Source organism: Natator depressus, chromosome 23, assembly GCF_965152275.1.
Source record: "Natator depressus isolate rNatDep1 chromosome 23, rNatDep2.hap1, whole genome shotgun sequence".
Classification (NCBI taxonomy): Eukaryota; Metazoa; Chordata; order Testudines; family Cheloniidae; genus Natator; species Natator depressus.
Window position 1 is genome coordinate 11,136,602 of NC_134256.1, and position 64,068 is coordinate 11,200,669.

The 64,068-nt window shown below is 44.3% G+C and overlaps 1 protein-coding gene across 1 annotated transcript; it reads left to right on the forward strand.

Annotated features, from left to right (window-relative positions):
• Window positions 1-12,413: 12,413 nt before the first annotated feature.
• Window positions 12,414-35,742, forward strand: LOC141976805 (butyrophilin subfamily 1 member A1-like). The gene is made up of 12 exons (XM_074937969.1): window positions 12,414-12,490; window positions 14,226-14,334; window positions 17,688-18,035; window positions 19,267-19,542; window positions 21,058-21,159; window positions 22,621-22,677; window positions 25,390-25,410; window positions 26,185-26,205; window positions 29,330-29,350; window positions 30,303-30,323; window positions 33,291-33,317; window positions 35,186-35,742. Exons 2-12 carry the CDS (start codon window positions 14,265-14,267, stop codon window positions 35,710-35,712), a joined length of 1,491 nt encoding a protein of 496 aa, XP_074794070.1. The 5' UTR covers window positions 12,414-12,490; window positions 14,226-14,264; the 3' UTR covers window positions 35,713-35,742.
• Window positions 35,743-64,068: the final 28,326 nt, after the last annotated feature.

The following is a 64,068-nucleotide window of genomic DNA, read 5'->3' on the forward strand; positions in this document are numbered from 1 at the left end:
AAAATTGCAGTGTAGACATTTGGGCTCGGGCTGGAGCCCGGGCTCTGAAACCCCAAGAGAGGGGAGGATCTCAGAGACCGGGCTCCATCACAAACCTGAACATTTACACTGCAGTTCAGTCCCACAGTCTAAACCCCACAACCCCAAGTCAATTGACCTGTCTGTGAGACACAATGATGTAGGTTTTTATTGCAATGTAGACCTACCCCGGTCACTTCTCAGGCTTCCTGCTTGGAGAGTTTCTTCCCTGCTCTGAGCTTCCTTTCCTGCTCTGGCTCCCCCTTGCTGCCTCAAAGCACTGCAGCAGCCTTTATGCTCTCTACAGTATCTACAGAGAACTGCTGTCTACCTTTATACAGGACTCACCCAATTCCTCTCGGGTGAGGCCCATCCTGTAATCAGAGCTGGCTTATCCCCAGGCTCCAACCAAGGGTCAAGTTAAAGCAAAGCAGAGTGAATAATTGATTGTTCAGTTCGGTGGCTGAACTAAAAAAAAAAAAAACCCAAAATATGCTTTGTTTCTAACCTAGACTGATTTTTTTTCTTGTTGAAAAGAACCCCTCCTCCCAATTTCATTTGGGTCAATTTGAGACAAAATGAAAAGTCAATAAAATGATCTTTTAAAACGAAATGCCAGTTCAGTTCTACTTTTTTTTAAAAAAAATGTTGATTTAAAATGAAATGTCAGAACAGATCATTTCAGCATTTTCTAAATGGACTGTTTTGACATTTCAGAAATTTTTGTTTTCAGTTTTTCTTTTGGCTGAAATATTCACTGAAACCTACCTGAGTTCGCCAATATTTTTTGTGCCCTGAAAAGTGCATTTTTCAGCAAATTATGATGATTTGTTGTCTTAAAATCAAGTTTAGATGTCAGTCAAAAATACACACTCTTGCTCATCCAGAAGATATTTGGCTTGGTAGAGAAATCAATTCATGAAATTCTCTGTCTTGTGTTATGCAGCTCAGACATTGCCTAAGTCACCTATGCACTTTTGAAAAGCTTACCCTTTGGGATTATTGTATAAAGCAGGTAAACATGAGCTGCCTGGTGAGCAAGAAGGGAGCAAAGTTCGAAGTGGAGGTAAGAAGCAAATTTTTAACAGTGAGGGTTTAACCATCCGGACTATTTACCAAGGGTTGCGGCAAATATTCCATTATTTGTCTTAAAATCAAGTTTAGACGCCTTTCTAAACAACACACTGGAGCTCACTTGGAAGCTATGGGCTTGATAAAGGAATTAGCAGGTGAAACTCTCTGTCCTGTGCTATGCAGGAAGTCAGACTAGATGATCATGGTGGCCCCTTTTAGCTTTCGAATCTAGAAATCTTGCAGTATAGTGTGTAGCAGCATTTATAGAATTGGAAACTTCATCCACCAACAGAACTGCAAATGCTACTCAAAAAGTAACAACATTTACTTCCCCCTCCCCTCCAGCAGCTTCCTTGGGCTGCACTGATCCATACAGCTGTGTTCCCGCCTTCTCCACAAAAGGAACAGACAATGGGTCATATAAAGGAAGGAAATGACTGTGCTTGATATCTCCCCTAGTCCCTTTAAAAAGCTCTGAAAGGTTTCAGCTATAGAGAATCTACTTTTAGGTTTATATATTCTTTAAAAAAGTATTGGTCTCACTCATAAAAAGTTAGGCCTAGAACTGCAAGTGCAACATATTAATAAACCTAATTTGTGTGCTCAGTCACCATGTTTACTCATGCAAATCTGGTAAGTGTAAACACAAATCAGCATTACTGCTCATTTGCTTGTCAAGGTGCCGTATTGCATGTAAACCTGTGGTAGCTGCATGCACAAACCAGGTATGCAGTGTTACTTTTATGTGTGGAAAAATACATGTATCCCTGATTTCTGAAAACTCTGGGCCTTTATGTGCATTTTTCACTGTTGAAGCATCTTTCATTCTGCTTCTGTTAAACATGGTATGTGAATTTCATTACAGGGAATGGAAGAGATTGACAACCTTGGAAAGTTAATGTACTGATGTATCCATAAAGCAAGGACATGCAAACATTCCCCATAGACTGCTGATTGACAGTTCAGCTGCCTCCTGCTCTGGAGAGACCAGCTCTAGGATTGAGGAGGGGATTTCTGCCTCCTTGGCCCATTCAGTCCTGGCCATTTCTGCTAGATGGCCCATAAGGAGGGTGGGGTGGGGCAATTGGTGCTGTTGTGATTTTAATGTAGCCTATCTGCTGAGTAGAAGCAGATTTCAGGTTTTTGCAGGTCAGTTGCCTGTTGAAGGAGAAATCAGTGACAGACTCTGGGTATTTTATTAGTGTAATTTGTTTATTTACACCATATACACCAGTCCTGGAACAGAGTTGGTCATAAACAGCATGCAGCTAAATGCTTTTTCTTCAGAAATCTCAGCCAAATTCACAGTTCTGCATCAAGATTTGACACTAGTTAGAGAGGTGAAGGCAGAGAATAAACTCTCTTCTTGTTACCAGCAGCTCATTCAAAGAAACTACATTGCAAAGGTAATAATAAAATATTTCTTCATAAACTATTCACTGCTCACATGCCAAGAAATGGGACTTGTGAGACTATGAATAAAAGAAAAAAAAAACCACTATCTGCTGACTTCCACCATAACAGCATTTTTGTGTCACTCTAGAACAGACCTATTATGCTTATTCTTAATGATGGACAAAGCCCTGCCTGGGACGATTTAGTTGGGGTTGGTCCTGTTTTGAGCAGGGGGTTGGACTAGATGACCTCCTGAGGTTTCTTCCAACCCTAATCTTCTATGATTCTATGGATCCAAATCTCAGTCAGCTTGACATTTACTCTTGTGTGAAAATGAGGAGACTCAGAAAGAGGCTAAGTGTTAGAGACAAGCTGATCTGACCAGGAAATTACATCACAGATGATTTAATTTGTATAGCAGAGAATCTTCTTCACTGTCCCTTGTGGCTCATTATGACAAATACTGTCCTTTCTCACAATGCTCTGAAATCAGGGCAGAACTGGGTCTGGTATTGCTAAAACCGGTGAAGAAGTTCCTGACGGCAGACACTGTGAGACAAGACAATGAAAGGCTGAACTCCAAAAAGGGCAGCAAAAGGGGAGATAATAATGTTTAATCTTTAATTCCTGGAGACTCCAGGCCAATCCTGGAGGCTTGGCAACCAAAGAGCTGGCCAGAGCCCCATGCCCTTCCTCCCACCTGGAGCTGGCCCAAGCTCCCCCCCAGTGCAGAGATGGCCCCCGCCACGCCCCTGAATGTTTCTTTGTGTCTCCCAGGGGGGCATGCCCCACAGTTTGGGGACCACTGCCGTAGGCTGTGGTAAGAGTCACCCAGGGAACCTGCATAGCTGTGGGGAGCCCCTGACCCTCCACCTGCCCTGGGTGGGAGTTCGGGAGGCCCAAGAGAAGCTCCTGGTGTATGTCCCTGCCGCCAGGGCGCACTTCTCAGAGCAGGTGGGGGGTCCAGGGCTCCTCACAGTGGCCCGGGCTCTCTGGGCAGCTCTTACCACAGCCCAGCTTCCTGCCAGGCCAGGTGGCAAGGCCTTGGGGGAAAAAGAAGGAGCAAGGGGTGGAGCCCCATGGCAGGGGAGGATGTGGGGGGCCCAAATGTTCTTTGTGCCCAGGGCCTCAAATATCTTCATCCACCTCTGTGCAGAGGTTATAGTCCATCTCTTCTGATGATTCATTTATTGACTTCAGGCAAGTCACATATTAACAGTTTCAGCCTTTATTGCCACCAGATGGAAAATAAGAATGATAAAATGTATCTACCATTTTAAAGTGCTTGAAATCTTCCGCTGGTTTGTGTTCTATTAAATCAAATCTTTGTTGTTTTTATTTAATTTATTTATTTTATTATTGTTATTATTATTATTACTAATTGCTGGTCTCTGTCTGATTGTCTCGAAAAGATTGTGTTGTAATAATATGTAGCGGTCCAATATTTAAAATAAAAAATCTTCCTAAATATTTCTGTGGATAAAAGCACTGTGCTCAGTTTGCTGTCACTCATGGGATTATGTTATTTGTTAGGACAGCGTCCAGATATTCCTGAGAGTGTTCACAGATTTCAAAGGTTATATTTTAGAACAAATCATTATTTAGCTGAAAAGTCATATCCAAAATTCACTATTTTCATCATCGTGAGAACATTGGAGCCCTCATCATATTATTTATTATTCTTCATAGAATATCAGGCTCGGAAGGGACCTCAGGAGGTCATCTAGTCCAACCCCCTGCTCAAAGCAGGACCAATCCCCAATTTTTGCTCCAGATCCCTAAATGGCCCCCTTAAGGATTGAACTCAAAACCCTGAGTTTAGCAGGCCAATGCTCAAACCACTGAGCTATCCCTCCAGCAGAAATTCTCCTGTTTAAAAACTTCCTATATCTGTAAAATCAGGATCAGTTCATTAATAATTGGTTGGGATTTTCAAAAACATCTATTTGAGCTGGGAGATCAAGTCCCATTAAATAATCAAGGAAACATGCTTCTAAGTCATTCAGATCATGTCTACACTAGGAAAAAGGTGTCTAACACATGTTAATTAACAAGCAGTAGAATCCTAAGCATAGACATGGCAGTTGTAGTATTAGCCAGTCAAGATAAACCCAACCGCCTTGTCTACTCTCGCGTTTTAAAATGTTAGTTAACTGCACTATAACATGCCTTTTCCCAAGTGAAGACAAGGCCGTAGACACATTAAAATCCCCCCTTCACCTTCCACCTCAAGTCTCAGAAGCATTGAAGCTTACACATCCTGTATAGTTTCATATTTTGTCATGTCATAATTATTAGCTGGGTAGCAGCTCCATACAGATCTTCATATAGATAGAGCTTATCCAACTACTTGGTGAAAATAATATTTATGAGGAACTTTGGATAAAATCACTGAAATGCTTTTGAAAATTTTACCCACAATCTCTTGACCAGCCAAAGACGAAAGAAGGCATTTCTGGTCACTGCTGTCACCTGGGAAACAAGGTATAGAGACTGGTTGTAATATGGACGCTGTGGGCCAAAATCTGCCTTCATTTAAAACTATCCAAACCCACTGACTTTGCTTAAGTTGAACAGTTGTAGCTAAAGGGGGAATATGGCCATGTACCTTTTACTGCTTCATGGCCTGATTCTAACTCTCATTTACCAGGAGAAACTCCATCACCAATGTTGTTAGGCTGGTGTAAAAACAGTGTGAGTGGAAAATGCTTTGCTTCTTAAAAATAACAGACCTTGAAATATTTTGGGAAAAATTAACATATAGGTTGGATGTTAACAAAACTAAATTTCAAAGGCACTCCAGAATAAACAACCGATACAGATAAACTCAGCAAATGTGCTATCTGCTCTTCCATACTAACTGTTTGAATTACAGAGAAGCGATGTCATGGTGTTATTCAGAAATGAGTGAGGCTAGACTTGGGGCTAAATTATGTTTGTTTGTTTTGTCTGCCTAAGAAAGAAACAGTGCATATTGTTATGGTGAAAGGTGCAAATGGCTAGTACTATACAGTCATTGATGGATGACTCCCAACACAGAATTCCCCTTAGAAGATATCACATAGTAACCTCCCCAGTGGGCTATTATGGTTCTGTGTGGTCAGAGCGCTCTTCTTTGGCTTGCACATATACAGACACTTAGGGAAACTATTCTGAATTAACTAACGGGGTGAAGGAAGGTAAAGTAGTTAAACTGTATTAAACTCAGATGTGGATGCTCTCATTCAGAATTAATGTGGCCTCAATTAAACCAAATTAAGGTCACATTAAAGCCATTCGAATTCTGAATAAGAGCATCTACATTGGGATTTAATGTGAGTTAACTATTCCACTTAAAAAATTCAGTCAGATTATTTTTCCCGAGTGTCTCTATGTAGACATGGCTTTGTGTCTCTGGCTTGGTCTACATTTAAAATTTAGGTTGATATGGCAACTGTGCTCAGGGATGTGAAAAATCCAGAGAGAGAAAGACAAGTTTTTCATCTTACCCAGAGGTATTCTTCAGGTCTAAGAAATTTACTCAGACTGTCACAGCTAAATCCACACCCCTAAGTGCCGTAGCTATGCCAACCTAACCCTCAGTCTATATGCAGCTAGGTCAATGGAAGAATGCTTCTGTTGACCTAGCTACCGTTGCTCAGAGAGGTGGTGCTCTGACAGCGACGGAAATACCCCTTCTGTCCCTGTAGGCTGCATCTCAGGGTTATGCTGACATAGCTACAGCGCCATAGCTGTATATCCCGATGAGTCGAAAGAATAGTAAATATGGCAGGCGACCAGCTTGGCTTAATGGTGAAATCCTAGCGGATCTTAAACATAAAAAAGAAGCTTACAAGAAGTGGAAGGTTGGACATATGACCAGGGAAGAGTATAAAAATATTGCTCGGGCATGTAGGAAAGATATCAGGAGGGCCAAATCGCACCTGGAGCTGCAGCTAGCAAGAGATGTCAAGAGTAACAAGAAGGGTTTCTTCAGGTATGTTGGCAAAAAGAAGAAAGCCAAGGAAAGTGTGAGCCCCTTACTGAATGAGGGAGGCAACCTAGTGACAGAGGATGTGGAAAAAGCTAATGTACTCAATGCTTTTTTTGCCTCTGTTTTCACTAACAAGGTCAGCTCCCAGACTGCTGCGCTGGGCATCACAGAATGGGGAAGAGATGGCCAGCCCTCTGTGGAGATAGAGGTGGTTAGGGACTATTTAGAAAAGCTGGACGTGCACAAGTCCATGGGGACGGACGAGTTGCATCCGAGAGTGCTGAAGGAATTGGCGGCTGTGATTGCAGAGCCCTTGGCCATTATCTTTGAAAACTCGTGGCGAACGGGGGAAGTCCCGGATGACTGGAAAAAGGCTAATGTAGTGCCAATCTTTAAAAAAGGGAAGAAGGAGGATCCTGGGAACTACAGGCCAGTCAGCCTCACCTCAGTCCCTGGAAAAATCATGGAGCAGGTCCTCAAAGAATCAATCCTGAAGCACTTACATGAGAGGAAAGTGATCAGGAACAGTCAGCATGTATTCACCAAGGGAAGGTCATGCCTGACTAATCTAATCGCCTTTTATGATGAGATTACTGGTTCTGTGGATGAAGGGAAAGCAGTGGATGTATTGTTTCTTGACTTTAGCAAAGCTTTTGACACGGTCTCCCACAGTATTCTTGTCAGCAAGTTAAGGAAGTATGGGCTGGATGAATGCACTATAAGGTGGGTAGAAAGCTGGCTAGATTGTCGGGCTCAACGGGTAGTGATCAATGGCTCCATGTCTAGTTGGCAGCCGGTGTCAAGTGGAGTGCCCCAGGGGTCGGTCCTGGGGCCGGTTTTGTTCAATATCTTCATAAATGATCTGGAGGATGGTGTGGATTGCACTCTCAGCAAATTTGCGGATGATACTAAACTGGGAGGAATGGTAGATACGCTGGAGGGGAGGGATAGGATACAGAAGGACCTAGACAAATTGGAGGATTGGGCCAAAAGAAATCTGATGAGGTTCAATAAGGATAAGTGCAGGGTCCTGCACTTAGGATGGAAGAATCCAATGCACCGCTACAGACTAGGGACCGAATGGCTAGGCAGCAGTTCTGCGGAAAAGGACCTAGGGGTGACAGTGGACGAGAAGCTGGATATGAGTCAGCAGTGTGCCCTTGTTGCCAAGAAGGCCAATGGCATTTTGGGATGTATAAGTAGGGGCATAGCGAGCAGATCGAGGGACGTGATCGTTCCCCTCTATTCGACACTGGTGAGGCCTCATCTGGAGTACTGTGTCCAGTTTTGGGCCCCACACTACAAGAAGGATGTGGATAAATTGGAGAGAGTCCAGCGAAGGGCAACAAAAATGATTAGGGGTCTAGAGCACATGACTTATGAGGAGAGGCTGAGGGAGCTGGGATTGTTTAGTCTGCAGAAGAGAAGAATGAGGGGGGATTTGATAGCTGCTTTCAACTACCTGAAAGGGGGTTCCAAAGAGGATGGCTCTAGACTGTTCTCAATGGTAGCAGATGACAGAACGAGGAGTAATGGTCTCAAGTTGCAATGGGGGAGGTTTAGATTGGATATTAGGAAAAACTTTTTCACTAAGAGGGTGGTGAAACACTGGAATGCGTTACCTAGGGAGGTGGTAGAATCTCCTTCCTTAGAGGTTTTTAAGGTCAGGCTTGACAAAGCCCTGGCTGGGATGATTTAACTGGGAATTGGTCCTGCTTCGAGCAGGGGGTTGGACTAGATGACCTTCTGGGGTCCCTTCCAACCCTGATATTCTATGATTCTATGATTCTATAGTCCCCGTAGAGTAGATATGGCCTCAGCATGGTAGCACAAAAGGAGGGTGGATGTTCAGGCTCATCCTGCCAGGTGAGCAGCCCTGGACTAGGTGTCAAGGCTGATTTCCCACTCTGGCACTTCGAGTGCAGAAGTGGGGCCTGCAAGGATTCTAAAAATTAATACTGGCCACTCCAGGCTTGTATTAAACTCCCAGGGTTACAGCTTTTCTCTGACCTTGGATTGATAGATGCTGCCACCATCCAAGTGCAGAACCCCTTTGAGAGCCCAGGAAGGTGCACTTGGGAATTCCTTCCTGTGGGGTACCCTCAAGCCCTTTCACCCCCACTCCGGGGAAGAGCTGAGAAAGGGGAAAAAAAGGAAATCAGCTGTTGCCACCAGCTAATTAAACAACATGTGCACAAACCTCTTAAGACACAAAAATCCAATTCTGTTCTTAAAAAAGGTAAATTTTATTAATACAAAAAAAGAAAGAAAATACATCTGGGAACTCAGACTATTGCTAGATTTTCAAAAGAGCAACTACAAGGATTAAGCACCAAGAATAGCTTTCTTGAGGTCCAGCTTAAAGGTTACAAGCAAAACAAAAGCACCTGGGTTAGCACAGAGGAATCCACAAGCCATAACAAAATAAAAGGGATAAACCTAATCGCATCTTCCTGGACGTTTCCTGATCTACTTACATGTCTGGGGTTTTAAATGAGTAGTTTCTAGGTATGATACTAATGATTTTTTCATACCTGGCCCAAACTTTTTACAGCATAGCTGCTGCCCTGTCCGCCTCTCCCTGGGAGAACAACAACAGACAGACAAAAGGGGAGTCTTTTTTTTCAATTTTAAAAAGTTCTAACCTTCCCATTGGCTCTTTTGACCAGGTGCCCACTCATTTCCTTTTACCTATGCATAGCAGTGAGACTTTTTAACCCTTTACAGGTAGCGCAATTAGAGAACATCTACTAAGAGGTATTTTATAGCTACTGGCTGGCTGGTTGTCCATAAAAGGGAGCTACCCGCACCCCACTTGATTTATCACACTATGGCTTTCTCACAGCAGAAAACTTGGGCTGGGGCAGAAAGAGGAGTCTATGAAGCAGTGTGGCTGGAGAGAGAGAAACAGAGGCCCAAGACAGCTGCCAGTCAATACAGGGCAGGAGTGCCTGGGCAGAGATTTCTGCAGAAGGGAGTGGTCTGTATATGTTTGTTACCACGTGGTTCAGAGGAACAGGACTCATGTACATTTAGTAAATAAACAGGTTTCAGAGTAGCAGCCATGTTAGTCTGTATTCGCAAAAAGAAAAGGAGTACTTGTGGCACCCTAGAGACTAACCAATTTATTTGAGCATAAGCTTTCGTGAGCTGTAACCCTTCTGCCCATCAGAGTTGGCAGCAACAAGGGCTGGGTTCAGTATCTAGGGGTTCCATTCCAATAACACAATGCAAAACCGGCTCGAGCCCCCACCCAGTGACCTGGGACAAATATATACCACCCCCGCTGGGCGCCTCCAAGAGGCAACACTTCCCCTCTCGCAAGCACAGAGTCTGAGTGTAGCAAAAAGCCTTTTAATAACAGAGAGAAACAATGTGGCATTTTGTTGGGGAAACACCACCAACAGGATTCATGACACAACCCATGAGCAAAAAAAAAACCCACCCCAAGTAAATTGGGGCATGTCCTTTGCCTTTGGTTCTTGAGTCCAGCAACCCAAAATCACCCCAAAGTCCCAGAAGTCCAACAACCCAAAAGTCTCTGTCCCTGGTCAGGGCAGCCCGCAGAGTTCGAAAGTTCATCTGCAGAGTTTTACCTCCCAACGTGGGTGGAGGTGGGGGGGAAGAGGTAAGGGGCACCTTACATGATCTGAAGCTGACTGCCCCACAGCTCCATAGGGCTTCACTCTGATCCGCTCCACGAGCCACTCCGCTCCTCTGCACCCGCCGCTCCACAAACTGCTCGGCTCCGCGCCGCTCAGCATCCCACAAGCAGCTCCCGCCGTCCCATGACCTGCTCCACCAGCCGGTCCACAAGCCGCTCCATCCGTCTCGCAAACTGCTCCACCATATATCTTCAGGCTCCCCCACTACTTAACACAACACTCAGTGATTTCAGCTCTTAGTCAGTTTAGCTCTTTTGTGATTTCAGCTTGTAGTAGGGGAGCCTCAGGGCTGGTGCACCATTAGCCCAAAGTGAATTCAGCTCAGCAGCCTGTAACTAGACTCCTAATGGAATAAAATTAGCTCTGATATTCCACAGTGGAGAGAGGAGGAAGTGCAATTAGCATGTAAAACCCTCACCGGGGGCCCATGCCACCAACTATTAATACCTGTCCCCAGCTGTAGCTCACGAAAGCTCATGCTCAAATAAATTGGTTAGTCTCTAAGGTGCCACAAGTACTCCTTTTCTTTTAGTAAATAAACAGTATCACTGATTTGTCCTGTAATTGGGGAACTGTCCTGCCAGGCCCTGAATTCTGCTACTGCTTTGTAAAGGGACAAGTTTTTGTTTTTTTGTTTTAAATTTAGCTTTAAATTAAAATAAGAACATAGGAACATAAGAATGGCCATACTGGGTCAGACCAAAGGTTCATCTAGCCCAGTATCCTGTCTTCCTGCCCATCCTGGCCAATAGCCATTAAGGGACCTATCCTTCATGAATTTATCTAGTTCTTTTTTAACCCTGTTATAGTCTTGGCCTTCACAACATCCTCTGGCAAAGAGTTCCACAGGTTGACTATGCGTTGTGTGAAGAAATACTTCCTTTTGCTTGTTTTAAACTTGCTGCCTATTAATTTCATTTGGTAACACCTAGTTCTTGTGTTATGAGAAGGAGTAAACAACACTTCCTTATCTACTTTCTCTACACCAGTCATGATTTTATAGATCTTTATCATATCCCCCCTTAGTCGTCTCTTTTCCAAGCTGAAAAGTTCCAGTCTTATTAATCTTTCCTCATATCAAAGCTGTTCCATGCCCCTAATAATTTTTGTTGCCCTTTTCCAATTCCAATAGATCATTTTTGAGGCGGGGCGACCACATCTGCACACAATAGTCAGGATCTGGGCGTACCATAGATTTATATAGAGGCAATATGATATTTTCTGTCTTATTATCTATCCCTTTTTTAATGATTCCCAACATTCTGTAGCTTTTTTGACTGCTGCTGTACATTGAGTGGATGTTTTCAGAGAACCATCCACAATGACTCCAAGATCTCTTTTTTGAGAGGTAACAGCTAATTTAGACCCCATCATTTTATATGTATAGTTGGGATTATGTTTTCCATGTTTTCCAATAAAATAAAATAAAATAAATATGTGCCTAGCCAAGGATATGAGAGCCAATGTGGGTGAAGAAACATCTTGTATTAGACCAACTTCTCTTGGTGAGAGATAAACACCTTCGAGCTTACACAGAGCTCTTCATCAGATCTGGAAAACGTAATGAATGGCACAAATTAACACAAAATGGAACAGACTGTTTAGCATAAGTAATTTCAAGGGACCAAAATAAAATAAAATAAAAATAAATAAAACTGGTGCCTATCCAAGGATCTTGGCATCCTGGCCATAAATTACAAAAAAAAAAAAAAAAATACAATTACACAGCCAGCAGAACATAAAGCTCCCATCTAAGAACTCTGATTCCCCTCAAAAGCCCCTCTCTGCAGCACATTGCAGTGAAATGGACTGAAAGCTTTCACATATTATTTCAAATGGAAACTGCTTCACTTGAAGAACTGTCAAGTTCACATCATATATACCAGGAGCCAGATAAAACATATATACCAGGAGCCAGATAAAAACATACATACTTTTTTTCTGGAAGGTTGCAGCATACATGACTTTATTGCTTAGAATTCCGAAGGGCAACACACAAGAACCAAAAACAGAGAGCGAGAAAGCTGGCTGCTCTCTTAAAAAACAGAGAGGCACAACTCACCCAACCTTAGCCGAGGCTGGCTGGTTGCACACTGACTCTGATCCCATGCTTCCATACAGAACCCGCTGCCTGCAAGCAGGACCAGGAAAACCCTGAGAATTCTTTTAGTACAGTTTTCAATGCATGATAAGAACCTCACTGTATTTTGCTTTCTGCCTTTCTCTCCTGACTAGGGTGATGGCGTGAAGAGCCATGTGCCTTTACAATGACTCCAATTCAGCAAACCATCATTTTTCAGAAAAGCACATGCTGAACTTAAAAAGGACTTCTGTGGGTACTTTGCTGAACTGGTGCCTATAACAGGTGCTCTCACATTTTCAGTATATCATTATGTTGACTCAGAAAAATAATTCTGTTTATGAGGAAGCGCTCTACCAGTACTCTCCCTAGCCAAGAGCTTCAAAATGGACTAGTCATGTTGGGTGCCCAATTTGAGAGACCTTGAAGGGCCTGAATTTCAGAAAGAGCTGAGGAGCCCCACTCTGAATATCAGGCCTTCTTAAGGTCTCTCAAGCTGGACACCCAAAATCAACACTCAGTTTAGAAACTCTTGGCCACTGAGTTCAATAGGACTGTTCACAGTGTAGGGTACCAACCCACATGAGTCAAGCCCACAGTGTCCATGGAAAAAGAAGGCTGAGCTCAGCAGTACGATCTTCCTCAGACAGCCACACACAGCCCCCACGTAGACAAGCCCTTTTGGGCTGATGGGTTATGTAGATTTTTTTTTTAGTGACTTGTGTCTTTAAGGGTATGTCTATATTACAATAAAAAACCTGCAGCATCATGTCTCAGAGCCTGGGTCAACTAACTTGGGATTGCTGGGCTCTGCCTGCGGGACTAAAAAATGCAGTGTGGACATTCAGGCTCAGGTTGGAGCCTGGGGGTCTGAAAACCACCCCCTTCGCGGGGTTTCAGAGCCTGGGCTCCAGCCTGATCCCAAACGTCTACACTGAAATCTATAGCCCCACAACCCAACCCCAGCCATCACCGTGCTGCAGGGCTTTTTATTGCAGTGTAGACATACCCTAAGGCACAGCCCATGGTAACAGAAATCCTGCAGACTCTGATGAGTGAAAAGGGGCAGGAAAACTGCTGGATATCCCTAGCTGAGAATTTCCTCTCTGTAGGGAAGTAAATCCTCTGGCTTAGAGCTTGTGTTGCTGGCCTGCATGCCACCCCAGCTCCTGCACTGTATGGCATAGGGGCATGAACTGCCATGTCTTGAGCATGACAGAACTCCGGTTAAACTGATCTGATGTAATGGCCCTTTGGGGCCATAGCTAGGAGCAGCCCCAGAGCTGGCATAGAACTGGTCCCAGAATTAGGGAGTTGCAACTGACCCCTTTGTTCTCCCAACTGCCACATCACCAGAGTACGTCCAGTCGGAACAGGGTGCAGCTAAGCGTATGGCTATGTGCAGTCACTGGCTGTGACTGCAGCTCGAGGGGACAGGCCTGAGCTAGCTTTAATCTCACTAGCACAGGCCCTGGAGCAGCGAAGCTACGGCAGCACCGGTTGGGAGTAATTATCCGGGGTTCTGGGCTCCTTGGTTTGTACAGCCTGGATTGAAGCTTGTGCTGCTGCAGCTTCACTGCTCGAGGACTCGAACTAGCGAGATTAAAGAGCTCACAGGCAATGCCTGCAGCCTAGACACGCCCTGCGTCTCTGGCCCATTGTGCCTCAGGGAGAGTCAGTGCCTCCAGCAGCCCTGGAGAGGGCAGGCGCTGTGCCACACTTGGACAGCAGTGGTGCTGGAATCACATGGCCTTGCCCTCCCGGAGCACTAGGACTATGACAGTGAGTGCCCCTTCCACCACAGCAAAGGTTCTCATGTGATCTACCCCCCCCCCCACTCACTCCCACACTGGCTGTACGTAGTGACACCCTCACATATTGTTCAGCTTTCCCTGCAACGTACCGTGACACAGGGGAAGGGAAGGAACAGCCTGGTGTATTTCAAGGGGGAATAACGAGAAATCAGGTGTCTTGTATTTCTGAGCATCTGTGTCTATTTTGATTGCTGCTCTCATTTCAGATCAGCTCCGTGACTCTTCCCGCATGAGCTACCAGAGGCATGGAGCTACGGGGACAGCTCTCCAGCTGCTTGTTCTGTGCCACACTCCTAGCAGCGATTCCCTTTTCAGGTAATAGCATCGTCGGTAAAACACTTCGCAGCACAAAATCCCTGGAGAGAGAGACCCTAAACCTGCACGAAACCCCTGCTGGTATCTGTGTTTCAGCAGAGAAAATGTTTCTGTTTGTGTTACTGAGACACAAACAGGCGATTCAGGAGGCATTTGGGGATCTGGTCCTGGAAGCATCTGGGTGCTCTCAGCTCCTACTGAGCTTGGCATCTCACAGCAGGTTCTCAGCACATTGCCAGTTTCAGACTCTTTGTTAGCCCCGGTGTCATAAATATAAAGGGAAGGATAAACACCTTTAAATCCCTCCTGGCCAGAGGAAAAACCCTCTCACCTGTAAAGGGTTAAGAAGCTAAGACAACCTCACTGGCACCTGACCAAAATGACCAATGAAGAGAAAAGATACTTTCAAAGCTGGAGCGGGGAGAAACAAAGGGTTCTCTCTGTCTGTGTGTTGTTTTTGCCAGGATCAGAACAGGAATGCAGGTCAGAACTCCTGTAAAGGGTTAATAAGCAATCTAGCTAGATATGTGTTAGATTCTGTTTTGTTTAAATGGCTGATAAAATAAGTTGTGCTGAATGGAATGTATATTCCCGTTTTTGTGTCTTTTTGTAATGTATGGTTTTGCCTAGAGGGATTCTCTATGTTTTGAATCCGATTACCCTGTAAGATATTTACCATCCTGACTTTACAGAGGTGATTCTTTTACTTTTTCTTCAATTAAAATTCTTCTTTTAAGAACCTGATTGCTTTTTCCTTGTTCTTAAGATCCAAGGGTTTGGGTCTGTGTTCACCTATGCAAATTGGTGAGGATTTTTATCAAGCCTTCCCCAGAAAAGGGGGTGTAGGGCTTGAGGGGATTTTGGGGGCAAAGATGTTTCCAAGTGGGCTCTTTCCCGGTTATATTTTGTTAGACGCTTGGTGGTGGCAGCAATAAAGTCCAGGGGCAAAAGGTAAAATAGTTTATACCTTGGGGAATTTTTAACCTAAGCTTGTATAAATAAGCTTAGGGTTTTTTTCATGCAGGTCCCCACATCTGTACCCTAGAGTTCAGAGTGGGGAAGGAACCTTGACACGTGGTTTCTCCAGCGAGATGCTCAGTTCATTATGGACCTGCAGTCAGTACAAGGTGGAGATGTATGATTGGTCTGCTCTGGGGATCTGCTCCAATTCTAGTCATCGGGGAAAGATGACCAGTGCAAAACCCTTGTATAGACAAAAACACCCCCACCCCCGCCACACACACACACACAATATGGCTTGGTTGAGCTTATCCCAGTTTTAAACTGGATACACAGCACTAATGGAAATGACATCATGCTCTGTCTATATTTAGACATTTGTGCTGGTGGCTGATGGCTGGAATAGGGCAAACACAGGGTTGAAATTTTGATTTGAAACTTTTGTTTCAATAGAAAAATGTCCTTTTCCAAAAATAAATTTACGTTTTTTCAACAGACCTCCTTCCCCATCAGATTATCAGTTTGGGATTTTTTTCCCCTCCTTTTTCTTTTCTTTTTTTTTTTTTTTTTTTTTGCCTTTCTTCATTCTCTCCCCTCTTTTCCAATTTTACCATTGAAAAAGGAGAAAAGTGAGAAAAAAGCAGACAGCACTCCTCCCCCCCCCGCACAAAAAAGAAAAGAAAATATATTTTATTAGACCATTGGGAAAAAATGGGGAAAAAAGCTCTCATAGAGCAGCCCTAAGATCTCCCAGGGAGGCTCTAATTCAGTGGTTCTTAACCTTTACTGCAGCCTGCACCCCTTTGGTTCTCAAAATATGTTCTCGCACCCCTTATCAAAAATTGTTGAAATAGGTCAGTTCTTTAAACCTGTTTGTATATTACTGTAATCGTGAAAAAATGTGTAATGTTAATAAATACATAGGATTGATGAAACAAAGTAGTTGTACTTACGTGCCTGTGCTTAATTTGTGTTTTCAATTATTTACCTTCTAAAAAAATCTGGCATGTCTCACACACCCAGAAAGGTCATCTCGCAACCCCAGGGGGCGTGTGCATCCCAGGTTAAGAACCACTGCTCTAATTATTTGGTATGTTTTATCTGTTATACAATGTCTTGTACACTGATGGTGCAATAACAAAATGTATCTTCATTCTTCTTCTTTGATTCCCATCTGTCAGCTCAGCAGCTGTGATTAGGGTTGGGTGATGTCTTTCCACCACTTTCTGTCTTGAACCAGCTTCATGGCTTCCTTTCTCTTTTTGTTCTATGTCATTGTATCTACCCAATGCATTCTCAGTCTTCCTCTATTTCTAGTTCCTTGCACTCTGGTATGTATTGACAATATGGTATCCTTTTTAGGTCCATTCCTGACACATGTCCAAACCATCGCAGTTATCCTTCTTCAATCTTCTGTAACAGGGTTGTTTCTTGTCCTAGACATTTTCTTCTCATTTCATTTTTTAAAATTTTCTGCAGTCTTGAAACTCTCAGTATACCCCTCAGCCAGTTCATTTCTGCAGGCAATGTCTTCTGTTTGTTAGCTTTCCTCATACTCCAGCGTTCCAATCTGCAGCACAGTATCGGCATGAGAGTTTCTTTGTTATTGAAATGTATTGAGGCTTCCAGATGTTGCAGTTTTCCAAATGCAGTAACAGCTAGTCCAATTTTTCTTTTTACGTCATCTTCACAATTCCCATGCTTTGATACTAGTCCTCATTTTTTCTCACTTGTTCTAGTTCTTTGTCTCCACCTTTGATCTTTATCTGTTCCTCTTGTCTTCCAATTGCCATATTTTTTTGTCTTCCCTGTGTTGATGTTCAGTCTGAATTTTCTCCTTTCCCAGTCTAGCTGGTCAGTAATTCTTTGTAATTCCTCCTTGGTCAATGCTATGAGTCAATATAACCTGCGAAACTCAGGTTCTTAACAATAAGAATGATCTTAGATCCTTAATAAACAATAACAAAAGCATTCAATTGCATATTTGCAGAGTATTTCCACTCTTAAATTTATGAAGATAGATTCTTGTCCTACTGCTTAGAATTCATGTCTATTACAGACACCCTCAGTTTTGTTCTAGACAAACCCTCAGGGTACGATTACACTGCAGTCGGAAGACTGATTAAGCTCAGGTAGGAAGCTTGAATCTAGCTAGCTTGGTTAAAAATACCATTGAAGACACAGCTGCATGAACCCCTGTGTGAGTTAGGAATGTGAATATGTACCCAGAGTTCAGGGTGGGTTTATACATCCAAATCCCATGCCACCATGTGTTCATTGCTCTTTTTACCCATGCTAACTCGATTCAAGCTAGCACTGGAATGCCAACTGAGCTGCAATCCCTCCTCCAGTTGCAGTGTGGACTCTCCCTCATTTAGGTTTGCTTCTTTCAGAGAGTTTTGAAGTCAGCTCATCCCCAACTGTCACTGGCATCGTCGGCCAGGATGTGGTCTTACCCTGCCAGATCTCCACTGGGACACAGCCAAACAATATGGAAGTGCAGTGGAAGAAAATCATCCAGGCACCTATAGAGACTGTCCATGAATACAGAGCCCAGCCAGGCCAGGATGTGCCAGGGCCGAACTACCAGGGCCGGACCATGCTGTTGAAGGATGGATTCACCTCTGGGACTGTGTCTTTAAAGCTGAAGAACGTCCGACCAGCCGATGGGGGAACTTACAGCTGCATTGTGAAGTCTAATGAGCGGAGCGCTGATGCTGCAACTGAGCTTAAAATTGCAGGTTGGTGATTTCATTGGGCAGGATCAGATTTTGCCTGTCCACGATGCAGATGTGCAGTGAGGAGAGGGCACAAGGAGCCTTGTCCCGCTCTGTGAAGTGTATAAAGGCCAGGCAGAACTCCAGTCCCTGTCCCTCCCAGTGCCCTGAGGGTGCTGAGCAGGAGGCAGACCGACCTCAGCCCCACATGAACCAGCCCGTGGAACTGCTCAGCTCTGCAAGGGGCTGCAAGCTGCATGTAGCAGGCTGTGTACACCTAGGAGCTCTGGGGTAGGACAACTCCCCACCCGCCCCTTACTCTAAACTGTGCCTGTATGGAGCAACTGAACCCCAAACACACGGAATATGAAACACTGGACCTGATTTTCAGTCACATCAAGGACTTCTTATGCTGCACTGTCAGTGTAAAGGGGTCTTAAAATGGGCAGAAATGGCCCCTTGAGAATAGGCCCTGGGCAGGTCTCTGGCTGGCTTAATGGCTTTGCACCCACTCAGCACCCAGCCTCCAACAGAAGGGCAGATTGGGATGTGTTAGGCACCTGGGCAGCGCACAATGCACCATGGATGTCCTCTGCTTACCAGGGCCCATGGGGACCAGTTGCTCTAACGTACACCAGGGGGCTGGGCAGGCCTTACCTGGCCCCAGAATACAGAGAGAGTGAAGGTGGCTTAAAGCCCTTTCTCTCTTCCATCCTTGCCCCAAGTGCAGGGACGAGGGAGCGGAGAAACAGGCCCAGCCCTCTGAGATCCCTGTCCAAGGGATTGTCTGTGCTTCAGTGTAGACTCACACTACAGCAACAGGAGGGGTTCTCCCATCACTATAGTGAATCCGTCTCCCCAAGAGGAGATAGCTAGGTTGACAGAAGAATTCTTGCATCAACCTAGTGCTGTCTATACTGGGGTTAAAGCAGCTTAACTGCACCACTCAAGGGTGTGGATTTTTCACCCCCCCAAGCAATGAAGCTGGGTCAACCTAACTTTTGAGGGTAGACCTGGCCTGAGAATTGGCATTAGCATGTGACATTTTGGAGGCCAGGCAGCCATACAACTTGCTATTTATTGTGGAGACTCGTCATGATCTGGAATTCCCAGGAGGAGCAGGTGAAGAATTTATTTGAACTCCAGTAACAAAAACACAGAAACTGGGACAGTGTCCTAAAATAAATCCATAACAAAGGGACAATGCTGTTTCCCTGAGGATAGTCCCTTCCTAATCTTTCTCATCTTGTTTTAGCTGTTGCTTCCGTGTCCATCGACGTGCTGGGTCCCCAGGACCAGGGGATTGAACTAGCCTGCAGGTCAACAGGGTGGTTCCCTAGCCCTGAACTCCACTGGGTTACAAAGAATGGGCAGGATCTGCAGCCTGTGACCAAAACAGAGCAGGATCATGAACTTCTGTTCAGTATTCTGAGTCACGTCACCGTCCTGGGAGAGGAAACTGGAGAAATCAGCTGTGTTATCCAGAACAGCCTACTGAAAACAGAACAGAAATCTGTCATTCTCCTCTCAGGTGAGCCCTGTGCATCACGCTTTAACCTTGGAGCTGCTTCTCTGCCCAGAGTCATGTCCCATCAGGCTCTAGTGTCTATATTATCGATATAAGAATGTGGCAGAACACAGCTTCTCACATAACTCAAAAGGATACTGCCCTAATACTGTTAGAAGGGCCCCATTGTGTTAGATGCTGTACAAATAACTAAACTAGACAGTCTCTGCCCCAGAGAGCTCACAGGGTAGGATTAGGACAGGAAGAAACATATAAAAGGGTAAACTGGGTGGAAAAGGCAACAGGAAAAGAGGTAGATTTTGGCTGCCGTGTGACTTTGTGGACAAAGCACTGGACTGGGACTCAGGAGAGGTGGGTTCTGTTCCCAGCTTCGCCACTGGCCTGCAGGGAGACCTTGGGCAAGTCCCTTCCCCTCCCTGTGCCTCAGTTTCCCCATTTGTAAAATGGGGATAATGATATTGCTCTCTTTTGAGATCCACTGATAAAATACACTATATAAGAGCTAGAGATGATTATTACTAATTATCAGTTGTCTCAACTCACCATCTGTCTCACTGTTCTGATGACTCATTAGAACTTGGATAAATTAATCAGTTGTTTAGCAGCAGTCAGAGACCAACTTCTAATTTTTATTCCCACAAGGCACCTCTCTCTAAATCTGATGCCCACTCATTTGTGTGCACTATACCAGCAATGGAGATTGGACAGCTTCAGACTCCAAACTGGTGTGAAATAACAGCCAGTCCAATATGTCAGAAATCACTACACTGAGGAACAATTCCCCCAGTGCAGAAGGCTGAAACAAGGTTTATGAACTACATTAGTCCTATGTAAGTCCAAGAGGTCTTGAACTGTCCACGTATCCTGGGATTAATGTTACCTCTGAAGAATGTGCCGGGATGTTCATTGATCATTCAGGGCAGTGTCTGAAAGTGATTTTCTTGATCTTGGCATGTAAAATCTAGAATCAGTGGGCCAAATCCTCTGATGGTGTAAATGGCAGTAGTTCTACTGCCTTCAGTAAAGCTCTGCTCATTACACTAGCTGAGGATCTGGCCCGTTGACTCCAATGGAGCGGGACCAATTTACATCAGCTGGAAATTTGGTCCAGTGTCTTTATCATTGCCCAAAATTGCTAAGGACCCAGGAACACATTATGGTGATCTCACTGACACTGAATAGCACATTGATCTGAAATTAGTCCCATTGGTTTGAAAGGGTAAGATACAGTTCACGGTGAGGAAGGTATGAGAAGATGGTCTACAGAAAACAAGCAGTATAAGAGCAGGAATGAATTTGGGATATTCAATCTGGCTCTTCCTTACTCAAGAGCTAGATTATCAGATGGTGTAAATCAATGACAATTTACACCAGTTGCAGATCTAGCTGATACTCTGTACTGCAAAACCAGTCAACTCCTGTACTTCACACCTCCATGGAGACTGACTCATTGTTCCTAAGTATGGGGAAGAGATGGCATGGTTCCAGGGTGACCTTTTTTATATATTGTTTTCAAAGGTGATATTTTCCCTCATGTTTCTCCATGGCTGGCTGCATTCTGGGTGTTATTTACTTTCAGTCTTCTTGCGATTGGTGCCTGTGCCTTTTTCGGATATAAAGGTAAGTGCATGTTTAAAGTCCATCCACAAAGGGGGAAATAATAATAATAAAATTATAATCAACTGAAACACAAACATCAAACTAAACTGAACTACAATGTTTATTGGTGCTCAAAAAGACTTCAGGGTTGGGTTGGCTTTTTTTATGTTTGTTCATCTCTGATTAACATCTAATTCCAGAAGAAGAATTTTTTTAAAATGCTCTGTTCTAGTATTTTGAATAGGAGTAGGAAGTTATTTTACCTATATTTTTGGAACTGGTGCGAGTGCTGCTGGAATCCTACACTGTGTTCAGTTCTGGTGCCCTCAGTTCAAGAAGGATGTTGGTAAACTGGAAACAATGTTGGAAGTGCCACAAGAATAATTAGAGGATTAGAAAATATTCTATAGATTGATAGACTCCAGGAGCTCAACCTGTTTAGTTTACCAAAGAGAAGGTGAAGCGGTGACGTGATCACACATTTTATAACTTACGTAGGGAACAAATATTTGATAACAGGCTCTTCAGTCTAGCAGATAAAGGCACAACAAAACTGAACAACTGGATGTTCAAGATACACAATTTCAGACTGGAAATACAGCATACATTTTTTAACAGCCAAGTCCATCCACTTTTTAACCTGAGCATAGTTTGGGGGGCAGGGGGCACTGTTGCCTCCCCAAACTGCAAGCCTTGAGCAGGCACGGGGCAGCGCAGACAAGGGCTGCACTTCACAGTCCCTGCCTGCAGTGCCAGGGTCTTCCCAGTGCCGGCCCCTCTCAGTGGCTACACCTCTGCTCCTCCTCTTCCCCCACCATGAGTCCCTGTCCCCTATCCAGGTCAGAAGCCAGAACCAGGCTGCTGCCCAGGGAGCCCAGGCTGCTGCCCAGGGAGCCCAGGCTGCTGTGGGGAGCCCCAGAAACCTCCATCTGCCCTAGGTGGTGCGCCCTGGTGGGTGCAGACACAGGCCAGGGGCTACTCTTGGGCCCCCCAGTTCCCCACCCAGGGGTAAGTGGAGGGTCCGGGGCTCTCCACAGTGGCCTGGGTTCCTTGCGCGGCTCTTACCATGGTCCAGCTCTGGCTCCAGCCTGGCCAGGGGTCAGGGCCTCAGGGGAAAGAGGAGGAAAGGAGGTGGGGCCACAGGGGTGGGGCCTCGTGCCCCCTCCCCCACTTCTATTTCTCACACTCCTGGTTCAATAAAATTAGAATATACATAAGTGATGCCTATTTCCACAAGTCTCAAATTGTTCATGAAGCATTTTATGTTTCTTGTTCCTTCCCTTCTCTTTAACCCTTCAGCTTCCTCTGTATTTAAGTGCTTCCTTCTGCCAACCATAAATAATATATCAAATGTGCACTGTACTAATCGTATTTTCTACTTGAATAACACAAGCACTTTGGTGAACATTTGTTTTATTGTATCTCTTTGGCACCACAACAATTTACTCAGCACACCAAAAACTTTGATTCTTAATCTTATAGTCAAGCAGAAGAGGTCTAAGAAAAAAACATCAAAAGAAGAGACTTTATTCCTAATGGGTAATGTATTTCTCTTTCTTAAGTTATCCTCGATGTGTTTATACTCAGTTTTGACGTCTCTGTTTTAACTGTAATGAATTTTTCTTGCATGATTTTTATACGTATGACACTTGATCTCCTATCATAATTTAAAACATTTAATAAAGTTATTAAACAAGATAATTTATTTTTAATATCTATTTCGCTCATCAGTGCAATCTAATGACTATTTCTTCTTGAGAAATCTGTCTCCGTTGGTGATTACATGTTATAGGGTAAGATCTGTACAGCTTGACAGCTTATCTTAAATGTCTTACGGCATCAAATAAATGTCACTAAGCCAGAAGACAGCGTATCAGTCATTGCACTGATCTCAAGGAGCATGTGTAAAATAAGCTCATCTCACACTCTTTAAATGGTATTTCCTCCTCTTTCCGTATCCCCACCTATTTTCACACCTTGCTTTGTTAAATCTATTTCAGGGGCCGATCCTGTAAAGCTTTATTTGCTGTAGTGCACCACCCCAAATATGAAATCAGAGAGGTGTGAGCATGCTCTGGGTCCTTGAGCAGTATCCCCAGAGGTACAAAGGGGCAGGATAATGAATCCCACCCCTGGGAAAGGGACATAGTTCAGTGGACATATATGGTGTAATCTTGGCCCCATTGAGTTTGGTGGTACTTTTGACACTGACCTCAATGAGCGAGAATGTCACCCACAGTCAGTACATAATAATCGCTGCTTCCCCTGAGGCAGTCTGGTGCAGTGTGGTGTAAGACATGAGCAACTGCAATTCTGTTCTTATCTGTGCCACTGGTTTAATGACTGACCTTGGGCACGTCACAGCGCTGCTCGGTGCCTCAGTTTCCCCAAGTGTAAAATCGGGACAATGACACTCCCCTCCCTTGTAAAGTGATTTGGGATCAAAAGATGAAACACACTAGATAAGAGCTAGGTATTATTATTATTACCCTTCAGGATCCAGCTGTGCTCCCTAGCCACAGGGTCAGGCTAGGCCACAGAGCTCAGCTTTTCCCACCATCGGCCCAGGGTTTAGCCCTAAATGTGGAACAAAGAGCCAAAATGAGGGGTATAGTTTGGAAGCAGGAAGCTTGAGATAGATTTAAATGGACTGAAAGAGACAAGGATGCCACAGTTACAGGGTAGCTGCTCCTCTGGTCCCTCTAGAACAGAGATGGGCAAACTAAGGCCCGCGGGCCACTTCCGGCCCATGGGACTGTCCTGCCCAGCCCCTGAACTCCTGGCCCAGGAGGCTAGCCCTCGGCACCTGCCCTGCTGTTCCCCCTCCCCCACAGCCTCAGCTCACAGTGCCACAGGCGCACTGCTCTGGGCAGCAGGGCTGCGAGGTCTTGCCTGACCCGGTGCTCTGTGCTGCGCGGTGGCGTGGCTGGCTCCAGCCGGGTGGCACGGCTGCCTGTCCTGGTGCGCTGGGCGGTGCGGCTATAGCGCCACCAGCCACCGGTGGTCCAGGCAGCGCGGTAAGGGGGCAGGGAGCAGGGGGGTTGGATAGAGTGCAGGGGAGTTTAGGGTGGTGGTCAGGGGGCGGGTGTATGGATAGGGGTTGGGGCGGTCAGAGCGTGGGGAACAGGGGGGTTGAATGAGGGCAGGGGTCCTGGGCAGTCAGGAAGGAGAGGGGGGGTTGAATGGGGCGGCGGGGGGCAGTCAGGGGACAGGGAGAAGGGGTGGTTGGATGGGGCAGGGGTCCCGGGGAGGCTGTTAAGGGACAGGGAACAGAGGAGGTTGGATGGGGCAGGAGTTCCAGGGGGACCATCAGGGGGTGAGAAGCGGAGGGGGGGGTTGGATAGGGGGCGGGGGCTGGGCCACACCTGGATGTTTCGGAAACCGAGTCCAGTGAGGAAGGATTTAGTTGAGTGAAGACTGATGTACACCCTTGCTATTGTTCCCACTCCCATTGCTTGGATATTTGGAGAGTGGGCCATTTCTGCTATCTCTCCCCCATATCCTTGACTGTCTCTGAGAGAGAAAGGGATCCTGACTGTCCATTTTAAACCTTAAACCATCCTTCCAGTACATTTTTCCAGTTATCTAGCTATCAGTTTCCTCCAGCTCTTTCTTAAATTACCACAGATAAGTTAGCAAATATGTAGACTGCGTAAACTGAACTTACCCTCTGCATCAGAGAGCTCTGGATGGGGAGTGCGGCAGGACAGAGCTGCTAGAGCTGGGCCTGAGCTGTAATAGCTGAGGCCATGACGACACCCCACACTATGCCTGAGGGACACTCTCACCCTCTGCAGAGCACCCAATGTTTCTCTCCGCCTATATGGAAGAAGGGTTCGGACAGGCATACAGCGCTGCAGTCCTTTACCTGGATCTCAAAGTCCCTTTAGCACCACACTTTTTCCAATTCCACATAAATATCCCTCAGTGAGGATTAATCATCCAAAACTTAAACTATCATTCCATTAAATGTTTCCAGCTATCTAGCTATCAGTTTTTTCTAGCTCTTTCTTAAGTTACCACAGATTTTGCACAATGTAATTCATTTACTGGGTAATGGTTGAACCATGGTAGCAAGGGAAAAACTGAACAAGAGTTTAAAAGGCTATACTAAATGATGGATTCTTTTTTTTTTCCAGCTCCAGTGGGGAAGGTATTAGGTGAGTGAAGACCCATGTTCAGCATTCAATTAGTAGCTAAATGGACATACACGGACCTGTTTTTCACTTCTCCCCATTTTTTCTTTTGCAGATGCACTCCAGGAGCAAATGGGTGAGTTTGACTAGTTTACTGAAGTGTTACAGTTCACACCCCGAATTTTGTGGCTCCTCTGAGGGTTCCACTAGCCCCAACTGCAGTCGAGATGCTCTCATTACATGGCCTCTGGGTCAGTGGAGAGAAACACTGGAAATCCTCACAATATTATTGGCTCATGTCTCATCTCCATAAGCAGGAAAAGGTTGGCTACGCAGTAGGCTAAAGTGCAGTGGCTGAAGATGAGAAGGAGTAGGAAGGTTATATTCACTCTTTATTATACACTGATGTGACCACTGCTGGAATACTGTGTCCAGTTCTGGTGTCCCCACTTGAACTAGGAAGTTGATAAATTGGAGTGTGTTCAGATGCAGATCCATTGCATCTCCCCACACTGCTGACACATACCAGATGGCATGGGAGATGGTGTCTGCTCTGTGCTGTCTGAATCTGTGGGGAGGGACAGATCCACTGACTCTTTGACAGCCACATGTGGGGCCCAAAAAACCTTGTTAACCACAGCTGGAGTGTCAAAGCCCCATTAGCACCACACTTTTTCCAATCCCACATAAATATCTGTTAGTGATGATTCCTCATCCAAACCTTAAGCCATCCTTCCAAAACATTTTTCCAGCTATCTATCAATTTCTCGAACTCTTTTTTGACTTAAGTCATCCCCGATTTTGCACTATGTAATTCATTTACTGGGTAATTATTGATCCATGGTATCAGGAAAAACACTGAAGAAGAGTTTAAAAGAGTAGTAATTGATGGATTCTTTTTCCTCCCCAGCTGCAATGAGGAATGAATTAGGTGAGTGAAGACCCATGTACACACTGGATGTTGTCCCCACTCCCATTGCTTGTATATCGGGGAATGGAGCCATTTCTCCTGTCTGTCTTCCCTTTCCCTGGCTGCCTCTGAGAGGGAAGGGCATCCTGACGGTCCACTCTCTTCCCCTCCCATAGCAGGGAATACAGCAGGTCCAGGCAGACCCATTGCATCTCCCCACACTGCTCACACATACCAGGCAGCACGGGAGCTGTGGCCTTTGCCCTGTTGTCTGTCTGAGCCTGAGGGGCGGGGAAGACCCACTGTCTCCCTTAGAGCCCCATGTGGGGCCCAAAACACCTAGGGTTATGCAATGTTCTCCAGGGGTCAAATATTGCCCGTTGTGTGGTGTCTCTGTCCTCAACAGTGAGCAGCAAATTCACTCTTTTCTCTGCCCAGGAGTGGGTCACATTACAGAAAGTTGTAGCATCTGCCATTCTGTGAAAGAGAGAACACAGATGGCCAGGAGCCTTTATCTGAAGCAGCAGTTGATGAAACAAGGCAGGAGTCCTGCATAGGCATCAGGACCCTCTAGTCTTTGCATCTAATTGCCCTCATCTGCCTTCCACCTCTGAAGTGATGGAGGACAGAACCTGGGGCTCTGATTCTCCTTTAAAAAGGGAAAGAGGTCATAGAATTTTTCAGGAATCACCTCTTTGAAATAGGAATGACAAGAAAGATTGGGGGAAAGGAGGGATTTGTCATCTTACTCCTCGGAGACAGCCTCGAGATGTCCACAAGAACATGCTACCCAGGGTAGTAGTGGGCAACCGGCCTACATCTGCCTGGTCCTGGGTGGGAGATTTCCAGTACCATTTGATTATATCTGGCATATGGCTGTCGAGTCTGATCCCTATGAACATAGTTGTGTTACTGCCGTTTCGAGTGCTTTCAAGCCCGCAGACCTCTGTAGCAGTTGCCAAAAAGACTTAATTTGTTTGTCCACACCAAGAAGGCGAATTGCTTATTGGTCTGCATTAATAGCCGCATTTTCAAGAGATGGAGGGAAGTGATTATTTCCCTCTATTCATCACTGGGGAGTTCACTGCTGGAGTATTGCATCCGGCTTTGGGGCCCCCACTACAGAAAGGATGTGAACAAATTGGAGAGAGTCCAGCGGAGGGCAACAAAAATGATCAGCGGGCTGGGGCACATGACTTACAAGAAGAGGCTGAGGGAACTGGGCGTGTGTAGTCTGCAGAAGAGAGAGTGAGGTGGGATTTGATAGCAGCCTTCAACTCCCTGAAGGGGGGTTCCAAAAAGGATGGAGCTTGGCTGCTCTGAGGGGTGGCAGATGACAGAACAAGGAGCAATGGTCTCAAGTTGCAGTGGGGGAGGTCTAGGTTGGATATTAGGAAACACTGTTTCACTAGGAGGGTGGTGAAGCACTGGAATGGGTTGCCTAGGGAGGTGGTGTAATCTCCATGTGTCAAGGTTCCTTCCCCACTCTGAACTCTAGGGTACAGATGTGGGGACCTGCATGAAAACCTCCTAAGCTTACTTTTACCAGCTTAGGTTAAAACTTCCCCAAGGTACAAATTAATTTTACCCTTTGCCCTTGGAATTTCCACTGCCACCACCAAACTTTAACTGGGTTTACTGGGAAACGTAGTTTGGACACATCTTTCCCCCCAAAATCCTCCCAACCCTTGCACCCCACTTCCTGGGGAAGGTTTGGTAAAAATCCTCACCAATTTGCATAGGTGACCACAGACCCAAACCCTTGGATCTGAGAACAATGAAAAAGCATTCAGTTTTCTTACAAGAAGACTTTTAATAGAAGTAAAGGAATCACCTCTGTAAAATCAGGATGGTAGATACCTTACAGGGTAATTAGATTCAAAACATAGAGAATCCCTCTAGGCAAAACCTTAAGTTACAAAAAAGACACACAGACAGGGATAGTCATTCTATTCAGCACAGTTCTTTTCTCAGCCATTTAAAGAAATCATAATCTAACACATACCTAGCTAGATTACTTACTAAAAGTTCTAAGACTCCATTCCTGTTCTGTCCCCGGCAAAAGCAGCATACAGACAGACAGACACAGACCCTTTGTTTTTTCTCCCTCCTCCCAGCTTTTGAAAGTATCTTGTCTCCTCATTGGTCATTTTGGTCAGGTGCCAGCGAGGTTACCTTTAGCTTCTTAACCCTTTACAGGTGAGAGGATTTTTCCTCTGGCCAGGAGGAATTTTAAAGGGGTTTACCCTTCCCTTTATATTTATGACACCATGCTTTGGGATTTTGAAGGCTTGGCTTGATAAAGCCCTGGCTGGGATGATTTAGTTGGCGTTGGTCCTGCTCTGAGCAGGGGGTTGGACTAGATGACCTCCTGAGGTCTCTTCCAACTCTAATCTTCTACGATTCTATGATTCTAAGTGCATATATGGAAAAGTGTCCTTTTTTTTTTTTACAGCCCAAGTCAAGGAGAACATGGGTAAGGTGGCTTTGACTTTTGCTGTTTGGATCGGGAAGGATCAATCATGTAGCCGTTAAAGTCATTGGAAGAGGAAGGGTTCCTTTAACAGCCTAGGGTCATGATCTTTTGCTCTAGCAGTAAGCAGGAGGGGAGTACTTTTGGCAACTGGGACTGAGCAGTTAGCAAATATGTAAAGTGCGTAAACTGAACTTACCCTCTGCATCAGAGAGCTCTGGATGGGGAGTGCGGCAGGACAGAGCTGCTAGAGCTGGGCCTGAGCTGTAATAGCTGAGGCCATGAAGACACCCCATGCTCTGCCTGAGGGACACTCACACCCCCTGCAGAGCAGCCAAGGTTTCTCTCTGCCAATATGGAAGAAGGGCTCGGACAGGCATACAGCGCTGCAGTCCTTTACCTGGATCTCAAAGTCCCTTTAGCGCCACACTTTTTTCCAATTCCACATAAATATCTGTTAGTGATGATTCCTCATCCAAACCTTAAGCCATCCTTCCAAAACATTTTTCCAGCTATCTATCAATTTCTCGAGCTCTTTTTAAACTTAAGTCATCACTGATTTTGCACTATGTAATCCATTCACTGGGTAATTATTGATCCATGGTATCAGGAAAAACACTGAAGAAGAGTTTAAAAGAGTGTAGTGATTGATGGATTCTTTTTTCCCCCCAGCTGCAATGAGGAATGAATTAGGTGAGTGAAGACCCATGTACACACTGGATGTTGTCCCCACTCCCCTTGCTTGTATATCGGGGAATGGAGCCATTTCTCCTGTCTGTCTTCCCTTTCCCTGGCTGCCTCTGAGAGGGAAGGGCATCCTGACGGTCCACTCTCTTCCCCTCCCATAGCAGGGAATACAGCAGGTCCAGGCAGACCCATTGCATCTCCCCACACTGCTCGCACATACCAGGCAGCACGGGAGCTGTGGCCTTTGCCCTGTTGTCTGTCTGAGCCTGAGGGGCGGGGAAGACCCACTGTCTCCCTTAGAGCCCCATGTGGGGCCCAAAACACCTAGGGTTATGCAATGTTCTCCAGGGGTCAAATATTGCCCGTTGTGTGGTGTCTCTGTCCTCAACAGTGAGCAGCAAATTCACTCTTTTCTCTGCCCAGGAGTGGGTCACATTACAGAAAGTTGTAGCATCTGCCATTGTGTGAAAAAGAGAACACAGATGGCCAGGAACCTTTATCTGAAGCAGCAGTTGATGAAACAAGGCAGGAGTCCTGCATAGGCATCAGGACCCTCTAGTCTTTGCATCTAATTGCCCTCATCTGCCTTCCACCTCTGAAGTGATGGAGGACAGAACCTGGGGCTCTGATTCTCCTTTAAAAAGGGAAAGAGGTCATAGAATTTTTCAGGAATCACCTCTTTGAAATAGGAATGACAAGAAAGATTGGGGGAAAGGAGGGATTTGTCGTCTTACTCCTCGGAGACAGCCTCGAGATGTCCACAAGAACATGCTACCCAGGGTAGTAGTGGGCAATCGGCGTACATCTGCCTGGTCCTGGGTGGGAGATTTCCAGTACCATTTGATTATATCTGGCATATGGCTGTCGAGTCTGATCCCTATGGACATAGTTGTGTTATGATTCTATGATTCTAAGTGCATATATGGAAAAGTGTCCTTTTTTTTTTTTTTTTTTACAGCCCAAGTCAAGGAGGACATGGGTAAGTTGTTTTTGACTTCTGCTGTTTGGATGGGGAAGGATCAATCACGTAGCCATTAAAGTTATTGGAGGAGGAAGGGTTCCTTTAACAGCCTAGGGTCATGATCTTTTGCTCTAGCAGTAAGCAGGAGGGGAGTACCTTTTGGCAACTGGGACTGAGCAGTTAGCGAATAGGTAAAGTGCATAAACTGTACTTACTCTCTGCATCAGAGAGCTCTGGATGGGGAGTGCAGCATGACAGAGCTGCTAGAGATGGGCCTGAGGTGTAGTAGCTGAGGCCATGCAGACACCCCACACTCCACTGAGGGACAGAGAGAGGACAGTGTCCCCCCAGACCTGGGCACTGAGAGTCTCTGCAGAGCACCTAAGATTCCTTCCCCCCTATATGAAGAAGGGCTCAGCCAGCTCTGCAGTCCCTTACCTGGATTTGAACTCCACAGTTTTTCCCAATTCTACATGAATATCTGTTAGTGATGAATAATCATCCAAATCTTAAACCATCCTTCCCAGTACATTTTTCCAGCTATTGAGCTATCAGTTTCTCTAGCTCTTCTTAAGTTACCACAGATTTTGCACAGTGTAATTCATTTCCTGTGTAATTGTTCATACATGGTAGCAAGGGAAACACTGAACAAGAGTTTAAAAGACTTTCCTTGTTGCCTTTTTTCCAGCTGCAATGAGAGAGGATTTAGGTTAATGAAGACCCATGTACACCCTCTCTGTTGTTCCCACTCCCAATGCATGGATATTTGAGAGAGGTGCCATTTTCCTTCTCTCTCTTCCATATCCCTGGCTGCCTCTGATAGGGAAAGGGATCCTGACAGTCCATTTTCTTCCCCATCCATAGCTGGGAATAAAGCAGCTCGAGGCACACACATTGCATCACCGCACTCTGCTCACACATACCGGCAGCATGGTAGATGTGGCCTGTGCCCTGTTGTCTGTCTGAACCTGTGCGTTGGTACAGACCCACTGACTGTCTAAAAATCACATGTGGGGCCAAAAATACCTCCGTAGCCACAGCTGGCGTGGAATTGTACTCAGTCGGCTAGCCCAAGCCAGCATGGTCACACTGCTACTTTTTAGTGCACTAGCTCAGGCAGAGATGGCGCGTGCACGTCTCCCCATGCTGGGAATTTCACCTCCTAGCTGCAGTGTAGACATACCCTTGGAGGGAATTGTACTTCTGTGTCCTGCCTAGTAGGAGCTGAACAGTTGAGAATACAGCCTCTGGCAGCCTGAAACATTGTACGTGTGGATGGCAAGGTTCATTGTCTGTTAGAGTGAGAGGGGAATGTGTAAGAGGGATGTCAAGGCTGAATCCCAACTCTGTCACTCCAAGTGCAGAAGTGGGGCCCGCAAGGATTTTAAAAGTTAATACTGGCCACTCCAGGCTTGTATTAAAGTCCTAAGCTTACTGCTTTTCTCTGACCTTGGCTTGGTAAATGCTGCCACCACCCAAATGCCACAAAACCCACTTTGAACCCAGGAAGGAGCACTTGGGAATTCCTCCCTGTGGGGTGCCCTCAAGTCCTTTCACACCCCCCTCTGGGGAAGTGCTGAGAAAGGAAACAAAGGAAATTAGCTGTGCCTACCAGCTAATCAAATAACATGTACAAACTTCTTAGGACACCAAAAATCCAATCCTCCTCTTAAAAAAAGTAAATTTTATTAAAAATAAAAAGAAAGGAAATACATCTGGAACTTATACTTTTGCTAGATTTTAAAAGAGCAATTCCAAAAATCCAGCACCCAAAATCGCTTTCTTGGGAGTTCAACTTAAAGGTTACAAGCAAACAAAAGGTTGCAGAGTAGCAGCCCTGTTAATCTGTATCAGCAAAAAAACCATGAGTACTTGTGGCACCTTAGAGACTAAGAAATTTAACAAACAAAAGCATCTGGGGTTAGCATGGAGGAGTCCACAAGCCAATAAGAAATAAAAGAAATAACCCTAATCACATCTAGCTAAACATTTTGATCTACTTCCACATTGAAGTTCAGATAACTAGTTCTAGGCATGATCTGATGACTTATAAGCATACTTGGCTTAGCTGCTTATAGCATGGCTGCTCTGACCCTTCAGCCCAGAGAGAACAGATAAAGGGGAAGTTTCTTTCCCAATTTTAAAATGTTCTACCTTCCTATTGGCTCTTTTGGTCAGGTGCCCACTTTTTTTTTCTTTACCTGGGGGACTTTTTAACCCTTTACAGGTAAAGCAAGTAAAGAACAGTTAGCAAGAGGGATTTTACAACTAACTGGCTGGCTGGATGTCCATCAAAGGGAGCTCCCCCCCGGCCCCCCGCATTTATTTATTACAAGGGAGTTAGAAACAGATCAAAGCTCAGGAGAGCAGGTAACATGGTGAGGTGACGGTTTGGCTGGAGGTGCAAGACAGACAGAACAGATCTCAGCCAGAGCAGGATTCCTGCCCTGGTTTCTAATCTCAGCTCAGAACAGCCCGTGTGTGTGACAGAGAGAGAGAGAGAGAGAGAGAGAATGACCATTCAAGTGCCATTATGTCTATATTAACTCGTCAAAAGGAATTGCCCCCAACTGCATCTGGAATCCTCACTTGCTCTCAGGCTTGACCTTCCCTACTGCCAGCAGAGATGACTGGTACCTGCTGATAGCGGGAGGACACAATTTCAAGGTTTGCCTCCTGCAAACAACTTGAGTCACGCTCCGCCAGGCATGCCCCCCCTTACCCTAAGAGGCCCCTTCCCAGCTGTTTGCTGCGCCCTCTTCCCTTGACTGCAGCTTGCAGCTTGCCAGCTCCAGGAGCTGCTGCACAGGGACAGCGTCCAGCCAGCAAACCCTGGCAGAAATTGGAGGTGGGAGTAAGAGGGGGGCACATGATCCCGCATCCCCCCCACACGCACACACATCATCTTTGGCTGCTGGAGGGAGAAAATCTATAGTCAATGCCTCTCTTAATCCAATGTCTGTTGTTTTCTTACTTTTCTTTCAGAATGGAGAAGGGTTCGGAACAATTCAGGTAACAGACACACAGCACATGGATGGAGGTGCTAATACTGTGGTGCTGGGTGCAGCGGGAGAATCTCAATGCATTAGAATCTTTTCCAATATTAAAGAAATCATCATATTTGCTACTATAATCAAACGAGAAACACAAACTGTTCTTATCAGAGAGACAGCTCCTAAGGACCTTACTCCCCAGCTCCCAAACTGATTACAAGGCCTGAACCTAACTTTATTTCCACAAATTTCACACCACTGTGACTCCATTGACTTGTATGGAGTTACTCCTGAATTACAGCAGTCAGATCAGAATCCACCCCAGTGAGAGATTTCCTTGAATAAGGATTGAGGGTGTGACTTTCAAAAAAAACCCTAAGTGACTTCAGAGCACAAATCCCAGTTCACCTGGGTGTAACTTTCTCACTCCGTGCCCTTTATACCTCCACCCTCAATTCTGTATTTGTTTTCCCTCTCACTGAGGTCTGTAAACTTTTATCAATCCCTGGTGCTTCCCTGCCTAATAATCTGCCCTCTGCCCCAGTTATTCAGTGAGGTTTCTACTCCCAGATGAACTTCATTTGCCTTGTGCCCCCCTCCGGCAGGCCAGCTCCCCTCTGAAAGTCCTGTGCTCCTAAGTCACTTTGGCACAGCTCCTCCAAGATAATGATACCAATGGGAGGTAGGCATCTAAATACCTTTGAGGAGTTGGGCCTTAGTGTTTACTTGGAGCGGGGTTTTCAGAAGTGCCTAAGGAGGCCCTCAGGATTTGGGCCACAGTGAAGGCACAGATGATGTGGTGGCAGGAATGGGGACTGCAATGAGAATCAAAATGCAGTGGAAGTGGGGATCACAATGGAGATTGCAGTGGTGACAGGCCTGGCCAGGAGTAACTCGAGGAGGTTTATGAGGCATTTGCTAAGTGATGAAGACAGTGGTGGGATCGTTGTTCTGGTGATAACGGAGACTGATGTTGATGTTGTTGATTATAATAATTATAGTGAGAGAAGATTAAAATAATACAGGGATGAGGAAGGGCACAGCGATGGTGATCTGATGATGAAGATAGTGTAGATAATCATTTATATGTTATAGCAATTTTCTGCTGACCATCTCAGAACTCTTTACAAACAATAAAACACCCTCTAGCACCTGATGAGGTTGGCACCATACTGAGCTTACTGAGGAGTAAACCAAGTCTCAGAGTTTGTAACCTGACCAATCTCACGCAGCAGTAGAGCTGGGAACAGAACCTACCGGTCCTGATTCCAGGATTCATTACTAGATAAAACTTTATTTTAATGGGTAAAATACAGTCTATTATAATGTGTTTTTATTTATGTGCATCTTATTTATTTACAATGATAGTAATAGGGGTATGTTGACATGACCAATGTTTGAGTTCTTAATAATCCAATTCTGTGTTTCATGATGAACTGCTCATCATAGTTAGCTGTCATAGGAAACATATTTTTGTCATTCTTCACACACACAATATCCCATAATGCTAAACACATAGTGGACCTGATTCAGCTCTCCGACACAATGGTGATGGTGTACTTTGCTGGCCATTAGTTTAAGTGAAGTTACTCTGGATTTACACTTGTGTAACTGAGCTCAGAATCTGTCCTGGTTTGATAAACAGTTCAGGGTTACTTTTATTTTGGGGCAAATATCAAGCAACTCTCGTTTCTGAAATAGTTCAATGCAACATTGAATTGGTCAAGTCCTGCAGTCCTTACTCAGGCAAAACTCTGATTGAAATCAGTGGGAGCTTTGCATGAGGAGAGGTGGCAGGAGAAGGCTTGTGGTGTATATTTTCCTCCTATTCCAGTTTATTCTGGCATTATAGGAGTGGTTCTCAGAAAGAAAACTCTCTTCCTGTAGATGACATCACTCTTGACGCAGACACAGCGCACCCCAACCTCTCCATTGCTCCCAATAAGAAGAGTTTGAAACATGAAGCCCAACCTCAAAAAGTTCCAGCAAACACAGAGAGGTTCGATTCAACTGTCTGTGTGTTGGGTTCTAAAGGATTCTTCTCTGGAAAGCACTACTGGGAGGTGGAGGTTGTGAGCAGCACTGACTGGGACCTGGGAGTGGCCAGAACATCAATACAGAGAAAAGGAAAACTTTCCTTGTCCCCTAAAGAGGGATTCTGGGCTCTGGGTCTGAGTGGGAGAGATTATTGGGCAAAAACAGACCCATGGACCCGGGTCATGGTGCAGAAAAAGCCCCAGAAAATTGGAGTTTACCTTAGTCACCAAGACAGGCAGGTGACTTTTTTAAATGTAACTGACATGTCTGTGTTGTTCATATTTAATGATTGTTCATTCTCAGGAGAGGTTTATCCATTCTTTAAAAATTCACACAAAGAAACAACAATGAGAATTTGCTCAATTAAAGAGGAATAAATATAACATGGCACTGATGCTGATCTTATACGGGGGTAACTGAAATCAAGGTTTTCACAAATGTATTTTGATGGAAAAAAAGCTGTTTTTTTTTTAATGTACATTGCCATGGTGTCTTCATTATATATTTTTCAAAAAAATGTTTTCATTTACGATTAGTTTTTTGCTTCTGACTTTTGTCCAATACAATATTTGACTAGCCTATTAAAATCCCAGTGTTTGTGGGGCATTTGATGGGCAGGTGTTAAAAAGAAGAAAACACCATCCTCTCTCACACTTTCCTAATTGGCAGCTTCACCTCCGAGGCAAAATAAAAAGCTTCTCCCTGGAAAACAGAAGCTCAGATCTGGTTTGGTTGATTGCAGCACTCTCCTCTGGGTACCTGTAGGTGCAGAGCAGTTTGTCTGAACCCTCTGTCCCCATAAATGATAAACAAGCTTCAATGTTTTTTCCTTATATGCTCTTTTTCCTCCTTGGAAAACTCACTAAACTTGAAATATTCCTAAACTATATTCCTAAATATAGTCTAGGCATCCCTAGACTATATTTAGGAAACAAAACCAGTTCTGGAGATACAGGATGCTCCTTTGTGAGCAGCAATAAGGAGCAATATGGAAGATATGGGCTGCGTGTCACCCTGAACTGTCCTGTCTTGCTGTAGCTGGTGGCTCCTGGACGTGCTACTCAGCTGCTTCGACCCCAGAGACCCTCTGATGAAGAGAAGCAGTATTCTCCCTAAGTGCTGCTATGGAAAAAGTCATTTTGAAAACTACTATGGGTCCAATCCTGAAAATTGCTGAGCTCTCTGGCCCTCATAAAATCATAGACTATCAGGGTTGGAAGGGACCTCAGGAGGTCACCTAGTCCAACCCCCTGCTCAAAGCAGGGCCAATCCCCAATTAAATCATCCCAGCCAAGGCTTTGTCAAGCCTGACCTTAAAAACTTCTAAGGAAGGAGATTCCACCACCTCCCTAGGTAACGCATTCCAGTGTTTCACCACTCTCCTCGTGAAAAAGTTTTTCCTAATATCCAACCTAAACCTCCCCCACTGCAACCTGAGACCATTACTCCTTGTTCTGTCATCTTCTACCACTGAGAATAGTCTAGAACCATCCTCTTTGGAACCACCTCTCAGGTAGTTGAAAGCCACTATCAAATCCCCCCTCATTCTTCTCTTCCGGAGACTAAACAATCCCAGTTCCCTCAGCCTCTCCATATAAGTCCTGTGTTCCAGTCCCCTAATTATTTTTGTTGCCCTCCGCTGGACGTTTTCCAATTTTTCCACATCCTTCTTGTAGTGTGGGGCCCAAAACTGGACACAGTACTCCAGATGAGGCCTCACCAATGTGGAATAGAGGGGAACGATCACGTCCCTCGATCTGCTGGCTATGCCCCTACTTATACATCCCAAAATGCCATTGGCCTTCTTGGCAACAAGGGCACACTGTTGACTCATATCCAGCTTCTCGTCCACTGTCACCCCTAGGTCCTTTTCCGCAGAACTGCTGCCTAGCCATTCAGTCCCTGGTCTGTAGCGGTGCATTGGATTCTTCCGTCCTAAGTGCAGGACCATGCACTTATCCTTGTTGATAAGCTTGTTGCAAAGCTCTGAAGAAAATGAATAGCTGAACTGAGAGCAACTGCTTCACAGGATTGGGTCAGAGTGCTCAGCATCTTACAGGACCAAATCCTATGTTCTGTATAACACACACACAAATGTACTGAAGGGAAACTCATACAGTGCTCTTCCCCATCCTAAGGCCATCACAACTGCCCAGAGGTATGTGAGATTCCAAGGTAATGTTACACATCACAAGTTCTTTAAAAACTGGGCTCAGTGGGTGAGTTAAAGCTGGAGTGGAAGCTCTATTCTGGAATTGCTTTATTCGTCTTTAAGAGGCTTACCTCAGGCCTCATCTTGTGAAGGCATGGTCCATAGCAGAGCTCCCACCATCAGGGGGAGTGGCAAGCAGCCCAGTCACTTAGGATGGTGCGGCCTGGTCCCCTGCTGTGGCTGGAGAGATCTGGAGAAGCTCCTCTCAGGACCTGTCTGTCCTGCTGCCAACTTAAACTCCATATTGCTAACACTGACCTCTTCAGCATTCCTCCCTAGTCCATCACTCTCCTTCCTTTCTCCATTCCTGGTATTAACTCTTATGCCCTGACTCACAACCTTGGTGTTATGTTCATCTCTTTCTGTTGACAAAGCTTGTCTGTTCTTTCGCCACAACAACTCAAAAATTCATCTGTCTCTTCCTATCCCTATGACTAAAATGCTTCTCCAGTCCTTGGTCAACTCATGCTTCCACGTCTCCCCCAACATCCTCCTCTCTGATCTGCCCAGCTTGCACCTCACATCCCAACTTTCATTTAAACTAGAGCAGCTAAAGGCATTTTCCTTGTAACGGATCCACAAGATCGGTGCCATCACCCAGGTTCTAAACAGTGTTTGAAGGGACCCTTTCTGCGTGTCTGAGGCCTTAGGGGTCCCACTCTTCCCTTCAGGGTAGGCCACACGGCCTCAATGCCTCCCAGACTGAGCCTCTGGGTTCCAGCTCTCCTGCTTCACACCATGAACTGTGCCCAACGCGTCCAACTGTGATCGATTCCTGGTAGAGATTTTCACACTCTTCATTCACCCATGCAACTTAGCCAGTATTTTCAGTGACACCCAAGCTGCCTTTTCAAAAAGGTTCAGGATTTATTAGCTCCAACACAGCATTGGAAGTCCTTAAGTTAGCACACAGAAATAAGGATTAAAGCATCGTCCATTCTGCTCAAGCCACAATACACCAGCCAAGCTGTAAGGAACTCCATTTTCAGTCCCCATCTCTCTCTCTCTCTCTCTGTTTTCCTTAGTAAGTCCCAGTAGAGAGCCCCAGCCACCAACTGTTTGTTCTCTCCTGGTCATGGCTCAATCCTTTGTTCTCCAGGCAGGGCCACAGTGAGTTCACAGCCCCCCAGGCTGGAGTATCTTGCTGTTGAGTGTCAACTGATGAGTCATTGGAGCTTGCATGATCTGTCTGGACTCCTTGCTGATCTGGGTAAGGTTCAACCAGTTTCTTAACAACTCTATTCATTCCACTCAGACACAGTCCTATGTTATTTAATCTGTCTTAAAACAAACATTCTCTCCCCCCACACTGGGTAGCAATGCAAAATGTGAGGGAAACTGAGGCACACATCATATCCACAAATATATTTTTTAAATTCCCACATTGTCCATTCCTCTCCTGCCCTGAGTCATACAGCCCTACCTCGCAGTCACCTTCTTTAATCCCTCCATTGTCTTCCTCTCACCCTTACATCAGGATCACACTTTTCACCCACATCTTCAAGGATCTGCACAGTTCAACTACATCCTGCTTTCATTTCTCACTATTCCCCCTCTTACTTCACCATGACTCCCACCCCAACACTTCCTGTTTATCCTTCTCCTTCTCTTCTCTTTATGGCTTCTTTCATGCTTCCCCATGTTCCTGAAGCTCCCTCTTCTCTTCAGGAAGAATGAAGACAAGATGTGTTTTCTTGCAAATTTCTTCTTATGTAAAATTCCTTCAGCAAAATGCTGTTATGTACCAATCTGCAAAAAGAACCACATGCTCACACAAACACACTGCTATATTATCCGATAGAATCACCAGCAAGCCCAGGGGCTGACTTTTGTTTTTCCCTGTGGTTGTTCCACCCCGGCTCTGCCACAAGGCCCCACCCTCACTCTGCCTCTTCCTACCCCTGCTCTGTCCACTCCCCTGAGCCCTCCCTGCCCACCCGCCGCTCACTCTTCTTAGTCCCTCCCTCCCCTGAGCTCCTCTCACCAGCCTCTGGCTGATCCAGGGCCAGCCCTGGGACCCACCAAACAGCTGATCCGCCACCAGCCCCGGGGCCCACCAAACAGCTGATCGGTGGCCAGCCCTGGGACCCAAGAAAGTAATGTGGCTAGTTGGTGCTGAGCACCCCCAATTTATTTTCTTTGGGGGCTTGAGCAATGGAGAAACCCTGGAGTTGGAGCCTATGCCAGCAAGGACTCATCCACAGCATAGTGTGTCTGACTATTGTTTTCTCTATCTATATAAGCCCAAGACGAGGAAATCTCTTAGACACAGGCAGATGAAATTCAATTTTGAGAAGTGCAAAGTAATGAACATTAAAAAATGTAATAACAACTATACATACATAATGACAGGGTCTAATTTAGCTGTTACCACTCAAGAAAGAGATCTTAGAGTCATTGTGAAAAGTTCTCTGAAACCAACAGCTCAATGTGCAGCGACAGTCAAAATAATCGAACAGAATGGAAACATTAGGAAAGAGATAGGTAATAAGACAGAAAATATTATAGGGCCATTATTTAAATCCATGGTACACCCACACCTTGAATACTGTGTGCCGTTCTGGTCATCCCTTCTCAAAAAAACATTAGGATGGGAAAAAGTCAGAGAAGGGCAACAAATATGATTGGGGGATGGAACAGCTTCCATAAGAGGAGAGATTTAAAGGACTGGGACTTTTCAGCTTGGAAAAGAGACGTCTAAGGCGGGACATGATAGAGTTCTATAAAATCATTAATGGTGTGGCGACAGTGAATAAGGAAGTGTTATTTACCCCTTTACATAACACACGAACTGGGGTCACCTAATGAAATTAATAGGCAGCAGGTTTAAACAGAACAAAAGGAATTACTTCTTCATACAACATACAGTCATCCTATGGAACTCATTGCCAAGGGATGTTGTGAAGGCTAAAAGTGTAACAGGGCTCAAAAAAGAATTAAATAAGTTCAGAGGATAGGCCTATCAATAGCTATTAGCCAAGATGATCGGGAATGGAACCCCATGCTCTGGGTCTCTCAAAGCCTCTGACTGCCAGAAGCTGGGACTGGATATCACAGGATGGATGACTTGATACCTGTTCTGTTCATTCTCTCTGAAGCATCTGGCATTGGCCACTGTCAGAAGACAGGATATTGGACTAGATGGACCATTCATCTGACCCAGTCTGGACGTTCTTATGTTTTTACAATTTTAAAGTGAGCATTGCCCTTTTCTTCAATGGGCCTATTCATATGCTTAGAGTTATGCATGTGCTTAAATACTTTGCAGGACTGGGGTCTTCAACTGTAAACTGTTCTCAACAGGAACCACATCTTCCTAAGTGTTTGATAACACTGATCCCATAGTTAATACTTAAGAAATAAGTATTGTTGCACAAAACAGGTAAATAGAATAGAATTGAAGGTACAGATGGATTGAAAGATATAAAATAAATTTATATCACACTTATTTCTAAATATATCCAGTGACTGCACTAGGAATGATTTTCATTTCACATATTGATCTTCTGAAAAAAAATATCATCTCTAAAATTTATAGAAAATAGGTTGACTGAATCCACTTCAGTTTACCAGCATAGCTCCGAGCTCTTCTGAAATCTCCAAAGGGAAAGAACAATGAATATCTTGCAAATCTATGAAAAAGTGAAATACAGTGGAGTTTAACATCTCTTCTGTCTTCCTACCCATGTGTTTATAGCACGCTCGTCTCCATTCTATTTGAATCTAGTTAATATATGAACAATAATTATAATGTTCATTGCAAGAATAACTGTTTAATTTTGATAGATTCGTAGACTCCAGCCCCAGAAGATAACACTGTGATCATCTAGTCTGACCTCCTGTGTAGAACAGGCCATAGAACTTCTCCAAAATAATTCTTAGAGCAGAGCTTTTAGAAAACCATCCAATCTTGATTTAAATATTGTCACTGATGTAGAATTTACTCTGAGCCCTGGACAATTGTTCCAATAGTTCAGTAGTCTCCCAGTTAAAAATTTACATTTTATTTCCAGTCTGAATTTCTCTAACTTTAACTTCCAGCCATTGGATCATGTTGTACCTTTCTCTGCTAGACTGAACAGTCCATTCTTAAATATTTCTTCCCAATGTAACTACCTATAGACTGTGATCAAGTCATCTCTTAACCTTCTCCTTGTTAAGCTAAACAAATTGAGCTTTTTGGGCCTATCACTATGAGGCGTGATTTATAATCCTTTAATCATTCTCATGGCTCTTCTCTGAACCCTCTCCAATTTATCAACACCATTGTTGATTTGTGGGCACTAGAACCGGGCACAGGATTCCAGCAGCAGTTGCTCCAATGCCAGATCGAGAGGGAAAAGAGCCTCTCTGCTCCTGTTCAAGATTCTACTGTTTATGCATCCCAGGATAGCTTTAGCCCCTTTTACCCATACTGGGTGCTCGTGTTCAGATGATTATCCACAGCCACTCCCCTGGCCCTTTAAATCGCCGTCAGTCAGAGCCCTGCTGCCAGAGTTCTGGGGTAGCGGCGGCGGCCAGGACCCCGGGGCTCTGGTGGTGATTTAAAGGGCCCGGGGCTCCAGCTGTGGTAGCGGCAGCAGTCAGGAGCCCCAGGGCTCCAGCAGCAATTTAAAGGGCCCGGGGCTTCCAGCAGTGGCCAGAGCCCCTGGCCCGTTAAATCACCGCCAGAGCTCCTGGACGCCGAGGCCGCTACTGCTACCATGGGGGTCCGGCTGTGATTTAAAGGGCCCGGAGCTCCCTGCCACCACAGCCAGAGCCCCGGGCCCTTTAAATCGCAGCCGAAGCCCCGGGGTAGCAGCGGCAATGTAAAGGGCCTGGGGATTTAAAGGCCCCGCCACTTCTGGTTGAGCCCAGCCGCCCCACCCCCCTGCTGCATACTAGTAAGTACGTACTGCATACCAGTAAGTCCCTTTAGTTACTTTCACCTCTGCCAAGCAATCCAGATTGTTCTGAACCACTGACCTGTCTTCTTCATTATTTACCACTGCCCCAACTGTTATGTCATCTGCAAACTTGATGAGTCATGATTTTATATTTTCTTCCAGGTCACTGATAAAGATGTTAAATAGTACAGGGTCAATAACTGATCTCTGTGAGACCTCACTGGAAGCCCATTGGCTTGATGACAATTCCTCATTTGCAATTATATTTAGAGACCTATTAGCCAGTTGATAATCCATTTAATATGTGCAAAGTTAATTTTGTATTCTATTTTTTAATCCAAATGTTGTGTGGTACCAAGTAAAATGCCTTATAGAACTCTAAGTATATTATGTCATACTATTACCTTTATCAACCAAACTTATAATCTCATTACAAAAAAAAAAAGACATCAAGTTAGCTCGACAGGATCTATTGTCCATAAATCCATATTGATTTGTATTACTTGTCTCAGCCTCCTTTAATTCTTTATTAATCAAGTGTTGTATCAGCCGCTCTATTATTTTTCCCAGGATCAATGTCAGGCTGACAGACCTATAATTACCAGGGTCATCACATTTACTCTTTTAAAAAATTGCTACAATATTCACTTTCTCCTGGGCTGATGGAAGTTCCTGAGTGCTCAAAGACTTATTGAAAACAAAAGAATTCATCTTACCCAGCTCTCCTGACAGTTGCTCTGAAGCAGAGCAGTACTCCAGTCACTGACACTCATTTTTCTTTCTTTTCTGATACTGTTTTTAAAAATCTGACAGCTCTGTATAAAGGATGTTCAGGGAATGCGGCTCAGTCACACAACTGTTATTTGTGCAGGTAATTCTTTAGCCATGCTAACGATCCCATTAAAGTCAATGGGATTTATCACGTAAGTAAAGGCTACAGAACTGGGCCCTATTCTCATAAGAGTTTTGCATGCAGGAAGAGTGGCAATAACATGACTATGTAAGCTGTGTTTCAGTGGGAGCTGGGCACCTATTTCCCTTAAGCTCACTGGAAATATCACAGGCTAAAATGATAGAGGCAGTGAAATATTACAATGACCACTATGTGCTGTGACAGTCAAAGACATGAAGTAGCTAGCAATATTGGTTCACTTTATTAGGTAAATACTTCTCCAGCTGTGCATTAGCCAATTTATATTCAATTGTCTGCATTGAAATCCCCTGTTTCACTCAGCCCTTTAAATTGCATCCAGCCAAAAGTAAGTACTGGAGTCTGTTTATCGTAGTTAGAGTCTCAAGCACTTTATGTAAGTTACTGTACCTGTATCATAAACTCAGGCACCATAAAGAAGTTTTGAGTTTGTATCTTAAACATCATCAAAGAATGAAAATGTGATCATGCATATTGTGTTCTAGAGCTGATCAACAAGCTATTGATGAATAAATTATTTGCTGAATATTATTCATCCATTTAGGAAAGTGAGTGATAAATGACGACAAAAAATCACAATCACAAATAAAACTACCAAAATGCATCAAAAAATTATCTATTGTGACTCTATTAGCCAGCTCTCCTGTATACTATTATTGAGTCCTCCCTCCCACTTATTGTGTGAAAGGGAAGTACAAGGTTGAATGTGTTGACTTGTATGATTGTTGTCTCTCTCCTAGCACTGATGCAAAAACTAAATGAGTCAAATTCGCCCTTTGTGTAATTCCAATGACTTCAGTAGAGTTAACACATGTATAACCTCTTTAAAAATAGCACCACTTATGATAATCTCAGCATTATGGTTAGCATAAATACAAAATATTAGATATATGAATCAATCTAAGTATAAAGATATTGTCATAAGGAAGACAGAATATTATAATGATTTTACAAGTGTGTATGTATCACCAGTGCCTTCTGCTGAATGGAATCAGAACTGTTCAACTCTCCCTTATGTCTAATAGCTATTAAAGACTTCTGTTTAGATGAAGTGTTAGGGGCCTATGCTATAGGGAGAGTAGGGCATGCGTAACATGTCTGCTGTTGTCATGAAGATTAAATTGGCTGTGATGTGCAGGACAGTAACAAATTTGAAGTCCTTATTAGAATATCAGGGTTGGAAGGGACCTCAGGAGGTCATCTAGTCCAACCCCCTGCTCAAAGCAGGACTAATCCCCAATTTTTGCCCCAGATCTCTAAATGCCCCCCCTCAGGGATTGAACTCACAACCCTAGGTTTAGCAGGCCAATGCTCAAACCACTGAGCTATCCATCTCCCCTGACCTCCCCCACAAAATATAAATGACATTTGATAGTCATAGAATATCAGGGTTGGAAGGGACCTCAGGAGATCATCTAATCCAACCCTCTCCCCAAAGCAGGACTAATCCCCAATTAAATCATCCAACCAATTTTTGCCCCATATCCCTAAATGGCCCCCTCAAGGATTGAACTCACAACCCTGGATTTAGCAGGCCAGTGCTCAAACCACTGAGCTATCTCTCCCCACCAAAGACCAGAAGCCCCTTAGGGCAGAGTCTGTGTTTTTGTTCTGTGTTTGCACAGCAGCCACCACACTTGGGGGCCTTGGCCATTACTGGGGGCTCCTAGTGTTACCATAATACACCTAATAAATAGTGTACAGTGCCTAGCACAATGGGGCCCTAGTCAGCTTCTGGGGCACCTAGGTGATACCATAATTATAGAATCATAGAATATCAGCGCTGGAAGGGACCTCAGGAGGTCATCTAGTCCAACCCCCTGCTCAAAGCAGGACCAATCCCCAACCAAATCATCCCAGACAGGGCTTTGTCAAGCCTGACCTTCAAAACTTCTAAGGAAGGAGATTCCACCACCACCTAGGTAACGCATTCCAGTGTTTCACCACCCTCCTAGTGAAAAAGTTTTTCCTAATATCCAACCTAAATCTCCCCCACTGCAACTTGAGACCATGACTCCTTGTTCTGTCATCTGCTACCGCTGAGAACAGTCTAGATCCATCCTCTTTGGAACCCCCTTTCAGGTAGTTGAAAGCCACTATCAAATCCCCCCTCATTCTTCTCTTCCGGAGACTAAACAATCCCAGTTCCCTCAGCCTCTCCATATAAGTCCTGTGTTCCAGTCCCCTAATTATTTTTGTTGCCCTCCGCTGGACGTTTTCCAATTTTTCCACATCCTTCTTGTAGTGTGGGGCCCAAAACTGGACACAGTACTCCAGATGACGCCTCACCAGCGTCGAATAGAGGGGAATGATCACATCCCTCGATCTGCTGGCAATGCCCCTACATATACATCCCAAAAAGCCATTGGCCTTTTTGGCAATTAAGTAGTCTCAGGAAGGCAGAAAAGTTTGTCAGAACAAATCCTTCACAACCCAAGACTGGGACACTGGGGAGCAGGACGCTCTGGGGTCCCCATCTATCTGCAAGCGTTCACAACTGGGTAGTAGCAGAAGTATCAGCATTAGCAGATTCACCCCATCTACTGGAAGAGTGGGTAGTTGTTCTCTGAATACAAATTATAAGTAATCAATTTCTGCTATTTTGCTTCTCCAAAGAGATTGAGATATGGGTTCGATCTGAAGTGTCATATCCGTTTCTGTGACCAAAGTCTTTAAATATAAAAACTCTAAAATCAGTTCTGAGGGAGCACATTTAGTCCTTAAAGGAAATGTTCATTTTATAGATGCCTACTTACTAAGGCCAGAAAAAGATCATTGTGACCATCTAGTCTGACCTCCTCCTGGGTCATGTCTAGCTGCTGTATCTAGTTCTGCATCTCCTAAGGCACTGACCCAGAATCAAATCTGTAAATCTGGTTCATGCTTTTGTATCAGAGAATATTTTAACATCATGTCTAGATCAGTGGTTCTCAAAGCCAGTCTGCCGTTTGTTCAGCGAAAGTCCCTGCCGGGCTGGACCGGTTTGTTTACCTGCCGCATCCGCAGGTTCAGCCGATTGCGGCTCCCACTGGCCCCGGTTCGCCGCTCCAGGCCAAAGGGGGCTGCGGGAAGGGCGGCCAGCATGTCCCTTGGACGGCACCGCTTCCCGCAGCCCCCATTGGCCTAGAGCAGCGAACTGCGGCTAGTGGGAGCCGCGATCGGCTGAACCTGCGGATGCGGGAGGTAAAACCCCCTTGGACCGCGCCGCTTCCCGCAGCCCCCATTGGCCTGGAGCAGCGAACCGCTGCCAGTGGGAGCCACAATCAGCTGAACGTGCGGACATGGCAGGTAAACAAACCGGTCCGGCCCGGCAGGGGCTTTCCCTGAAAAAGTGGCGGACCGGCTTTGAGAACCACTGCTCTAGATGATTTTAACTGGTTGGTTGGTCTATTTGTTTTGCAAGACCACTCCTGAGGGGAAATGGTAAGTATGTTTGTTTCTGAAAAATCTGAGAACAGCTCTACAACCAGAGGGATATTGATGTTGCCTTCCTTGGGAAATATTTTCAGTCTTTATTTTTTGTTACAATGTGTCTGACCAAGACAAAACCTCTGCTCAGGGAAGATACGTTTTAAGGCTCCATCTCCTGAGATGCTGTGTCCTCAGCTCCCACTGTTTTCAGTGAGAGATGTGGGTACTCCCCATATCACAGTACCAATGCTTTGAGCCCAGTTTTACTCACCTTATTCACAAGAGTACTCTTTAGAGTTGGTTAAAAAGTCAAGGTTTTTTTTCCCCTTCAAAAAAAAATAATCAAAATAAAACACTCCATTCCAGTCTCAATGAACATCTTTATTTTATTTCAAAATTTCCTGACAAAAAATCAAATGAGATTTTCCTGAAAAACAATATTTTCAGTGAAAAATCAGGAAAAATATGGTTGAAAACTTTTTTTTACCAGCTCTAACATGAACGAGAACAGGATTTAACCCTTAGTTCATTTAGTTTTCCAAAATAAAAATGTGTATATTTCAATATTGGCTTTCCTTGTCAAAGACTCTCGGGGAGGGCAGCAGTGAATCTGTGCTGCTTTTTTTATCCGTTTCACTCACACTTAAATTGTAGAAAATAGAAATATTATAATTTCTGAAATGAACTCTTCCCCTCCCATGATTACAATCGGTGCATTAAAAAATTCATTCTGGTTTTAGCAATATTCTCTAGATGTAAATTAGGGAATACTGCTAAGTCTTGTAGATGTAAGGGAAGCTAAAACCAATAGGGTTTCTGGAAGACTATAAGGTGTCAAACACTGGGCAAGGGAGGAAGGAGTGTTATTTATTTGTGTGTTCATTTTCTATAAAATAAGAACGGCCAGACTGGGTCAGACCAATGACCCATCTGGCCCAGTATCCTGTCTGCCAACAGTGGCCAGTGTCAGGTGCTTCAGAGGCAATGAACAGAACAGGCAATCATCAAGTGATCCATCCCATATCATCCTCTTCCCTACTTCTGGCAATTAGAGGTTAGGGATGCTCAGAGCATGGGGTTGCATCCCTGACCATCTTGTCTAATAGTCTTTGATGGACCTGTCCTCCATGAACTTATATAAAGTACTTTCTTGAACCTTGTTACAGTCTTGGTCTTAACAACATCCCCAGCAACAAGTTTTACAGGTTGACTGGTGCGCTGTGTGAAGAAGTACTTCCTTTTGTTTCTTTTAATCCTGCTGCCTATTCATTTCACTGGGTGACCCCTGGTTCTTGTGTTATGTGAAGGGGTAAAGGAAACTTCCTTATTCACTTTCTCCACACCAGTCATGATTTTATAGACCTCTATCATATTCCCTCATCATCGTCTGTTTTCCAAGATGAGAAGTCCCAGTCTTTTTCATCTCTCTTCATATGGAAGCTGTTCCTTACACCTAATAATTTTTGTTGCCCTTCTTTGTACTTTTACAATTCTAATATTCTGATGTATTAAAAAAATTGCTGTTTTGTTTTTGAGCCTTTGGCTAGTTGCTCTTCAAATTCTTTATTGGCCTGCATAATTAAATTTGACTTGCCAGAGTTTATGCTCCTTTCTATTTTTCCCAGTAAAATGTAACTTAATTTTTTTAAAGGATTCCTTTTTGCTTCTAACCACTTCTTTTACTTTGTTGTTTAGCCCTGTTGGCACTTTTGGGGCCCTCTTACTATGTTTTTTTTTTTTTTAAATTTGGGGTATACATTTAATTTGAGCCTCTATTTTGGTGCTTTTAAAAAGTTTCCATGCAGCCTGTAGGCATTTCACTTTTGGCACTGTACCTTTTAACTTCTAAGAACATAAGAATGGCCATAAGGGGTCAGACCAAAGGTCCATCTAGCCCTGTATCCTGTCTTCCAACAGTGGCCAATGCCAAGTGCCCCAGAGGGAATGAACAGAACAGGTAATCATCAAGTGATCATCCATTGTCGCCCATTCCCAGCTTCAGGCAAACAGAGGCGATGGACACCATCCCTGCCCATCTGGCTAATAGCCACTGATGGACCGATCCTCCATGAATTTATCTAGTTCTTTTTTGAACACCGCTATAGTCTTGGCCCTCACAACATCCTCTGGCAAGGTTGACTGTGTGTTGCGAGAAAAAAATACTTCCTTTTGTTTGTTTGAAACCTGCTGCCTATTAATTTCATCTGGTGACCCCTGTTCTTGTGTTTATGAGGAGGAGTAAATAACACTTCCTTATCTACTTTCTCTACACCAGTTATGATTTTATAGACCTCAATTATATCTCCCCTTAGTCATCTCTTTTCCAAGCTGAAAAGTGCCAGTTTTCTGTTTAACTAACTTCCTCATTTTTGTATAGTCCCCCTTTCTGAAAATAAATGCTACCATGTTGGGTTGCTGTGATGTTTAATTTAATTATAATATGGTCACTATTACAAAGCAGTTTAGCTATATTCACCTCTTGGACCAGATGCTGTTCTCCATTTAGGATGAAATCAGGAATTGTCCCTCTCATTGTGGGTTACAGGATTAGCTGCTCCAAGAAGCAGTCATTGACGGTGTCAAATAACTGTATCTCTGCATCCTGTCCTGAGGTGACATGTAACCAGTCAATATGGGGATAGTAGAAATCCCCCAATATGACTGAGTTTTAAGTTTTTCTAGCCTCTCTAATCTCCTGGAGCATTTCACAATCACCATCACCATCCTGGTCAGGTGGTTGGCAGTACATCACTACTGCTATATTCTTATTATTTAAACATGGAATTTCTATCCATAGAGATTCTATGGTGCAATTTGATTCATTTAAATTTTAGACTGCAGCAGGACAACACCCTATTGTCTGGGGGATGCCCACTTTTATGGTGGGTGGTGGTTGTCCAGTGAGATACGATGATCTCTCCCACCATCAGAGACAGCCCCGAGCACTCAACTCTATGCCAATTGAGTAAGAACTTAGAACTGGAGACTGCGGCCTCTTGTGTTGCCTCAACACTCGAGACGAAGCTGGAATACCTCTCCAGGGTGCAAGCCTGGACGGATGATATGGAGGCCCTGAGTTGTCCATGCAACAGGACCCCCCTCTCGGCATCACCAGTAAAATCCAGAGGAGAGGAAGCACCAATACATCTGGTACCTGATCTGCTGCAGGAGTTGCCAGAAAGATACTAAAATGTTAATACTGGACTGCCTTTGGGGCTCCAGTCTTGATTTTCTGTCTGATTTTACTCTCCCAATTTCACCTATAAGGTAGTGGGGCTTTTCTGTCAGGGGTTTTTCCCTTAGACTTACACCCTCCTGGACTATCCACAAAGCAGTGGGTTTGATGAGCTGCAGATAGTACTGTCTACTCTCATTACAGTAGCAGGCATAGCCTGACCTGACACAGATTCATTGAACATTTTAATAATATTTGACTCTATGCTTTCTTTCGCAGATAGTGCCATTGCCCCACCAGCGCGACCTACTCTGTATTTTGTATCCTGGTATTATTGTGTCCCATTGATTATCATCCCATTCCACCAAGTTTCATTCATCCTCATTTAACACCAGGGACTCAAATTCACTCATCTTACTATTTAGACTGCTAGCATTTGTATACAAGCACTTATAAAATGTATCACTTTTTAGCTGTCTGCCATTATGTGATGTAAATGAATGGAACTTTTTCATTTGACTGTTTCTCTTCAGTTCTTACCTGTACTTTATCAATTTCCATCATCCCCTTCTTATCTATGTTAATATAGAGAATCCCCATTAATCTTCCCCTAAGGGATATCTGAATCGAATTCTCCTCTGCATCTGGTGGTTCCCCCAGTTCTTAGTTTAAAATATCCTCTACAAACTCTTTTAATTTTGCGTGCCAAGAAGATTAACGTCTATTATTTTTACCGATATAAGAGATTCCAGAATTTTCACTCTGCTTGTGTATCATTCTGAAGCCTAGAATATCTGTTGCATCTGTGTGATGTGTTGGAAACAGCTACACACATGGTTGAGAGAATTATTCTTGTTCAGAGTATCACCAGGTTCAATCATTAATGGAATCACAGTCTGTTCAATCCAATTTTTAAATTTTCAGTCATTGAATTACATTTGCGACATGTGTTCTGCTAGTTTCCATATACAGGCTCTTTGCAAATACAATGAAAAGATTTAGTTTTCCATGTAAGCAATTACTGTGATTGCTGCATGGCTGTTAGACTGTTATTTGATTGCTATTGGGAGGAGAGGAGTCCATGGGATAATATTTCTATGAAGATGTGGTCTGCACTGTGAAGAAGCTTAGGACCACTGATTAATAAGAATGCCCACAGTTACGATAGATAGGATAAAAGTGTACACAGAGTATAAACCCTCTTGCTTCAGGACAAAAGCTGACTGCTCACTAATAAATTTAGGAAGAAAATTCCATTGTGGGCATGTTTATTCCACATCTGCCTCCTGCAGGGTTTCTTTCTTACACACTCCTCTGAAGCATCTGGTGCTGATCACAGGATGGACCCATGGTCTGATTCAGTCTGGCAAGCCCTAGGTTGCAAGCTGTAAGCAGCGGAATGGTTCTGCTGTTGGGGAATCTTTCCTGGTGTTTACACTACCCCAGGAAGCTACAGCACATATTGCATTATATTTTATTTATGGATTTTTCAGTCAAGCTTCAGACACAGAACGGAAGGTTTACTTTGATTTTTGAGTTTAGTGTTAATCAGATTGAGCACAAATTACTTATAGATTGAGGGTATCACTATAGTTCCTTGAACACACTGAGTGTTCAAACCATTGTCAATAAGATATTGGTGCCTTCTCTTCAGCCACACTCAGCCTGACTCCCACCCTGGTAGATATCTGGGGCGGAGCGGCACGTGTCCCCACATCCCCACCCATCCATCACCTATGGTTCTCTGGACAAGGGGTTTCAAAAGTATGCTCTGCAAGTTAGGCCATATCTATTATGTCGCTCAGGGGTGTGGAAAAAACACCCCCCTGAGCGATGCAAGTTTTACCAGCATAAGTGACAGTGTAGATATGGCCTGATTTCCAGAGCTTCTCCTGCCAACATAGCTACCACCACTCACTGAGGTGCTTTTATTTGGTCAACAAGCGACCTCTCCCCCATTGGCATGGAACAGCTACACAAGGGCTCTGACAGCGGCACAGCTGCATCCATCCAGCTGTGCTGCTGTGAGCTCTTTAGTGTAGACATGGCCTCAGTGATTGCTATTAAAAATTTAACTTCAAGATGTGAAACAGCAAAAGGGAACTCAGCTTAGGCTCTGAATACACCTTCCGATTTTACTAAGTTTTAATATTTATGTTGTTTGTTTCTACAAAACATGGTTCAACTTTGTCTCACATTCTGTTTTCTGCATCGTTCCCATTTAATATTGCTATCTATGTGCCATGTTCATGCTCCCTGACACTGTTTGAGTCATCTCATTCTCGTCCAATGAGCTAATATAGCAATGAATTAAATCTAAAAATCACAATAGCTTTCATAACAGATTCTATCTTTTCATTATTAAGATATTGGTTGTATATATATATATATATCATTCTCCCACACCATGTCTGACATTAGTGTACTCTGTCCTGTCTTGTACATCAAACACCTGCTCTAGTGTTGGATTTCGTAGTGCTGAAGCACAAGTTACATTGAGTTAAATTTGAGCTTTGATCCACTGACAGCTCACTTTTAACTGCTCTGTAGCAGTATTCACACTCCACAGAAAACTATTGTTAGACACTTTCACCTGAATTTTCTCACATGGCTCATTTGATTCTAATGTTTGTGGACTCCAGGAGAACATGGGAAAGCTAGGATTGGTTTGTGAACATTTTCACTCACACAGAAGCAGGCTCTGTGTGAAATGAAGATCCGTGGATGTATGCATATCACTGTCCTTCAAAAAATCGGCCTTTATTCAGATGGCCCACTAAGTCAGGAGCAGGGTTCATGTATGCAGTTATTTCTCTTGCTTGAGGTAATTCACTAAAAGGGGCAGTGTGAACACAGTTGCACAGACAGTGACTTAGGCTAGTCACCCAAGGATGCCTCCCAACCCCCTTGGTAGGTGTTGGACAACTAGCCCAAGTCCCCACCATTGACCGCTGCCACCACACTGCTCTTTTGAGGCACATGCGCAAGCAGACCTGTTGTGCATTCATCAATCCAAGCAGGGAATCAATTCTCCCCGCTGCTGGATAGACATACCTGGAGTGTCACAAAGGAGGTGAGCAAGGCAGGGCATCTGTCCCTTACTTTAAATTTGGCTACTGGTTTGCATATTGAAAGACTTGTATTATATTTGAAATAATTTTAATTTTTATATTTTTCAGAAGAGCTTGGGACAGAGAACGGTAGGTTTACCTTGATTTTTGAGTTTAGTGTTAATCACACGGAGCGCAAATTGCTTGTATTTTGTTAGTATCACAAATATTCCTTCAAGACACTCAGGACTCAAGCCCTTGTTGAAAAGGAGTCAGTGGCAATTTGTGGCTGGGATATGGGCATTTATAAAAAGGAGTCAGTAGAGTGTGGGCTGTGTCATAAGTATAAAGGGAAGGGTAAACCCCTTTAAAATCCCTCCTGGCCAGAGGAAATCTCCTCTCACCTGTAAAGGGTTAAGAAGCTAAAGGTAACCTCGCTGGCACCTGACCAAAATGACCAATGAGGAGACAAGATACTTTCAAAAGCTGGGAGGAGGGAGAGAAACAAAGGATCTGTGTCTGTCGGTATGCTGCTTTTGCCGGGGATAGAACAGGAATGGAGTCTTAGAACTTTTAGTAAGTAAATCTAACACATACCTAGCTAGATTATGATTTCTTTAAATGGCTGAGAAAAGAACTGTCCTGAATAGAATGACTATTTCTGTCTGTGTGTCTTTTTTGTAACTTAAGGTTTTGCCTAGAGGGATTCTCTATGTTTTGAATCTAATTCCCCTGTAAGGTATCTACCATCCTGATTTTACAGAGGTGATTCCTTTACTTCTATTTCTATTAAAAGTCTTCTTGTAAGAAAACTGAATGCTTTTTCATTGTTCTCAGATCCAAGGGTTTGGGTCTGTGGTCACCTATGCAAATTGGTGAGGATTTTTACCAAACCTTCCCCAGGAAGTGGGGTGCAAGGGTTGGGAGGATTTTGGGGGGAAAGACGTGTCCAAACTACGTTTCCCAGTAAACCCAGTTAGAGTTCGGTGGGGGCAGTGGATATTCCAAGGACAAAAGATAAAATTAATTTGTACCTTGGGGAAGTTTTAACCTAAGCTGGTAAAAGTAAGCTTAGGAGGTTTTCATGCAGGTCCCCACATCTGTACCCTAGAGTTCAGAGTGGGGGAGGAACCTTGACAGGCTGGGTCTCCAGTTTGGTGTGAGCCCAAACAGGGCTTTTGCTTTGGTTGGTTCTGGAATGCAAGATTCTGAGCGGTTACTAGATGTGGCTGATGACTCAGGTGTGGTGTGTAGGAAAGAGGATAAATGAGAAAACAGGCAGCTGTGACTTGGGGGAGGGGGGTTTCTGCAGGGAGATCTGCTGGAGTGAGACATGGTAAGATGTGTCCACCCAAATTTAATGGAAAACACATGGTTCTTTTGCAGGCCAGCTCACAAATGACAACAGTATGTTACTTTGTTTTATCAGTTGCTACTATCTTTCAGAAAAATGTTCTTTAATGGAAACAGTTATTTTGTCATTTCATTGTTTTTCTTCAATCCAAGGACAGATCGTTACCCATCAGGTTGCTATTCATCCCTGTAACTGCACTGTTGGGGATGTTATCTCCCATCAAGTTGATCATTACGTTAGAAAATTTGTACCTATTTTCCCTCTGGCCTCAAACTGAAGGACTGATTTTAAGAAACACTTTATGATATAGAGTCAGTATTGCTGTGCCTCCTCTTCCATTAGTTTTCACTGAGAGTGTATGTAGAAAATCACACTTAGACTTCTATAATCCCTCTGTATCACCTCAGTCCCTCTGTTCTGTCTGTTGTCTGTGATCTCCTCCCTCTGCCACTGTTGCTTCTCTCCACTCTCTGATCTTTCCCTTTCTGTGTCTTCTTCTCTGGTCATCTTCTGCTGTTCCTTCTCTGATCTTCTGCACTCTAACTCTCTCTCTCACACACACACACACACACACACCAGCCTGTCAGTGTCTCCTTATATAAGTTTCTAGCTTTCTATGATTGGTTGACCTTTCAGGCTTGGTAATTTGCATGGACCCTCCCCTTGATCCTCCCTGCGTGGGTGAGAACTGTTCAGCCAACCAGATTTGCCTGTCACTTGAGCTGCTCCTCTTCCTAACCCCTCCCTTCAGGTGATTTGGACTGAGTTGAGTCATCCCTGTTTGAACTTTACTTCGGCCCTCTTTCTTATCCGTTATTGGTCAGTTTAGTCTGTGTCCTCCATCTTTGTTGTTTTCTAATGTAAAATCAATGTGGCCACCATTTTGGATTTTTTTAGCTCTAAACTATCATTATTTATAATTTATTCAATGTATCTAATCTCAAACTAACTACTGTTCTCTGCAGATTAAAGCATCCTGATGCTGTTACTACCTTTGTTATGCTAACTGGGAGAGGTGAACTATTCAAGATGTCTCTCACCCGCTCCCCCTCCCTCTCTCAGACTGTCAGTATCTCTATTCTTGTCTCTGTCCTAGGTGCTGCAATCTTTTTACAGGATCAAAGCAAATAAAAACCTCTTGTAACAATGCCAAGTTCTCTCTCTCCCTGTCTCTATTTTAGTCCTTTCATTTCTCATCAAATGAGATCATGCAATGATGAATGCAGTATAAAAATCTAGATAAAATCTGGTTTCATTATTAAGATGTTTTATGTATCTGTATCCCCCTGCCATCCCAGGTTGAATTGTTGGTGCCATGTGTCCTGGGTCAGGCCTCATACACTTGCCTTAGGGTACGTCTACACTTAAAAATGCTATGGTGGTACAGCTGGGCTGCTGCAGAGGCTCCATTGTTGAGCTTCAGTGTGTACACCATCTATGCCTATGCCAGGGATTCTGCCATTGGCATAGGTCATCCATCTCTCCGAGAGGCAGCAGCTAAGGGCTTGTGTACACTTCCAGTGCTGCAGCACTTAGTGAAGAGACTACTGTGCCAAAAGGAGAGCCTCCTCTGTCAGTGTAGGCACTCCACGCCCATGAGAGGTGTTAGCTATATCATTGGCAGAAGCCCTCCCATCTACATACTGCTATCTACACCAGAGGTTAGGTTGATATAACGATTTCATTTAGGGGTGTGAATTTTTCATACCCCAGAGTGAAGTAGTCATGCAGAACTAACATTCTAGGCTATACCAGGCCTTAATAGTAGATTTCACTGCTACAGAGTAAGTTTGAGCTTCTGAAACTTCATTTTTAGCTTCTCAGTAACCATATTCATGCTCCACAGAAAAGTGAAGTTAGCCACTTTCAGTTGAATTTTGAAACATGGCTGCTTTGACTCTAATGTTTGTTCTTGTCCCACAGGTGACCTTCAGGAGAAATTGAGTAAATTGGACTTGCTTTGTGAACAATTTCACTCACACAGATGCATGTTCTGTGCTGAAACCATCACTGCCCTTAAAATAGTCAGCCTTTATTTGGATGGCTCACTTTTTCATTAAATTTGTGGGGGGAAAACTCACAACCAATGGAGGAGATTCATGTATCTAGTTAATTTTCTGTCATGAGTTAGGGTGCTAAAAATAGCAGTGTGGAGAGAGTGACAGAGGCAGCAGCTTGGGCTAGTCATCTAAGCAGAATGCTGCCTGACTCCCATGAACATACAGCTTTAAATTAGGATGCTACCGTGCATATTGAAAGACTTGTATTCTTTTAAACCAAATTTTATTTTCCTGTTTTTAGGCAAGCTTGAAAAACAGGACATTGGGTTTACTTAGAATTTTTAGTTCAATTTTAGCCAGCTTGAGCACAAATTAATGGTAGATAGTTCCTTCGACAGACTGAGGATTCAAGCCATTGTCAATAAGGTGTTTGTGATAATGGGTGTCTGGGAGAAGGGCATTTGTAAACAGGAGTCAGTTGGGTGTGGGCTGGGTCTCCAGTTTGGTCTGAGCCCAGGGCTTTTGGTTTGTTTAGTTCTGGAATGCAAGATTCTGAGCGATTACTAGATGTGGCTGATGACTCAGGTGTGGTGTGTAGGAAAGGGGATAAATGAGAAAACTGGCAGCTGTGACTTGGGGTGGGGTGTGTGTTCTGCAGGGAGATCTGCTGTAGTGAGACACGGGAAGATGTGTTCACCGAATTTTTAATTGAAAACACACTGTTCTTTTGCAGGCCAGCTCACAAATGACAACAGTAAGTTGTCTTTGATTTATCAGTTGCTACTATCTGTGATTGCAGAGCCCTTGGCCATTATCTTTGAAAACTCGTGGCGAACGGGGGAAGTCCCGGATGACTGGAAAAAGGCTAATGTAGTGCCAATCTTTAAAAAAGGGAAGAAGGAGGATCCTGGGAACTACAGGCCGGTCAGCCTCACCTCAGTCCCTGGAAAAATCATGGAGCAGGTCCTCAAAGAATCAATCCTGAAGCACTTACATGAGAGGAAAGTGATCAGGAACAGTCAGCATGGATTCACCAAGGGAAGGTCATGCCTGACTAATCTAATCGCCTTTTATGATGAGATTACTGGTTCTGTGGATGAAGGGAAAGCAGTGGATGTATTGTTTCTTGACTTTAGCAAAGCTTTTGACACGGTCTCCCACAGTATTCTTGTCAGCAAGTTAAGGAAGTATGGGCTGGATGAATGCACTATAGGTGGGTAGAAAGCTGGCTAGATTGTCGGGCTCAACGGGTAGTGATCAATGGCTCCATGTCCAGTTGGCAGCCGGTGTCAAGTGGAGTGCCCCAGGGGTCGGTCCTGGGGCCGGTTTTGTTCAATATCTTCATAAATGATCTGGAGGATGGTGTGGATTGCACTCTCAGCAAATTTGCAGATGATACTAAACTGGGAGGAGTGGTAGATACGCTGGAGGTGAGGGATAGGATACAGAAGGACCTAGACAAATTGGAGGATTGGGCCAAAAGAAATCTGATGAGGTTCAATAAGGATAAGTGCAGGGTCCTGCACTTAGGATGGAAGAATCCAATGCACCGCTACAGACTAGGGACCGAATGGCTAGGCAGCAGTTCTGCGGAAAAGGACCTAGGGGTGACAGTGGACGAGAAGCTGGATATGAGTCAGCAGTGTGCCCTTGTTGCCAAGAAAGCCAATGGCATTTTGGGATGCATAAGTAGGGGCATAGCGAGCAGATCGAGGGACGTGATCGTTCCCCTCTATTCGACACTGGTGAGGCCTCATCTGGAGTACTGTGTCCAGTTTTGGGCCCCACACTACAAGAAGGATGTGGATAAATTGGAGAGAGTCCAGCGAAGGGCAACAAAAATGATTAGGGGTCTAGAGCACATGACTTATGAGGAGAGGCTGAGGGAGCTGGGATTGTTTAGTCTGCAGAAGAGAAGAATGAGGGGGGATTTGATAGCTGCTTTCAACTACCTGCAGGGGGTTGGACTAGATGACCTTCTGGGGTCCCTTCCAACCCTGATATTCTATGATTCTATGATCTCAGAAAAATGTTCTTTAATGGAAACAGCTATTTTGTTATTTCATTGTTTTTCTCAATCCAAGGACAGATCGTTACCCATCAGGTTGCTTTTACACCTTTTAACTGAACTGTTGGGGACATTCTCTCCCATCAAGGTGATTTGTTACCTTAGAATATTTGTACTTGTTTTCTCTCTGGCCTCAAATTATAGGACTCATTTTAAGTATCACTTTATGGTATACAAAGTCAATATTGCCGTGCCTCCTCTTCCATTACTTTTTTCTTAGTGTATGCAGGAGGCTAGCATGAGATATTTATGGTGTTAACTTTTTCGGGATGTAGTACTTAATTCGGAAAATCCTGCTAAGGAGATAAAAATTATGTCTTTTACACGTTGGGCATGTAGAAATGTAACTATGAATTTCAAAAAATGCCGTGTTTTGTATTCTCAGCCACACTGCAGCTTCTTCATGCTGCTCTCCCTACACAAAATCCTTCCCAAACGAAACAAAAATATGAACACTAGGGAATTGCCCATGCACTGGAGCCCCTTTCTGTGGTGTGCCACCAAGATATTTATGCCTCCATTTTCACCTCCTCCTTGACCCAGTGTAAGGGGCTTGACCAGGAAACAGCTATAATGGCTCAGCATTCATACTACCTGCCTTCTGTAACACCCATGGGCTCTGTTGGTAATGAGAATAATTTAGCATGTCCTTCAAGCTGCTGTACCCTGCAAGGTGGGAACATCTGACCTAAGGTCTGTCTCCAAATTGAAGGGGACTGTGACGGGGTTGGGACTTACCACCACGGTGCCTCCCGCTGGTGACTCCGGGAATTAGCTCAGTCCATGTGGAGTGCTCTCTGCCAGTGGTGTCCCATCTGTCTCTTGCCCTCCTTTGGTGTCTGGACCCGTGTTGCTCCCCGCTCAGCAGCGTCCTCTTCAGGACACTTCCCTCCAGCAGTGCCCCTTAGTCCATGCTCACCCCCTTCCGGCGGGTGTTGGGTTAACAGCAGACTTTTCTCTTCACCCCAGTCACTGTGGCCAACCACATCCCCAAAGTCTAACCCCTTCTATCAGGGGTCGGGTGCAGTCCACTATGTCCACTTCTAATGGCTGGGTATAGTACAAGAGGGAAGGGGGGGACCCAGACCTGCCCTCTACTCTGGGTCCCGGCCCAGGGACCTTCTGATGGCAGCCTCCCAGCCCTCCTTCACTCCCCCTGTCCGCCTCTCCTCCCTGGGCCGCTTCCCCTTCGGCCCCGTTGCACCTTGTGGGCCCTTCTATCAGGGCCTGCAGCCTGGCAGGTATTGGGCTGGAGCTCTCCTCAGCTCTCCTCAGCACTGCGCTGTCCTGGGTGCTGGTCTCTTTCGCTCAGGAGACAGACCTTCTCCCTTGAAGGTCTGGGAGAGACTGCCTGCCTGGGCAGCCTTTATATAGGGCCTAGCCTGGTCCTGATTGGCTGCCTCTTGCTCAGCCCTGATTGACTCTCTAACAGGCCCTCCCTGATTGGCTGCCACTTTGCACAGCATCTCTGGCCTGTCTTTGCCCACTCTCACAGGCAGGTGGGGCACTCGCCCCACCACATGGACAATGAAAGCAAAACCTTTCATAACTCCTCTCCCACCTCTATCCTGAGTGTCCTTGCACATTTTTTAGCCACAGCTCCAGATATCTTGAATAACCTACAGCCCAATGACTAGGGCATTCAGATGAGAGGTGGGAAATTCAAGTATAAATCCCTGATCCACTTCAGGCAGAGGGTGAGAAGTGCATCTTCCACATCTTGATCGAGTGCTGTAACAACAGGCCCTGGTTAGAGATGGTTTGTGTGTGTAGGTAGGAGGATTTTGAGGTGAGAATGGCAGTTGCATTCTTTGTCTGTTTTCAAAGAAAATAATTTTGTTCAGACCGACCTTGTTAGCATTTCCATGGATTTTCATGTGAGCTATTCGTATATATCCGAGGAAGGATGAAACCTGTTTGTGAATACTTAAATATTGATTTTCTTTTCCAGGAAAACTGCAGGAAAATAATCATAAATATTGATGGGCTTGTCTGGTGGCTTCACACCCCAACACCCCAAAATAAAATGAAATGAAATCAACTTATAAATACATAAAGGGGGGGGGGAGGAACTGAACCTCTAAAATGGAAGAGAATTATGATTTGTTTCTCAAATTTTGTCTTCTCTGAGCTTAGAAACTACTTTTACTGTCAAGGGACCTTATTTTGTGTTATACTTGCCCTTGATTTTGCATCTGCACCTTCAGTGTGCATGGGCCTGATCTTCAGAGTTGTTGAGCACCTCTAACTCCCAATTAAGTCAACAGGAGACACAAGTTTTCCGGACACAAGGGGTCTCAAACATACACACTGCAAGTCAGTGGCCACTATTAAAAATTTTACTTATCCTGAGTATTACAAAGGAAGTGGAGCAGGGCAGGGAGTCTGTCCCTTACTTTAATTTGGCTACTGATTTGCATATTGAAAGACCTCTATTATGTTTGAAATAATTTTTATTGTTGCGGTTTTAAGAGGCGCTTGAGAAATTAGATTTATTTTGATTTCTTAGTTTAATGTTAATCAGATTGAGCACACATTTCTTTTAAACCCCATAAGAGAACTGTTCAGGACATTCCCTCACAGAAAGTTGTTGTGCTACCTTAGAATATTTGTACTTATTTTTCCTCTGGTCTAAAACTGAAGGACTGATTTTAAGTATCATATATTATGGACACTTTTTATCTTTTCTCACATTCCAATGTTGCTTCATCTTTCCCCTTCAGTCTTTCCTTCTATATGCTGTTACCCCAAGACTGGACCCAAGGCACTCCAATACTGGACTGCCTAGAATTATAAATTGATTGACAATTTATTCTGTCCATGTGTTTCTTATACCTCATTCTTAATAGCTTAGTAACCATAGTGACACTCTACATAAAAGTGGTGTTAGTCACGTTCAGCTGAATTTTGAAAAAGACTTCTTTAATTCTAATCTTTTTTTCTTGTCTTATAGATGATCTCCAGCAGGAAATAAGTAAGTTTGGATTGTTTGTGAAAAGCTTAACTCATATAGAATCAGGCTCTGTGCTGACACTAAAAATAGCAGGGTGGATATGGTAAAAACAGCAGTGTGGAGATAGTGGTAAAGATGTCAATTTGGGCTAGGCCTCCAAGTAAAATACCACCTGACCATCTGAGTATATAGTTGGCCATCTAGCTCAAACCTTGTAGTGTTTAGATGTTGCTTGTAATTATTAGAATTGGGAGCACTGGCTGTTGGGAGTCTGAAAGGACAGGAAACAGGAAGGAGCGGGATGGAGTTGAAGAGGCTGCGGAAGAGCTACTGAGGGTGCAGCAGCAGCTTGGAAAAGAGGTTTCCACTTTAAAAAATAAAGTCCTGTTGAAGTTTGTTAGTACCTTGCCTGGCTACTACAACATTTTGGCAATGAGGATGGATCTTCTGCCTCTGAACCCACCTGCACCCTTTCTACAAAGCCCAGGAGAGCCATCAATTGCTTTTACTGCCTGGATCCATATGTTTGAGACTTATCTGCTTGCAATCAGTGCTACAGAGATTTCTGAAGTAAAAAAGCATGCTCTGCTAATCCACTGCCTTGGAGCAGAAGGGCAGCATATATTTTACACTTTTCCCCTTGCGGACGATAAATATGAGCCTGCACTCACTGCATTAAAGCACTTTTTTGTACTAAAAGTGAATGTAGTCGCTAATCACTACAGATTTTGCCAGTGTGAGCACAAACCAGGGGAGACTATAATGCAGTATATCGCTTCCCTGAGGAGTCTGATTGTAACTTGTGACTTTGGGAATATGGCAGATGAGATGATTAGAGACCAGCTCATTGAGAAAACAACCATGCTTTGTGTAAGAGAACGCTTACTTCTAGAACCACAACTTACACTAGAAAAAGCAATAACCATTGCTACCCAGATTGAGTCAGCTACAGCTGAAGCCAAAATAATGAGCATGGATCCAGGAGGCACAGTCCAGGCTGTGACTCCTTTGCAGAAAAGTTCACTATCACTGCAGACAAACAATTACAAGAGGAAAACTAATGAAAAACCACCAGATCAGCAAATTCAAAACACAGTAAAAGCATGCTTTCGCTGCGGATCCCCACAACACCTTGCAAGCTACACAGGATGTCCGGCAAAAGTAGCTCAGTGCAATCATTGCAAAAAGATTGGGCATTTTGCTAAAGTATGTTGCAGCAGCCAGTTCAATCAACAGGTGCATGCAGTTACAATACCAGATCTTACTGCGCTGAGCATGGACAAAATCACTACTGCACATATTCCAGAACAAATAAAGTGCATGGTAAATGTTTCCGTCATACCCTCAGGCAAATCACACTCTATTCAGCTCATGTTAGACACTGGCTCAGCAGTATCTACACTACCTGATTCCATCTATTTGCATTACTTTAAAGATGTGCCTCTTACTGAACCCAAGCTTCATTTGGTGTGCTATTTGAAAAACCATGTTCCAGTATGTGGCTGCCTGACAGCAATAGATACTTTTGCTGATTGTTGTGTAACTGCAGAGTTCTACATTGTCCACAAAGGCACTCCTATCCTTGGCAGAGATTTATTGGCTGCTTTAAATCTCAGGGTAGTTAATGGATGAATAGATCTTCCTCAGCAAAGCACTCTTGCCATACACACACCAGTTTCAGCTGGGACCCAACACCAGGTTGAGGAGAAACTTGGCTGTGCTTATGGGTTTCTGCATAAAGTTAAAATATGGAATAATGTGTTGCCTGTACGACAGAAATTACAGCACTTACCATTTTCAGCCAGGGAAGCTGTTTCAGAGGAACTTAGAAAACTTGTTCAAGAGGACATTATGGAAGAGATTAACTCCTCAGAATGGGTTTCACCTATAGTAGTGACGCAGAAGAAGGGTGGAGGCATTCGCCTTTGTGTGGACTTAAGGGAGCCAAATAAATCTATTGTGATTGACAGCCATCCTCTTCCTCACATAGAAGAAGTATTTGCAGAACTCCATGGAGCAAAGTTTTTTTCTACTCTTGATTTGCAGAGCGCATACCACCAGGTTATGTTGCATGAAGATAGCAGAGACCTCACAGCATTGTGGTGGAAAATTAACCACGTGTTGTGTTTGGATCAGAACAAACCTGAGGCCAGTTTTATTCAAGCATGCGCATACAGGGAGAGTCAGCCGGAGCTGCTATGGCGTAAACAGAAAATACAGGAGTTTATATAGCTGAAAACCAGAACTGGTCAAGCGCACTTCCATCAATGGAGCTTTCCCTTATTTGGCATATAATGCGAGCCTTAACAGTAGTTTTGCCTTATTTGGAATTTGGAATATAGCAAAACAAACTTTTCCTGTTATTGACAGGTTGTTCTTTTGTGGTTAGCTGTCTTTTCTAATTTCTAGCTGTTAAGGTTACATTTCTTAATCTGTGCTGATGCAATTGGCTGACAATGGAATTTTCCTTACTCTCTTCTTAGGCTTCATATACACAGTTAGCTTGACCAAAGTTTTAGGCCTACTTGGGTCTACTGTGTTTTTTCTCCAGATTCCCCACTTTGGTGCCTTTTTGGCACCACTAATTGGGCCTAAACTTCCATAGCCATGAGCCTGTCAATCTCCTCCTTTTCTTCCTCTTGTTCTTTTGCCCAAACTGTATCATACATCTCATTTACAATCATCATGCCATC

Bases quoted from the DNA above. Each gene is read 5' to 3' on its own strand.
- LOC141976805 (XM_074937969.1), top strand. From the start codon at position 14,265: ATGGAGCTACGGGGACAGCTCTCCAGCTGCTTGTTCTGTGCCACACTC. The intron at 25,411-26,184 runs GTGAGTTTGACT...TTTCCTCCCCAG, and splicing joins TGCACTCCAGGAGCAAATGG to CTGCAATGAGGAATGAATTA. The intron at 33,318-35,185 runs GTAACAGACACA...CTCTTCCTGTAG, and splicing joins AAGGGTTCGGAACAATTCAG to ATGACATCACTCTTGACGCA.